Here is a 72,089-nt window from a genome sequence, read left to right as displayed (position 1 = left end):
CTTACACACACACACACACACACATACTTGACCTTGACCAACACTATTGTTAAAACTAAATATAATGTCTGAAATATTGTCTTGGAAATGAATAAACACCTGTTTCTCCAGGCTACAACTATGAATATACAAGTATACAAGTCTTATTAATGACTGAAAATCTCTAGAAAATGTCTAATAAAACCAAGGTATCTTTGAATCAATGATAAATTAATTGAATTTAATATGGTGGAATTGGAAAAGTCACTGTAAGTAATTGCCCTTACAAGCAGTGAATGCCTCTAAGTGTGATATATAGTACTACATTTCACTATTTTAGTTAAGGGTCTTGTTATTAAATTACCTTGAAACACCAGTATTGGAGGGTATAGAGGTCATTTACTATTTATATGTGTGCTAAGGGGGAAGGTCACCTTTTCTTTTAACATTTAGTCCTGATGTCTTACATGTGCCTGTGGCTAATGGTATCACTCTGAAAATAATGCAGTGATGTTACCTAATAGAACAACAGCAATCAATCCTTACACATATCGGGAAAAAATAAAATATTGCTACAAAATTGACTGATTGTCTAAACTACATTTTATCATCTAATAGCTAGTAAGTATAATTTGACTACATGATGATTGCTACACATCATCTCTCTTCTGATTTCAAATTTAGCAGTCCCAGAAGAAGCATTGTTCATTTGTTTGCAAAATGTCACTGACACATACATTAGCCCTTATGCTGGAATAAAAACACCTATCTGTCTCCTAAAAGCTGTGTGACTTTCAAGTGTTAGTGTTTACCATCTTTCCCCTAAAAGAATTTCTAATAATGAAGAATTATGAATCTGTCAGACACATATGTGCACATGTGTTATTCTCTCTATGACAGTTCATTGTTGGTTCAATATAAAGACAATTCATAAATATATAAGGGCTTCACGAATATTGTTTTTCAGAGTGAACAGAAAAAGGACGAAAAACAGTTAAAAAGCATATTTAATACATACCAAGTACTTTGACATAGTCTATCTTACAGGTAAGACCGTCTCATAGTAGTAGTAATAGAAACGGTAGCAATGACTTCACATGTTGAAGGTAAATAAAAATAATGACATTAAAAATTACTACTAGAATCATTGAGTGCCTATTATGTGTCAAGTATAGGTACTCCACAGGTATGCTACCACCTCAAAGACTTACAAAAGTCACAGAAAGGTAGTCAGTATTTAAATTTGTCTGGATTGGACTCTCCTATGTACAAGGTGAGATAAAAATATATGGTGAATGTTTAAATTGAAAAAAATATTTATGACAGTAAAAGACACATTGCCATTATCCCCCTCAAAAAACTCCTCCTCATTTCAAACACACTCATCCCATGGTTCTTGCCACTCTCTGAAGCAGTTCTGGAAGCTCTCTTTCTTGAGGGTCTTTAGTTGTGCTGTTGTAGCTGCCTTGATGTCCTGAATTATTTTGACTTTGGGGAAGAGCCAGAAGTCACACCATGCCAGATCTGGTGAATAAGGTGGATGAGGACACACTGTAATGTTTTTCTTTGACAGAAATTTCTACATACCAGAAGTGATGTGTGACACAGAGCATTGTCGTAGTGGAGGATTATTTACAGCACACTTTCAACACACCTTCTCTCAACCATAGCTCACACCCAAATGCACTGAACAAGTTGAAACTTGACACACATTGTTACTAAAGTTAGATATGCCACTTTCCATATTGAAGAGCCCTGCTTTTCCATTAGATGGCATTCGGCAGCAGCATTCACTGTATTCTGTGATCACAACAGAAAAGCTCCATGTCACACATCACTTCCGGTATGCCATTTTCTATCAAATAAAAACATTATGGAGTGTCCTCATCCACCTTATTCACCCTGTGACTTCTGGCTCTTCCTCAAAGTCAAATGACCATTAAAGGTAAATGTTTTGAATTGATTCAGGACACGGAGGCAGCTATGACAGTGCAACTAAAGACACTCACAAATGAAGACTTCCAGAACTGCTTCAGAAAGTGGCAAGAACGATGAGATAAGTGTGTTCAAAGTGAAGGGGAGTATTTTGAGGGGGATTAATGGCAATGTGTCTTTTAGTGTAATATTTTTTTTTATTTAAACATTCATGGTATTGTTTTATCATACCTTATAGGTGTGGAAACCAGATAATCAATATGCTAATGTCCCCACCCTGCCAAGAGATGTACATATTCTGAATGATGGCTTCAGACAAGAGTCCACAAACTATTTCTATAAAGGGCCAGATAATAAATACTTTAGACTTTGTGGCTGTTTTATAAGCTCTTTGTCCCAACTACTCTATTCTGCCGTTGTAAAAGGAAAGCAGTCAGTAAATACATAAACAAATAGATGTTGCTGTATTCCAAAAACTAGGCAGCAGACCAGATTTTCTTACATTGTACTCTAATTTTTATGAAGCTTGAAACAGTTTATAAATTCTCATGTGATTCCTTCCTTGACCTGTAGATTATTTAGATTTATGTTTAATTCTAAATCTTTTGAGATTTTCCTAATTATATTTTTGTTATTGATGTTTATTTAAATTTATCACTGATCAGAAAACATTCTCTACATAATTTCAGATCTTTTATTTATTGAGATGAGTTTTATGGTCCCGTATATGTTCTATTATAATATTTTGAAGAAAGTATGATGTGTACTTTAAGAACATATATTTTTCAATTATCATGTGTAATGTTTTATAAATATCAATTAGGTCAAGGTAATTGAATGAATTATTCAGATCATATTACTATGTTTTTGTCTGTTTTGTTTTAACAATTGCTAATTGTTATCATGGATGAGATTTTACTTCTCTTTAATGCTGTTCATTTTTCCTTTATATGTTTTGAAGTTTTCCTTTATGTGTTTTGAACTCACAATTTTAATAAACTAATGCCGCCCTAATTAACTGACACTTTTATCATTACAAAGTTCCCCTCTATATCTGGGTATCCTGGTGTGGGGCTGTCTATCTTCAAATATATTTTAGCTCATATTAATATAGCCATTCTAACATTTTTGTGCTTGATGTTGAAGGTCTTTATTTTGCCTTCATTTATAAAGGACATTTTCATTACATATAAAAATCTGAGTTGACAAGGTTTTATTTTTCCTCTTTAAAGATGTTATTTTGGGATTCCCAGTCAAGAGGGTGGCATAGGTAAATGATGTGCTTGCTTCGTCTGATGAGCACATCAAAATTACAAATAAACTACAGAACAGCCATTATTGAGAAACACCTGAAATCTGGCTGAATGGAAGTCCTACAACTAAGGACATACAGAAGAAGCCACCTCAAGACTGGTAGGGAGGGGCAGAGACTTGGAAGAGCTGGTCAAACGTCTGCATGTTACCAGTAAAAATAGGGAGGGATAATTCGGATACTGAGGTCCCCATTGGAGTAGTGGGGTTCCCAGCCCCACACCAGGATACCCATCCCAGGGTTCCAGTGACCAGGAGAGAAGTCCCCATAACTTCTGTCTGTGATAACCAGTGGAGATTATGGCTGGGTGAGACAGAGGGCAGCTAGAGACCCAGTCACATCTCTTAAAGGGCCCACACATGGATTTACTCACTGGCAGACTCAGTTGTTCTGAGCTCCAGTGCAGGGGCAGCAGCTCAAAATGTGCCAGGGACATATGGGGAGAAACTGAGTTGTCTGACTACAGGGCGAGAGCTGGAGGGGCAGCTTTATCCCAAACAGAAGTGCTGGCAGACGTCTTTGTTTCTTTGTTGACCCTTCCCCCCACCAAGTATGTTGATGCAGATGGGTGCCATTTCTGAGTATCCTGGCTAGTACTGTTAGTCCACCTTGATACCCTGAGACCCTGCCCCATCCAACTTTCAGGCACAACCAAGAAACTTCTAGTGGCTTTTGCATACAAATATCCTGTCTTGAATTATGCTGAGGACTTTCCTAAAAATCTCTCAAAGTTCACAAAACCCAAACAAGCAGTGTCTGGCTTCAGCATGTCCTGTACCTCATGCTGAGTAGCCACAAGTCCAACACTACCTGCAGCCAGCTTTGGTTCATGGTTTGGCTTATGGAAGCACTTCTAAGCCCAGTGAAGGTGGTGGCCATCTGGGGATTGCTTTTTGGATCATTCCAGGTGGTCCCACACAGGGAATAGGCTGAAGCTGAACTTGGCCTGAAGTGGAGCCCCTCCCAGGAGGCCCTAGAGGTGGCACCCCTAGTGGCCAGCTTCAGACTGAGCTAGAGCATCACCTGGATGACGTCAAGGAAGACAACACCAAAGGGCAGACTGGGCAAGCACAAGAGCCCTCTAAAGTGAATCCTGCTCCTCAGACTCAGCCCCTGCACAATAGCTCCTCCACTGTAGTCATGGTCAGTCTCACCTAAACCAATTAGACCAAGAGTCAATCCTTCCTAGTGATGTATAAACAGAGACAAAGATTCAACTACAACAGGAAGGCACACAAACCACACAAAGGACACACCAGGAGCACCCACCTAAAGTGACCAGGGAGATTAAACCACTGGGTCCCACAGTACACCTATTACATAAGGTCACTCTACTAAGAACTGGAGACTTAGCAGCCCTACCTAATACATAGATACAAACACAGAAAGGGAGCCCAAATGGGGAAACAAAGAAGCAGTTTCCAAATAAGTGAACAGAACAAAGCTGCAGAAAAAGAAATGAACAAAATGGAGAAAAACAATTTACCAGACACAGAGTTCAAAACACTGATTATAAGGATGCTCAATGAACTCGTGGAGAACTTCAACAAAGAGATCTGCAACATAAAAATAGAGATAGAAAACATAAAAAAAGAACCTGTCAGAAATAAAGAATACAACAACTGAAATTAAGAATATGTTAGAGAAAATCAACAGTAATTAGATGAAACAAAAGATCATATCAGGGACTTAGATGATAAGGTAGCAGAAAATGCCAAATCAGAACAGCAAAAAGATAAAACAAACAAACAAACAAACAAACAAATAAATAAATAAATTAGTTTAAGGACTGCATCAAGCATACCAATGTTTTAATCATAGGAGTACAAGGAGAAGAGAGAGAGAGAGCAAAGAATTGTAAACCTATTTAAAGAAATAATGATGGAAAACTTTCCTAACCTGGTGAAGGAAATAGATATACAAACTCAGGAATTTCAGAGAGTCCCAAACAAGATGAACCTAAAGAGACCTCTCTGAGATTCATCATAATTAAAATGCCAGTTTAAAGACAAAGACAAAATATTAAAAGCAGAAAGAGCAAAGCAGTTAGTTACCTACAAGGGAGCTCACATAAGACTGTCAGTTGATTTATCAACAGGAACTTTGCAGACCACAATGGACTGGTACAAAATATTTAAAGTGATGAAAAGCAGGATCTACAACCAAGATTACTCTACCCAGCAAGACTATCATTTAGAATCAAAGGACAGACAAAGGACTTCCCAGACAAGAAAAAGCTAAAGGAGTTCATCACCACAAAGCCAGTATTATAAGAAATGTGAAAGAGACTACTTTAAGACAAAAAAATAGAATAATAAAAAATAATAATAATAAAATGAAAATTATATATCTATCAACAATTACTTTCAATGCAAATGGATTAAATACTCCAATGAAAAGAAAGGGTGACCAAATGGATAAGAAAACCCTTACATATGCTCCCTACAAGACACTTACTTCAGATTGAAAGACACACAGAGCCTGAAAGGAAAGAGATGGAAAAAGATATTTCATGAAAATGGAAATTAAAAAAAAAAAAAAAAAAAAAAGCTAGGGTAGCAGTATTTTTACCAGACATTATAGACTTTAAAGCAAAGGTTATAACAGGAGTGAAAGAAAGACCCAGTAATCCCACTAGTGGGTATTTATCTAAATAAATCCAAAATGCTACTTCAAGGGGATTTGTGCATCCATATGCTCATTAAAGCATTATTTACAATGGCTAAGATGTGGATGCAGCCTGGGTGTCAATTGATGGGTTAATAGATAAAGAGGAGATGGTACATATATACAGTGGAATGTTGCTTGGACATGGAAGGAAATGGGTTCTTGCCACATATAGCAGCATGGATGGACCTGGTGGGTATTGTGCTGACTGCAGAACATCAGACAGAGAAAGACAGATGCAATGTGATTTCACTCATACGTATGTGGAATTTAAAGAACAAAATAAACAAATAAAAGCAGAAAAAAACTCATAGATACAGAGAACATTTGAAGATTGGCAGATGGAGGAGGATTGGGGGATGGGTGAAAAAAGATTAAGAAATACATATTGGTTGTTACAAAGTAATCATGGGGATGTAGGGTATCGCATAAGGATTATAGTCAATAAAATTATATAACTATGTATTTTGTCACATGGGTACTGGATTGGCAGATGGGAGGGTCTTGGGGGGGGCAGGGTGAAAAAGATGAAGAGATTAAGAAGCACAAATTAGTAGTTACAACATATTCATGGAGATGTAAAGTAAAGCATAGGTAATATAGTCAATAATATGGTAATAACTATGTATATAGTCTCAGGTGGGTAATAGACTAGTCTGGGGACCACTTGTTAAATTATATAAACGTCTAACCACTATGCTATACATTTAAAATTTGTATAAAATAATATTGAATGTCAACTATAATTGATAAAATTAAAAAGGGGAAAAGGTGAAGAAGAATAAGAGGTTCAAAACAAATCTGTCATGGAAATGTAATGGACAGCATAGGGAATATAGTCAATAATATTGTGATAGCCTGATACGGTGTCAGATGGTTGCTTGGCTTACCATGGTGATCACTTCTTTAGGTATATAAATGTTGAATAATTATGGTGTACATCTGAAACTAAGATAATATTATATGTTAGCTACATTTTACTAAAAATCTTAAAAAAATAGACATCAATATGGGAATTAAAAAATGTCATTTCACGCCGTACATACCATTGTTTCTGAGAGAAGTTAATAGTCATTTGAAATTTGAATTACTGTTCCTCTGTGTGTAATGGTGTTTTTATCAGTGGCTTTCAAGATTACCTTTTATTTTTTGGTTTTCATTGTATTTTTTCCATTTGGGTTTTGATGAGCTTCAATCTGTAATATGTTTTTCAACAAAGTTGAGAAATATTCATCCATTTTAATTTCAAATTATACACATATCATACCTATTGATGTCCCACAGATCCCTGAGGCTCTGTTCATTTTTAAAAATATTTTTTTTCTCTTTTAAGATTAAGCATTGGTGTTGATCTATATTTAAGTTTGATGTCTTTTCTCTTTGTCATCTCCATTCTGTTAGACATTTATGTAATAAATTATTAATTTTAATTATTGTATTTTCACTTTTAAAAATTCCATTTTTTGGTTCCTATATCTCTGCTAAAATTTGCTACATTTTTTATTCATTTTAAGCATGTTTTTCTTACCTTATTGATTATATTAATTATAGTTTCTTAAAGTCCCCCCTGTTAATTCAAACATCTAACTCCTGTCATGGTTGCTTCCTAATAATTGTCTTTTCTTCTCTGGCTAGATTGTATTTTTGTGATGCTTCATATGATGAATTACTTGGTATTATAATCTGGGCATTGAAATTTTGTTGTGGAGACATGGGATTTTGCTATAGAATTTTTTTAATTATTTTTTTTAAGCAGGCAATGGATTGGACTCCAACTATGAACTCTTGTTTACTGAGAAGCAGCTCAAAACTCAAGTTTATTTCTTTCATCTTGAGTTGAATTGCTTTGAGTTTGTTCAGTTCACATATGGTTCAGGGCTTGTACAGAGATTTATTTAGGTAGAGTCTGAAAATAGAATCTCTGCCTCGACTCTAGCTTTTGCTTTTTGGGAGTTTCAATTGTTGTATTTGTCCAAAACGCTTCTTTGTCTTAGCACAGAAAAGCTGCAGGTTTTTTTTATCAGAAATTTTGCTAACCTGCATGATACTGATTAAGAGTTCCATCAGGCTAAAACCTTAAAAGTGGAGAATTTACCCTGTGCCACCTTTTCTTTAAAATGTTTACCCCTATCCAGAATCTGTTTGCTTTATTCACTCCTTAGTGTCTTCAGGTTATTGTTATTGTTTGTTTGTTTGTTTGTTTGTTTGTTTGTTTTATCCTTGTTGTTTTGATCTGCATGTGAACTGGTATTTATAATTGTTATTTCCAGATTAATTGTTATGTCCAATAGTAATGCTCTTGGTCATAAAAAAGCATAAACCTACCCAATATATTTATTAATGTGAATTCAGCCCTCTACACTTACCTCACTACATTTTATTTTATTGGTTTTGGATTATTGCTACATTCTCATGGATTATAACTGTCTCTCAACACATATCATAATGCCTAGGACTCATCAATAAAATGTCTAGAATTATATTATGAATAAGATAATTTTGAATATTGTTTTTAATGGCTATTTTATTATCTTTCTCTCCCAGTTGTGTTCCCATAGAAGAAACAACCTTTAATATTAGTTATGACTAAATTATTTAAAGAAAATTAACAGTAATTTAAAACTAAGAATTATCATTTCAGACTTCCTTCTAAATTGTCACTAATTCTTGTCACACTGTTAAAGCATTGCTACAAAAAAAATAGGTATCTATCTGTCTTTCTCACTCTTTCTGAGTAACATATATTTGTTTGTGTTTATTTGTATATTTTCATTGAAATTATATTTCTTCATATTTTTTACTCACAATTGCATACTTTTCTGTAGCATTATCTTTGGTAGGGACTCCTTAGAGAACTTCCTGAACTAATCCCTTGTACAACAATGTCTTCCCCATTGTCTGTTTTTTGAGAATCCAAACTAAATTAGCCTTCCATAGCCCCCATTTTTTTTTCTTTTTCATCAATTTTACTTTCTCTTTCCAAAGAAGAAAGTTGAAAAAGAATAAGTGGAAGATACTGCAGATTAACTCAACAAAAAATGTCAACCTTCATCTACTGTGTCTTGCTGTACACTAGAGAATAGAAAACTAAAGATTAAATGCCCCAATAAGATAATCACAAAATGACAAATATTGTATGAATCCATTTATATGAGGTAGAATTAGCAAATTAGTCAAATTCATAGAAACAGAAAGTATACTGTTGTTTTACCAGGTGCTGAGGGGAGGGAGAGAAAGGGAGCTATTCTTTAATAGATATAGTTTTAGTTTTATAAAGTTTTGGAGATCTGTTTCATAACCATGTGAATATACATAGTACTACAAAACTGTCAACTTAAAAAAAAATGGTTAAGATTGTAAAAATGGAAAAGTATATGATGATAAATATATATGTATAAAGATGGAAAAATATCCATTTAAATAAATTCCATTTGAGAGTGGGCTTTTTTCTTTTTGTTCCCATATGTGGCACCAATATCTAGAGAAGTGCCCAAATATAGTAGGTACTAAATGAACAACTTTTGAATCATAAACATATCTATTTCTTGGCCCAAAACAAAACAGGTTACACAAGAATATATGCTGTATTAATATGTATATATTTTCAATTTGTTTCGGTGTGTCTGCATGGGGGTTTCTGTGTATAAATGCATGCACACACACACACACACACACACACACACACACATATACTACTCTATTACAGTCAGGATAGAATATATTGCTGTAACAGATGATCCCTAAATAATACATGCTATTTCATTTCTCAAAAAATAAATTTCCTAGAATATTTTTGTATCTCAGAGTCCATATGTGATTTAAGTTCTGTTAAGCAAATGTATCTACGTGGGAATTAGAGGGCAGAAAGGGTAACGTAAGTCAATTGCAAGTGGTTCTTCTGAGGAGTAGCATTTAATTATTTTGTAATAGTTGTATCAGATGTCCTGTTGTCCTTCGACCTTTTCATTTTCCCTCTCCTTTATGAGGTCCTCAAGGCAGGCAATAATAACAAGATTTTGTCTGAATAATCACATGACAGCGAGATGCTTTCACATGTCTACAGTGCTCCTGCACCATGAAAAACTTGGTTCCTTGATTTCCTAGAAATTTTGTCAGGTAACTCATGTTTTCTGATAAGTTCCTACCAGCAAAACTAGGATACAATTGTCTGTAAGTAAAAATACAGTCCAAGAAGATAATCATAGAAGTGATTGCCAACAACAGATCATCAAGCAATGAAGAAACTTGGATTATTTTTCTAATGCAATTGAATTTGCAGATATGTAGGATCAGTTGACATTAGAAGATGAGATTATTAACTAAAAGTGTGCCAAAAAAATAGTTATTTGATTTCTTTAAACCTGTGGGAGCATAGAAATAAATGATTGAAAGAAAAGCTTTGGCAGCCTCAGGGGCTGTCATAAGAGATGACTAAGAGAAACACAAAGAATTCAAAAACTTTGAAGAGGCAGTCAGTTTCTAACTGGGCTAAATTCAATACACAATCTCAAGGAATAGGATTCTATCTCTTGCTTGGATGATTGGTGACTATGTTTCAGAAAATCTATTAAAAATGAAATTGAGGTGCCCAACATTTTTTGAAAGATCCATAGATTTAATGATATAGAATTGTTGGAGTAGATTTATTATGAACACACACAACAAACAGCCCTTAATCCTCTCTCTAGAGAGGCTGTGTTATGGATTGAATGTTTGTATCCCCCAAAATTCATATGTTGAAGCACTAACCCCCCGCTGTGATGTCACTAGTTTATGGGGCCTTTGGGAAGAAATTAGGTTTTGATGAGGTCGTGAGGGTGGGATACTCATGGTGGGATTAGTGCCCTTATAAGAAGAGAACAGAGAGTGATATCATTCCCACCCCTCCTCTCTGTTGTGTGAAGATATAGCAAGAGGGCAACCATCTGCAGTCAAAGAAGAGAGCTTTCCTCAGACAGTGAATCTGCCAGTGTCTTGATCTTGGACTTTTCAGTATCCAGAGCTGTGAGAAATAAATATTTGTTGTTTAAGTCACCCAATCTATGGTATTTTATTATAACAGCCTGAACTGACTAGGGCAGGCTGCATGAGACCTTACTTCAAAAAATCATTAAAAATTATATTGGTTGCACTCTTGAAAAACAACATCGTGGCTTCGCAGGGTAGATCATGGATGAAAATAAGAGATAATGTCATTGGAATTGGTTCCATGAGGATCATGGCCTCCAAGGATGATGCCAAATAGCAACACTAAACTCTCAAGGCAAGGAAGGTGTTGGTACCATAACAGACAGCAAGGGCAGAGTAATAGTCAGAATTGTTTGCAATTCTGCAGGCATATTTGTTGGTTCCTAAGATCAACCTAGATAAGAAGTCCAACGAGGCCCCACCATTTCACTATATACGAAAAACCTCTAGTTCAGATGAACAAGGCCTAACTTAAGCAATCAAAATAGAGAACTAGAGCCTCTCAGTCAATTCAAAGACCCAGAGCTTCTTAAATGAAGAGGAACTAAATGTATAGTTGAGAAAGAAACATACAATAGCATAAGTTCTTGCTATAAGTTTTCTTTCACAAAAGAACTTGCTTCCATTAACCAAGCAAACTATATATTGGAAAAAGAGAAATGTAGAGACTTTTCAGAATTTATTTGATACAGACTCTCAATTAGGTTTTTATCACTGCTGTAACAAAGTAAACAAACTTACAACTCTGGAAATTGGAGGACTAAAATAGTTCTTACTGGGCTAAAATCAAAATCCTGTATGATTTCATGCACATGTGAAATCTAAAAAAAACAAACAAACTAAACAGAAACAAACTCATAGATATAGAGAACAATCTAATTGTTGTCAGATGGGGGGAGGTTGTGGAATAGGCAAAAAGGTGTCACGGACTAAAAAGCACAAACTGCCAGTTATAGAATAAGTCATGGGTATGTAATATACAGAATAAGGAATATAGTCAATAATATTGTGTCAGATGGTTACTACACCTATTGTGGTGATCACTTCATAAGGTACATAAATGTCTAATCACTATGTTGTATATCTGAAAGTAACAATGTTTTATGTCAACTATAATTTAAAAAGAAATTTAAAATATATGTATACATTGATGTACATACTCATGTTTCAGATCATTTCTTCCTGCCACTTGGCTAAGGCCATTTTGTTATATATATATTACATATTATATATTATATATTACATATTATATATTACATGTTACATATTACATATTACATATTACATATCACATATTACATATTACATATTATATATTATATATTATATATACCACATATAATATAACAATTATATACAATATATAATATATAATTATATAATTATATAATATATTATATATAAATATATATTTATATATATATTTTTTGTGTTTTATATATATATAAAACGAACTATGAAAAACTTGGTTCCTTGATCTCTTAGAAATGTTGAAAATAAACAAATGGGGAGAGAGATAGATAAATTATGTAAGATATATGTATACAGCAGCAAAAAATAAAATAAAATAAGAAGATGTGGATAGGACTTCATTTATTTCTGGAGGCTCTAGGAGAGTATCTGATTTCTTTCCGATCAAGCTTCTAAAAACTGACCACATTTCTTGGTCTCTGGCCCATTTCTGTCTTCAAAGAATAGTCAAGTTTTTCTTATTTCACATCACATCACTCTGACACAATCATCTGCCTCCCTCTTCCACTTACAAGGACCCTTATGATATATTGGCCCCACCTGGATAAGCCAGTATATTGTTCCCACCCCAAGGTCAGCAAACTTTATTCTATCTACAACTTTAATTCTCTAACATATTCACAGATTTTAGAGAGTAGGGTGTGGGTACATTGTGTGTGCTTTGTTCTGTCAACACCATGCTCTAAACTAACAATTTCTAGCCATCCAGGATAATATAATGATTCAACAGTGAAAGTAGGAATTTATGAGGGTCAAATAATAAATGAAGTTTAGTCTGAAATGTTCTCACAGTGATCTTAGCAGGCTAGCAATATCATCACATTGTTTCCTTATCCCATGAAGTAAAAATTATTTCCAAAGAAAAGACAAGTGAAAACTTCTGAAACCACACTTCTATGCCAAAGTAATAAAGCAAACACAATATCCCATTTCTGGGAGAACTGAAAACATTAGGAAAAATATCAGAGTTGAAAAACGCATGGGTAAAAGTACCTATAATGTTCCTCATTCAATTTGCCTCTTTTACCTTATGGAAGGAGAGAAAGTCTTGCAGTTGTTCGAAATCCAATCTCTTTACTGAAAAAACACATCCTTTGGTTCAATTAAAACACACAGGCTCACACATGCATACATATATTTTACATATGTTTTAATTTGAATTACACCACACTCAGCACAAATTACAATAATATATAGAATAATGCATGTTTTGTCTATCCATTTCTTCTTTTTTTGGTTGATGGTAGCAAATGTTAATTCAGAGATTACTGGATATCAAAACTGGAGTATGAGTATGGGATTCCCATAATTTTCCCCCTGTAGTTACCACCCATTTAAATTACAGGTCTTAAATCCAAAGCGAAGTAATTCTCTAGTTCTGGATATTTTGGACATACTACGTATATTTATAGAGCTATTCCAGCTCCAAAATGAAGATGGACCTTAATTGTCTCTCTTTCACCACTGGTTCTAGGAGACTCTTGGGGTAGAATTTCTACTCATAGTGGAAATATAAATATAAATTCTTAGTTATATATTTTAACTCTTCCGCCATGTAAGATTTTTGAAACCATACCTTCCTATAGCCAAACAGAAACTGATCAATTGGCTTCAGAGCTTGGGCTACTGAAATGAATAGCTCATTATTAAATTATATGAGCATTTTCCTTGCAATGTTTAATAAAACAATCCCAGCAATGAAATAAAGAATATTTGTCAATGATTTGTTTGAAACTATTCTACGTTGTATGCATAAAAAAGGAAAATAATAAAACTATGAAGCAATCCACAGTTTGATACAGTTTAATATGATCACATTTTTAGTGGTTATTAATACAACTGTTATCGTATCTTATAGTCAAAGACCTGATGCCAAAAAAAGGCAGATTGTTAGAATAATATTTAATATCTCCCTGGGTCAAAAATCAAACAATACATAAAGATTAGATTTATTTGTTCTGCAAAACATCAACTGATAGAGGATGTTTACAAAAGAAATTGTCCTTTCTTGAATGCTGAAGTTGTAGAGCAAATAAACCACCAGGATGATAGAATAACATTGTTTCAGGAATGAAATCTTACAGGTACACAGTCCTCACAGTTTTCTTTGTAAAATTTTTGAATGTCTAAGATAAATATTCCAATGTTTCTCACCTTGCATTGCTTTTCTTTTCCCATAAACTTTGCTATAGATGACAGTGTGTTGAGATGTTACCTTTAAATCAATGTTTAATTTCAGAGGCTAAATCATGATGTAACTCAAAATAATTACTGACAGCTGCAAGTGGGCTACATTGTATTATTACAACACCCTTCCACCTTGACACAAACATTGCAATTGTATCTAGACGATTATTTTTTTCATTTTAAATCTAAGTCTACAAAGGAAGTTTAAACTTTGTAAACTTATTTTGGTGGCACTAAAAATTATAATTACATTTCTTTAAACAAAATATGTGAAGCTAGCAATACTTTGCTTTTTTTCACTATACCTATGTCCTGGCATGAAATCAACTGTTGGTAATATAAGAAGGTTAAGATTGATGGAAAATCATCCTGGCTCCTAAGGCCCACCTTCATCACTTATAGTGGCCAGAGAGATAAAATGTACAGTTTTTACTCAGAACCATTCTAGTTTTTATATTGTTTGTTAGTAGTATCCCCTAACGCCATTGCCACTTTTGAGCCTCAAGCATTCGGCTGAGTAACAACAGTTCTGAGACTGCCATAAACAAATTATAAATAACTGGTTGTATCTAGCTAGATTCAGAGCCCAGAATAAATTGTCTCGGTGATAGATATAGGTTAAAACAGTATTGAAAGCAAGTTTGGAATAATGGGAAAATTCACAAAATTGGAATATTTGGCCAAAAATGAGATGGAAGGCTTTGCTTGGCAATAGAGAATACATATACAAACCAGTCCTAAGTATGCACTTCAGGTTTTATTATCACCAATAAGATAATAAAACCTCCATTTTCCATCACCACCAATTAACAGTAAAATAGTATCTCCGGTCCCACCCAAAAACTGAATTTTCAGTCTGAGCTTCCCCCAAGAATTGTTTTGGCCAGCTTAAAAAGTGAGAAATCCTCTTCTTAATTTAGACCTGGACAAGTCACTTCTCAGGTTCCTCATTTGAACAGGTAATGCTTTCCTAAACATTAAAATAGTATGTGCCATATGCCTATTACAGTACCTTACAATATAAGACCAGGTCCATAATATAATATAATATAATATAACATAATATAATATAATATAATAAATATAATATAATACAATACAATACCGGGTCTTACATTATTTTTTGCTCCAAAAGATGTATTAGAGCTGATTGTCCGGCTAGGTCTTATTTTGGTGGGAAACTTGGACTGTAACTATTTTTATCACACACACGCACACACACACACTTTTATGAAAACAGGGGCACTCATGGTATCAAGGCATATCTTTAGTGATAACTCACTATAATCAAACTAAGATTCCTTCCTTTACATACTGCTCTCTAGCATTCTATCCTATAACAAATACACTAAGCACTCAAGATACACTGCAAAAGAAGACTTACAAGAAAGTACAATTAGGTTGGTGCAAAAGTAATTGTGTTTTTTGCAATTATTTTTAACCTTTTAAATAGCAATTACTTTTGCACCAACCTAATAAATGGTACCACACATATTCCATCTATTCTAAAAATTCATCTTTAGATGGTGTAAGAATCTAATGGCTTGCTATCTTTCTTTTGAGGGCATTGTACTTCTCAGGTGTCTGATTATTTTGGACTATTAGGACATACTTCCCTAGGGTATAAGTATTTGGAAGGAAGGAAGCAAAACAGGAAGGAAGGAAAGAAGGAAGAATTTCCCTTTTGAATAAGTAGAGAAAGAGTATAAGGCAAGAAAGATAAATTAACTAAGGACCATGATAGTCTTAGGATCATCAGACTCTGATCTTAACTCAACTTTTTTCCTGAGGATAGATTTTCATTGGACAATGGAGGCAGAAGTTAAAGACTTCGGTTCTTATAAGAACAGAAATTGTACCTAAGATCCTTAGCTCTAACTGGGTCCCTGTAATATCTGATCACTCTGCAAAGGAAAAAAAAAATTCCAGGATAATCTCACTTTCAGTAATGATTCTCTAGGTCATTTTGACTAATTCTCCCAATGAAAGTGACTTTACAGACTAGACAACTTAAATACAAAAACCCTTGCTTGTACTAGAAAAGAATACATTCTAAGAATTACCACACTGATTTAAATGGGATATTCTGGAATCCAGGTAAGTGAAGTGAAACATACACTTAGGGCTGCTTTGTTTTGAGATCATTCTCCTTTCCAGAACATGAGATTGAGAAATTGAGCTGCCAATTTTACAGTCTCACAGGATTAAGGGAACAAAAATCTTGATCTACTTGTTCTCTATGTAATCTGTTGCGTTCTGTGGAAGCTCTACCCCATAAAAACAAACCTCTCTCACTGTCCTAGATCTTCTGGAGTTTTCTGTTTTCTATTTTTTATTCCTCATCCCTGGCTTTTCATTTTTGAGATATGCTTTTCTGTTAAATGTTTGTCTCAGGGAAATCCCATGCTGAGTCTTCTTCATCTCTTTTCTTTCCATATACTAAGAGATCTCACTCACTCCTATAATTCTTGTTAATATCTAAATGCTAGTGACTTTTGAAAACATAATTCCAGCCCAAGAAACTCCCTTAAACAAAAGATCCTAGGTGCAACCACCAAAATCCTATGGCAAACATTTGCTTTCTCCTCAATTTTTACCTTCTCCCATAATTTTCTGCTCCAATGATTTCTACCTCATTCAAGAGCAGCACAATACAGTGTTCCCATTTACCTGCAATATTCAACTTGAATGTTACTCCTAATTCCTTTTACTCCCTCACCACCAACCTCATCCAGTTAATCATCAAATTGAATAATTGTCAGTACTATTCCTGATAGTTGTCAATACTATCCCTGAAATCTGTCAAAACTTCCTATTTCTCTTATCTGTCACTACCTTGTCTTATCTAGACTCACCTGGAATACTGAAAGCTCCCTCTGACTCCATTTGTGTCTTCATCTAATCTATACTCCACAATTAATCAAAACAATTTCTATTAAACTCAAGTCTAACCACACCTGGTCTTCAATGACTACTAACAATTTTTATAATAAAATTAAAATATCTATCATTGAATGATTTATCAGCTGTGTTTCTAACCACTCTCACTGCCTGCCCCTCTTCAGATTCTATCAAAGCTAACTTCTTTTAGGTATTTAAGCATATATATCCTTATTATAAATCTTTGGACATGCTTTTAATTTTACCAGTAACTTTATCTCCACTCCCTCATCCTCTCGACTATTTTAGATTAACTCCCACCTTTATCTCAGTTCTCAATTTCATTACCTCGCACTGGTAAGCATTTTTCGACCTTTAAGACTGGGTTAGTAACTGTCTTATGTGTTTTTATAGCACCCTCCAATTACTCTACATTACTCTTACCACGGGATACTATAATGGGCAGTGGCCAGAACGTCATAATCACTTCTGTATTCTCCAATGCTTCACACAGATTCAGGCACTTGTAATATTTAATTAGTAGATTAATGAGGTCAAAACTTTTGTGAGTCCACAATTGAGGACAATATGGATACTAAAGAGAATGTGAAACCACCGTATTTTTCTTCCAAAACCTTTTTAAAATTGATTCTCAATTAAAATCTCCCTTACCTTCAATAAAGCTTTGATTTAATTTTCCCCCACTTTATCATTCTAGGTGTTTAATGAAAGATACACATACTAAAGTTAACAATATTCTAGAAATCGCTAGCAGCAACATTGTGAAATTCTATATACTTCTAGTAGCATTAATTGGCAACAATTGTCCCTGATGGTCAAGCTATTATCTGTCCTAGCCCTGGCTGTCTCATTTTGAATGCTTACCTTTATCCAATTGCTAGAGTCAAAATCTTTTCCATTGTTGTCTCCCTTTGAGGGTGATTTATTTGATAGCTCAGTTGCAAATACAATTTCTTCCCAAATTATCCTACCCATTCCATTATTCCCTTTTTATTATCTTGAGACTCCAAAGAACTAAGTAAAAAGATGAGGTGCCAAATTCACTGTAAGCATTAGAAACAGAGAGTGACATCATTATATCTTTTGATGAAATTTTGGGAATGTATCCCTGTCTTTCCAATTAACTCCTATTGATGCCTGATCGATGAAGGATGGTAGTGAAACTCTATCAATGAAGTCTCATGTGAATACTCATGTAAATATTTAAGATGTGTCACTTGTAATTTTATGGCAGAGTCTCAAAATTTATCTTCTAAATTGTTTTCTATCATTCATACCATTGTATGAAATGAATCCACAAGTTGCTTTAGGGCTGAGGGACAATTGTATAAACAATTGTATAGTCAGGGCACACCAGATCAGTTGGTTTTGGTTAAAGACAGACCAAACTTTCGATGATTAAGGAAGTCAAATATATAATACAATAAGGATTTCAAAAAGTTTAGTGAACTCTTTGAAGTTAAATACCTTTCAGTGCATACCAGGAATCATCAATTTACTTAGTTTTATACTTTTATATTCTACTTTACTTATTTACAATCTGGAAGCCCATTTTTCGTGTTTTCCATATTATTCATTCTTTATTCAGTATGTTAAGGAAATTTTCTGTAAATTTTGCCACTGAATCCATTAATGGTTTTCAAAATGGTTTTGGCCTTTCCTGAAATCCAGTTATGTATTGACATTGTCTTTTATTCACGTAAGTGTTACTGAAATTTAATTTTTAATATATTGTCTATGTTAACCACCACCCAATTTAACTGGTGGCACACTTTCATTGGGGAATTGAAATAATAGACACAAACTCCATAATTCTCTCATACCTGAAAACAAATATAAAACTATTCTAATGTTCTAATATTATAAAGGGAAAATATACCAGGCTATGGTCTCAAAGAACACTGAAAAATTGGCCTCTTTATATTGTCAGATTTCATCTTGAGATGTTTACATGTCATATTCAATATTGAATCTCTAGCACATGAAACTAGATATTTTAAATCTAAATAAACATTACAAATTATTTTGAGACCTGACAATAATCAAATTTCCCAAGTCTGCTAGAATACTGAAATTTTTTACAGCACAATATATATTCCTAGTCCCAACCCCAAAGCATTCTGAGTTAATATGCTGAAGAGATAATCAGAAATCTGTATTTTTAGAAGTGTTTCATAAGAATATATACATTTTTTGTTGGTTTTAGTAACTTTTACATAAATAAATATACTAAACTATATGCAAATTACTATTATCTAATTCTTTAGTATATACCATCAAAATATAAATGCATCAGCAGGACATATGCCAACATTTTAATTGTGACCTCTAGTAAAGGTGAAAAGAAAATGGGATTAGGATAGGGAATTCTTTAATTCTAATTGTGGTATTGTTTTTCTTAAAAAGAAAGAGTGAAGGAAAGTATGTTAACATGTTAAAATATGTTAACAACAGGTTAACATTTATCAAATTTTGATTGTGGGTATACAGGTCATTGTTATTTTATTTTATTTTTATATATTTAAAATAGGTTACAATATTTAAAAATACTATCCCCTGGTAATCCAGCTCACCATCCAGGTTTGGGAACTATTGGAATAATGGTTGGGCAATGTAATTTATCATCTAAACTGGGACATCATTGAGAATTAAAGAGAGTGCTATTAATAATTTCACCAGCATGAGAGGCAAAATAGAATGTACGGTCACCCTAGGAATAAACTATTTTAAGTCCCACTTAATGCATGAACTTCTTAACAGGTAAATTTATTTTCTCTCATTTCATCTAATCTCCTTCTTTATAATTTATCACAAATAGAGGTTATTGATCTAATTTGCCCAATTGATTTTCTATTTTTTTTACTGAAGCACTTTAGGGGAATAAACAATTTTCAAAAGAGTCATAGAATAAATAATGGAAATATAGGAAAATTTTGAAATTAAAATATCTCTCAGATGTAATAAAACATAGCTAGTCAACAGCTTTTATTGAAAACTTGATATTTCAAAGCATCAGGTGATGTGAAGTTAAAAATCAAAAGTATACTGTCTCTGACCTCAATAAACTTATATTTTAACTAACCTTACAGACAGAATATATAAAACGAACCCAGAAACAGAGATTCTATAAGTGCGCAAGGATAGAATAAAACATAATCACTATTGAAAAGCCAAATACTAATGGATACTAAAGTTCAACACGTGAGGAATGTGATCATCACCAGTGCCAATTCTGAGAGTTCAGTTTCTCTTTTCCACATGTGCGTCCTTTCTATCACACAGGCTCTTACTTTTCCAGCTTGTGGATTATCCCACCGGCCCATAGAAATGATCTCTGTTTTGTGTTGTTTTGACCAAGACAATATCTATTTCAGCTAGACTCAATCTGTTTCAGGGAGAAGGTCTTATATAACTGATGCCGACAAGCTCTCCCAAATGCACTTAATGAAATAAAGTAATTGATTGGCTCAAGGAGATGAACAGTCCAGATGTCGCTCCATCAAGGGCTCAGATGATACGATTAGGGCCTACTTCACTTTCCTGTGTTCTCAGTTTCTTTTCCAGTGTGGCCTTCGATCTTATGTCATCTTTTGTCCTAGCCACCAAACTACTTCCAACAATCACCAGATGAATACCCTGGAGAATCACATACAGAGGGACAGAAATGGACTGTTTCCCAGGCCTTCAGACAGAAATCCTGGAATTTAAAGCAGAAGTTTCAACTGTGACTACCTGACTTGAGGCAAGTACATTTCCCTGAAGCAGCTGTGGCTGAGGATAGATTGTGTGGATTGGTTTACCCTAAATCCTATCCTCCCCTGAATCACATCACCCAGAGTAAATAGGCTAGTACAAGTAGGTGGTTGCCAAAAGAAAAATGGGCATTTTATAGCTATAGGAAAGAATAATGAATGTTGGATGGGCATAAAGAAAGGAAAGAAGGAAGGGAAGGGCAGTGAGAGAAAGAAAGGGAGGGAGGGAAGAAGGGAAGAGAAAGGCAAATGAGAAAGAGAGAAGAAAAGAGGGAGGGAGGGAGGAAAGATAGAATGTAGTCCACTAAGACAGTGATGTGTAGGTAAATGTTTAACATGCAGTTCTGAAAAAACAAAAGAAAACAAAAAAACAAAGAAAACAAAAACAAAAAGCAAATAAACAAAATAGAAAAGCAAGTATTTCTCTGTAGTGTTTGACAATTTTCATTCTGCAAAGTCTCCTATAATGATGATTTCAATATATCAGGTCACAGAATGCAGAGTTGAAAAGAGATAGGCTACCGTGTTTCCCTGAAAATAAGACCGGGCCTTATATTAATTTTTGCTCCAAAAGACGCATCAGGACTTATGTTCAGGGGACGTCATCCTGAAAAATCGCACTAGGGCTTATTTTCTGGTTAGGTCTTATTTTGGGGGAAATACGGTATATTTACATGAGCATAGAAATACAATCAATATTAATAACCTCAAAAGCAATGATAATGGTACAATGAGGTAGAACAACTAGAAAGTGATACGTTTTCAGTATTTGTTAACTTTGTGTTTAATGTGATTTATTTGCTGATAACTTTGTATAAGTTAATTTTTAATAATGTATTTAACATCCATTTAAAAAACACTGAAAATTTAAAAATTGGTTCTACAGTGTTTGTGCAGTCTGGTTCCAGCATATCACTGGCAGACCATCTTTCTCAATTTCTTAAAAAAGAAAAACAAAAGCAAAAATAAACAAACAAAAAAAAACCATATACACAAAACTGACTATGCTTGTGCAGCGGTTTCCACTAAAGATTTGGTGGAACAAAGGAGGTGTTTTTGTGTGTTTCTTTAATTAAAACAACACACAAATTTCTACTCAACCAATATATATTATTGTTCCTAGAAGTCTTTAACCACTATTATGCACTGTACTGCTAAAACTTGCACAATTTTTTTCCAATTTGTTTCACCTCAAGAAACACTCCTACTTCCGATATTCTCATAGACTTTTCCCTTCTCCCTGTTATATCTCCATAAATGTGTCCCCACAGCCTCTATTCACTGCATCCCAATAACTTTGTCTTATGAAAAACCATTTAGCTGCATTCAACCTTTATACCCCAAAACAACTGCAGGCCTGTCATTATATTTGCAAACTAAATGTGGCAGAGTTTATAAAACCACAGCCCCTGGACCACCTACTTAAGAAACAACCACGGATGTTTTAAACAATGGCCCCTCAGTCCTACTACAGATCTAATTAGAATGTTTAGGGAGAGGATTCTAAACACTCCTTGTTTACTGAACATGTCAAGTGGTTTTTGTGGGCACTAAAATGTAATACCATAGGTAATAGGCCCGACAGAACTAGCAGGCTATTTAAAAGATAATCCCCATTTGTACATATAGTTCTTTTTAAAAAAAATATGTTATTAAAAATATAGCTAACATATTATATTAGTTTCAGAGGTACACCACAGTTATTCAACATATATATACCTAAAGAAGTGATCACCATTATAAGTCCAGCAACCACCTGACACCATACCATGCTATCAAAATACTATTAACTATATTCTCTAGTCTGTATGTTGCATCCCCATCACTTAATTGTTGTATACCTGGGAATTTGGACTTCTTATTCCCCTTCATCTTTCTCCCTCCTTTCTTGTCTGGGAAGCTCTTTATCTGTCTTTCGATTTTAAATGATAGCCTTGCTGGGTAGAATAGTCTTGATTTTAGTTCCTTGCTTTTCATCACTTTGAATACTTTGTGCCAATCACTTCTGACCTGCAATGTTTCTGTTGAGAAATCAGCTCATGATCTTATGGGAGCTCCCTTATAAATTACTAGTTGCCTTTCTCTTGCTGCTTCAAGGATTCTCCCTTTGTCTTTAACCTTTGCCATTTTAATTATAATGTATCTTGGTGTGGGCTTGTTGGGTTCATAGTATTTGGGACTGCCTGAGCTTCTTAGACTTGTATGTCTATTTCCTTTGCCAGGTTAGGGAAGTTTTTGCCATTATTTCTTCACATGTGTTTCAATTCCTTGCTCTCTCTTTTCTCCTTCTGGTATTCCTATGATCCAAATATTGTTACACTTAATGTTGTCCCAAAGGTCTTTTTAAACTACCTTTTTTTTTTTTTTTATTTTTTTTTTCAAATTCTCTTTTTCTTTTTGCTGTTACAATTGGGTGTTTTCTGCTCTCTTGTGTTCCAAATCTGATTTGAACTTCTGCTTCATTTAGTCCACTGGTGATTCCTTCTAGTGCATTCTTCATTTCAGTTATTGCATTCTTCACTTCTGACTTTTTGTGTTGTTTGTTTATTTTGTTTTGTTTTGTTATGTTTTCTACTGTTTCCCTGAAAATAAGACCTAGCCGGACAATCAGTGCTAATGCATCTTTTGGAGCAAAAATTAATGTAAGACATGGTTTTATTTTACTACAATATAAGACCAGGTATATAATATACTATAATACACTATAATATAATGTAATATAATAATATGATATAATAGAATAGAATAGAATAGAATAGAATAGAATAGAATAGAATAGAATAGAATAGAATAGAATAGAATAGAATAGAAATCAGGTCTTATATTATTATTTGCTCCAAAAGATGCATTAGAAATGATTATCCGGCTAGGTGTCATTTTGGGTGAAACATGCTATGTCCTGTTTTATGTTTGCTGTCGCTTTGTTGAAGTTCTCTCTAAATTCCTTGCACATCCTTATAATCAATAGTTTAAACTTTACCTGGTAGGTTACTTGCCTTCATTTCATTTACTTCTCTTTCTGGAGTTTTCTCCTGTTGTTTCATTTGGGATGTATTTCTTGGTTTCCTCATATAAGCTGCCTCTCTGTGTTTGTTTCTATGTATTAGGTAGATCTGCTATGTCTCCTAGTCTTGGCTGGGTGACTTTGTATTGCGCACTGTAATATCTTTCTCCCCAAGGTCTCCATAACCTTGAATGGTCTACACATTGTAAAGACTCAACCTAAAAGAGGATGTTTAGAAGCCCTTTTCACCCATATCTAGCCTCAGAAATTTTTCTGACCCCCATTTTATCCACTCCACTTAAATTTAGCTATTTTTCCCTAGTTATTATGGAATTCATCCCATTACCTCAATACTTTAGTGATTGTTTTTCCATCTACTCCCTTTAATAGAATGAACTCTCCTTGAAATTGAAGATTTCTTCCTATACCTCTGTGAATCCTCTGTACTTAGCATAATTCTAGACAAGAGGAATGCATTCCATAATCCTTTTTTACTGATAAAGCAAATGAAGAAAGAGGAAGCGAAGAGTAAGAAAGAAAGAGAAGGTATTTTTAAAAAGGTAGAAAAGAACATGAAGAAAGAAAACAATACAATAGAAGTGTTTGCTTTAAATTCTCATTTGGTATTAATTCTTGTTTCTTGAATAATATGTTATTTTGCTCTCAGGATCAGATCTCTACAAATAAAATACATGAACTTTTATTAGACTAGAAATTTCTATTACTCCAAGTGTCCATCAAAATATCAGGTTATAGCATTGGTTATAACATAAATTTAACAGTCTGCTCAACAAACCCATTTTTTACATATATTTCATAAACAATTTTATGGCAAATTAGTATAAATATTACAAGTCAGGTGCAAGAAATGGAAATGAAGAAATGGAAGTGCCAAGAAATGGAAATGAAGAACTAAATTCCAACCTGGCTGAGACAACACATAGCTTCCATGAATCAAATAATAGAGCCCTGTTCCTTGTCTTCTGTGGACATAGTTACCCATTATTTCTTAAGCAACAGCAACAACAACAACAACAAAAGTGAAGTTATTTCTCTGATTTTTAAAGTTCTCAACCTCTAAGGCATTTCTTATCAGTTTGTGTACAGGTCTCTGTGAGTCCCTAAGTATCTTAGGAATTTGCAAATTCCATACTTAAAAGATATCCACTACATTTGTGAGTTACTACATTTGTGAGTTCTGTTAGACAATTTTAGTGCCCATACTTGCTTATATGTATATATATTTGAGCTGCCTCCAGGCAATTCAACTTTAGATGTCACAGACGAATAAGTCAGAGCCCAACTTAACATTAAAAACTGTATTTAGCACCAAATTGAAGCGAAGGACAAATGAAACTAGAAAGCACTACATGAACAAATGTTTCACACCCATTTACATAGAAAAAAATGTTAGGAAATTTCAAGTCACAGAGGGCAAGAGCAGCTGAGTCATGTCAAAATCAAAGGAATGGCAATGTAGCAATCATAATCATAGTCACAATGGGAACTGCAATTTAATTTCAGCAAAACAATCTTATCTGTCATATTAAATTAACATTAATTTGAATTTTATTGGTTTTGTAGACATGTTTATATTTTGTGTGTGAATTTTATTTTAGTTTAAAGTTGAATAAGTAAAACGCATAAAGAGTTTATCCCGTTTTAGGTTAGACATATAAACAACAGCATAATAAAACTATGCAAAAAGAATGGCAAACCATATGAATCACTTTTCTTTACAAAGAAACACTCTTTTACAACAAGTGAAGTGTTGAAATGTTATCTTCTTCACTCAGAAAAACAAATGCTAAACTATATTGCATTACATGCAATTTTGGTATGAGTTTGATTGAGGACTTGCTAATTATAAAGTGCCCTACTTTTGCTCTCCCATATTTATTTCTCTGCTCAGTGTTATTTGCCACATTGTATAGTAAATATTTCTTCATAAGAAATACTTAGTGGTTTAGAGGGTGGGTCCTGTAAGCCTGCCTAGGTTGAAATCTTGAGGATGCCATTCATTAAGTATGCCAAAGACTTCTCAGATGTTCACCAATCCATTTCCTCCTGTAAGTACACTGAACAACTACATTTCCCAGGTTCCTTTGTACTAAGTTGGAACCATGTGACTAATGTGGCCAATGGTTATGAGGTGAAGAGATGTCTGCCATTTCAAGGGCTGATCATAGTCCTGAGCGATTCCTTACTCTCCCTAACCCCTCCATAGTGACCTTGAGAGCTAGGTTTCCCTGATGTTGTGGCTGTAGAATTACAGCTGCAATATGAGGACAACCTGAGATCTGAGCCACCACTTTAGAAGTGCTTCCTGAATGATATGTGACTGGATCTTAAGCAAGAAATATACCAAATAGACCTTTACTCTGTTAAGCTCTTAACAAGTCTGGTATTTCTTTAATATAGCATCATGGCCTCAACTCCCCAGGCTAATAGAGTAACTATACAGCCCTGGACAAGTTAACTTCAATGACCAGGGTCACAGTTTCCTTATTCATAAAACTGGACTAAAGCATCTATCTCATAGAGTAACTAAAGTACCTATCTCATAGAGTGTGAGAATCAAATGAGTCAATTCACATAAAACTCTCAGAATAATACCTGATGCCAAGTAAGCATTATTATGAGTCTTTCTCCCCTACTCTTCTGGAGTTCTTTGAACTTGATGTCTTTGTTCATAGTGGGTGCAAAAACACAAACAAACAAACAAAAAAACACAACCAAACAAACAAAAAAAAGTTTTACATCATTGATGAATCTAATATCTCCACAAAATTGAAAGTCCTATCAAGTTCATCTCCGGGCTATGTTCAATTTGTATTAGTGCTCTGGCTTCATAAAAATTACTAAGAATTTACTGCAGCAAACACAACCATTGCTTTCTGTATATAGTCTCTTATCCTTTCCCTTGGATCTTCTTTTTCTCCATTGTTCTCTATTCTCAAGCAGTTAAAAATACCAGTCTATATTTGAGAATCATTAAATAGAGATGCTTTAATTAAACATCTTAATTTAAATTAAGTATCTTTATGTAGACTAGTTTAGACTAGTTTTCCCTGTGACACCTGTAGATATATTCTCAAATTATCATGTAGGAGAAACACAAAATTGAAATTTCATATATCCATCAGAGAAATACTTCTAATGAATTCCATTATTAGTCAGTTAGTGTAGAGAAGGATGACCTTATGAGAATTAAGCTTTCCTTTGCCTCAATCTCACAGACCTATGATGTGCTTGGCTGTCCTCCAGCTACAACAGGATAGATACATCCAGCTCTTCATTACGCATAGATGCATCTTCTTGTGAGCTGTCACTGCAGCTCTCCTTTGGGACCTGCTCTTTTGCATATTTACCTATTAGCACCTACACCAGGTACTTAGGGATAAAATTCAAAAATATTCTATTAGTATCTCTAGCAAACGACTTAATCAAGGAGGAAAGTGGATTATTGAATAATAAATGTATTAATTCATTTGTCTGTGGATTTCAACTATGCATACCACCGTCCCAGTTTCCATAGCAAGTTGAACTCAGAATATCAGATCAATGATCTGAGGTGTGAAGTGAGGGGGATATTCATATTAACAGGACAGCAGGAATTTGCTTAAGTGTTCAGAAAAGAATCACAAATACTGCATCATGTTGTGCAGGAAGGAATTGCCTGAACAAGGAAAGGATAGAAAAAATCAAGATGCCAAGCTAGTAAGTTGCAGAATTTACCAATAAGCTCACAAACTTAACTCAACTACACTCAAACATCCACAGAGTACCTTTCTTGGAGAAACATTTTTAAACAAGTAACTCTATATTTCTTGATAGTAGAGAATAAGTAGACTGATGAATAGAAAGACCAAATAATTTCCACTTGTAATCATAACTGGGAAATGATAGAAGCATACGGTATACGTAACTTCCTATGCTGCCGCAAATTTTTTAAAAAAGTAAATATTTAAAAATAAATAAGTAGAAGAGATGAAGAGTTTATAACTGGTCAGACTATGTTCAATTTTAAGTGTTTTCCTTAACAGCAATTAAATGTTCTTTTCCTTCAACCCTTTCCTTCAGTTCTTTTCCTTCAATCCACATCTAATTTTAACTTTAAATTTCATCTAAAGAAATTGTCAAAAATGTAAACAAGTATTTTGTGTGTGTATGTCTTTGGGAAGACTACACTGATATGAATATATTTACTACAGTGCATTTCTCATGGAAGCATTTAGATAATTGAAGATAATCTTCATTTATTTTCCTTGCTAATATTAATCTACCATAGTGTGCTCTGGGGAGGGGTAGTGTGAAAAAAAAAGATGATGATAGATAGATAGATGATAGATAGATGATAGATAGATAGATAGATAGATAGATATAGATATAGATATAGATATAGATATAGATATAGATATAGATATAGATATTCCAATCTGGTAAATTTAGTCTCATCCAATAATGCAAATAGTCACTGTGGATAATTCAGGCTTTCTGCGTGTGTGTGTGTGTGTGCATGTGTGTGTGTGTGTGTGTGTGTGTGTGTGTGTCTTTTTGATAAATGTTTACTCTTTGAGGTTTCCTTTCCCTCTGTGTATTCTTACCAGATGGCCTCGCTAGCATATATAAAATGTAACTTCCTATGTTGGGAGCCCATGTATCAAATCTATGTGAAAGAGACCTAACACAATCCTCTGGTGCCTCTGATTTCCATGATGATGCCTCTTATCACCCAGACACTGAGTGTGACACTGTCATCCAATGATAAAATCTGAAGCTGGTTAACAAGTGGGATGAATCTCAGATGGATTGGGACAAATCCTCGGGGGCACCCCGAATCACCCCTTGCTTCACTCAGTACTTGCTGGCACAGACAACTTGAGTAGTGGCTGTGATTTTCATTTTTCCCAAGCAAAACTGGTCATCCCTAAAGGCCTTAACTGCAGGATTATTTCCACCTCTCAGTGGTTCCCTTTGGCTACCTACCCACACAGACTCAGCAGCTATTTTATCTGCTCCTCCGAGCATGGAGGAATTTCTGAGTTCCTTCACACCATGGCCGAGCGGCACACAAATGCCACAGGCTCTGCCAGGGAACACTGAGAGATAATCTGTTCACCGAGCCCTACATGAGAAGCGAAATTTGCCCAGAGCAGAAGGATCATGACAAAAATATCTCATTGGTACTTCCCCGCTCTCTACTCAATTCTTCCCACAATTATAGGAAAGCCAAATGGTGCAGGTTTTCTGCTGTCTCCCCTGTTAGCCAAGATTTATGCCTTCTGGTGGTGGCATATACCAACTTTTCTGATGAGAGCATTATAGCCCATTACAGGTAGAACTGCTTTCCACTGTCCAACTTTCCAAGAGAAGAAAATTAAATACACTTTAAAAAATATTTTAAAATATTGAACCATTCATGTTTTATCACCCATATGTGTTTTTTTTTTTTTTGTTTGTTTGTTTGTTTGCTTGTTTTTTGTTTTTTTCTTTAAAGGTTACTTTGGATCTGTTGTCATTCTCTTTTCAGTTCTCTCCTCTCCCATCCCCTCCTCTCTCTTCCTCTCCCCTCTTCAACATCAGGCCAAAACCATTTTTAAATATTGAGGTAGCTACACAAAATTAATAAAACCTTTTATTAATAATAAAACCTTTTGCCTCAACCAATAACCTAACACTCAACACTGTTGGAAGCTGAACTAGAAAAAAATAATTAATTGAAATGCAATGTAATACAGCTATGTTAAATGAAAATACAACATCCTATAGGAGCAAAACACTGTTATAAACATTAGCTCATTTGATCCTCATGCAAAATCACCTTGGAGATGGGTGCTTTCTTTTCCCTGTTTTTACAGATGATGAAAGAAGATCACTTTTTACTTAAATAATAAAAACCATAAAGTGGTAGAAAAAAGATACTGTACCACTTTATGATATTTTCTGCTACATTATTTGAATGATATTAAGAAGACATTTCTAAACATACAGTGATATATGAGATTAACATTCAATTAATGACAAGAGCAAGTTAGAACTCTAGTAGCATTTCCACTTAGATGCTTGCTAGACACATTCGTATCTCATCCTGCCAAAAATACAGTAAACTAATCCAACTCTACAAGTTTGCAGACTTGAGGGGGAACAAAAATAAGTAATGTTTATGAAGATATCTAGAAAAAATAAGATTTGTCTATGAAGAATCATTTATTTTTATTCCTAGAATGTTTTATCAAGATTATGCAGCATTTTCAATGTGAAGGCAGGAAATGTGGAATGTAGTGCTATTCCTACCCGCACCCACCAGTTAACATTTTGCTTACTGCAAGTTGAAAAGTAGGAACAAGTGATCCCTTAGGGATGTAGAGGAACCCAAGAACCTATCCATCCCAATACCTGTGATCCTACAGTATTCCTAATAACGTTCAGCAAAAATCCTGAGTGCATTTAGTCATCACAGCCACACACTAACCCATATTCAATTTTAAATTGATTTTTCTAATCTGATTCCAGAGAAAGTATTCATCAATGCCTGTTTTATATGAAAACACTTAGTTTATCAAAATATTTTATGAACTGGCCTATCTTATTAGGCAATTGTTTTGGATAAACATAAGTCTACTCTATTTTAAAACACTTAAATTTTTGACATTGTATAAAAAATATTAGTGATATTTGATTTTTTATGTTTTATCAATATGTTCGACATAGCTCAATTAGTTATAAATAAGCTATCTCAAAAATTAAAAGACACAAATGTAAAGCCACTGTGACATCAAAAAAAAGTAATGAGTCACATATACATGGCTTTTTTTTTTAAGTTCACCATCAAATTGTTTTAAAAGAGAAATAAATTCAACCATATAAATTCACATTTAATTAAATAAATATTTTGATTTAACTCTTCATTCAACAAAATGTATTGAGCACCTATTGTGTCTCAGGGGATTTAGTGGTAAACAAAATGAACTAATTCACTATTCTCATGAAATTAATAATCTGATACAAGCCACAGACTACAACAAGCAGACAAATAAATAATCTTACATAATGATAAATCACATGAAGAAAACAAAACTAGCTAATGAAGTAGAGAATGGTAGAATGGGCCCACAGGGGGCTAGGGATAAAGAATGAAATTTAACTTATGAGGTCAGAGATGGTCTAACTGCAGAGGAATGCTATGTGCTAGGACCTGAGTATTCAAGAAAATAGCCATGAATAGCCATCAGGGACCGGATCATTTCAAGTTGGAGAAACAGTACTCTCCAGCAGGAATGAGCCTAGAACGTTCTAAGAATGGATAGTAAGTAATGTGCTTGAAGAACAGGGATTGGAATGGTGACTACAAGGAAATGTGTCAGTGAATTGGGTAACAGCCAAAAACATACATGCTATATGCTATTCTCAGGAGATTAAATTTCATTCTAAAGGTATTAAAGGGCAATGGGAGGGTTTTAAGAAGGGGATTGTCATAATCTAATTTGAGCTTTTAAAACATAGCTGCTGTTTGGAGAATGGATTGAAAGAGAGACAAAATTTCAGCTATAAATTCTAAACGAATAATTTAAATAATAAAATTTCCTGTAACTGGTATGTTGGAAGACCTGATTCATGAGATGAGATCAACACACAGATATATTTCTCTCTCTGAGCCTTTAAAACTTTATTCAGTATGGGTAATCGTCCCCCATCCCTATGGATGGATATTTAGTCAGATCCCATGAATTCTCTGATTCATCTTAGTCAATAAACATGTTTACCACGTGCAGTACAACTCAGCTATTACTCAAATGTTTAATCTCCATTCAAAATTAGAACTTTTCAACACCTTCAGAGCTAAGATTTATAATAGATGCTGTCAGCCTGTGGAGAAAGGGCTGAGGTAAGCATTTACAATCTCTCCCCGAACTACTCTGCTACCTCGTCCTAGCCACTGCTGTGGACCTGGGCTAAAGCTAAAAGAAGTGTAGAAGGAAAGGTGGGGAGGAGGAGGGTGTAGGGAGGATACTAAGGAAAGATAGAGGATGGAAAAGGTAATTCTTGCCTCATCCTCATCATTTTACTTGGATGAGTGACTTTATGCTCTGTGGTTTTGGTGGATGTTCAAAACTGACACCTTCTCTTGCAGGATTTCTTCGATCCTTCAGAAAGTTCCACGTTTAGGGACTCGTCTTCTGTCAATTCCTTGACCTTGGGACAAATGTCTCTACTCTAGTTCTGGATGATTCTTTATGACTCCTTCCTAAGCCCCTAGGAATGTGTGTTCACCACCAGAATGAAAATTTTTGAGAATATAAGTCATACTGAAAGCTGTCATTTTTATCAACTGCCATTTTGCTGTCCAGGAGACTTCGGATTTCTTGAGTTGAGTCAATTCCAGTTCTATGCACCTGATATGTCTCAGACTGAACTTATTTGTTTCTGTTCTAAGCTTTAAAGAGGTATATGAGTTGGGAAGTCAAGAGGAGACCAGTATAGAGCAATAACTTTCTCCAAAGAAATGACTTTACAAAGTCGTCTTACCTTTCCTACAAAATGACCCTTTTATTGTATCCTTGATATGATCATTGTTCAAAGATGTAGATCATCTCCTTTTGTAAATTCTGCATATGGCCATTTATCTCATATTTACTTTGAAGTCTGACATGTATCGCTATTGACATTTTATTTAAAATAAAGGAGAAGCTATAATATTATTACATGCCTGACTTTTTATCAGAAATTTACTCTTACTAACATTTCATTTGTCAAGAACACACAGTTTTGGTTCCACAATTTCATGAAGAAACACAAATTTGTTCTTATTTGGTTCTGAAGTTTCAGTTGTGAATAAAAGACAGAGTATTCTTTATTCTAATGAAGCATACTTCCTCGTGGGGAAAACAGGTTCTATTTGAGTAAACAAATAAACAAGCCAAATAATTTATTATGATATGGACACTGATGGAAATAAAGAGTGCGCTGTTTAAAGAGTAGTGGACCAAAGAAATGGGTGGTGGGAAAGCCTATTATACATGAGATGGCCAAGTCAGCTTCTCTTAGGAGACAAAATAGAAGTTAAAACTTGAAGGATGAGGAGATATAAATCACAGGAGAAACAGGAAAATACTTTTCCAGGCCCCATAAAATAGAAACAATAAAAACCGTAAGATAGAAAAAGTCTTGAACCAATCCAGGAACTGTGAGGCCAGTGTATCCAAACCACAAACAGCAAGGAAGAGACTAGTTCAGGATGAGATAGGATTCTAGAATCCTTTGCCAGTACAAATTATTTGGAAGGTATGTAACATTCCTTAATGAAATATAGATTGACAGTGTATCTCCTCTGATATTCACATTAATACATATAAATATGTTAATTTCAATAGGAGAGCTAATTAGTGTCTAGCTTGATTTGTCAATGATCATTTAAACTAAGCCTTAAAAGAAATAGATCCACTTTCAGGAATATGATTTAATTCTTTTTTGAACAAAGAAACTCCAAAAAGCCTCAGGGTATGAAACAGTTTCTGTAATGCAGTATGCTGAAGAAAGACAGCCCATTGTGCTCAGAGTGTATTTAGCTGCCAAAACTCTGCTACAACAACAACAACAAAAACTTTGTGATTGCTGAAGCAAAGATTCTACTATGAAAATTTCAAATGGAAAAACTGCATAGCTCACAGCTAAAGGAGTTAAAAACTGTCTTCCAAAAACTCTGCACATTTAATCAAACAGAGTCATATATCATGCTTATAAAATAAAATCTATCTGGGGGAGTTTTTTTTGTTGTTGTTGTTTTTTTAAGACAATGCCTCCAACTCAGAAAGATCTCAATGGATATTAGGTTTCACTATAAAAATTGAATCCAAGCTTAAGTTCGCAAATAGTTTGGAACAGAGCCTAGAACAAGTTCCACATGAGTCCCAAGGTGGAGCTTCACACATCTCTTTAAATTTCTCTCTGACTGTAACAATTGCTTTTCTGGGCCAAACTTCTGGACAAGAGGTAGGCATCTTGAGCATCAATGCTCCTTTTGTTTTATTCAGGCAAAATTATTCACTTCCTACTCTCAGATCCCTTGACATTTTGTTAAGTATCTGTTACTTTGCTTCTCCTATTGCAATCCAGTTAGTTGACCTTGTGTCTGTCCCTTGTCTCCCTTTCCCTCCCTTTTCAATCTTCACCACAAGATTATGCACTCAATAGATTTTCAGACTTTTTTTTGTATTTGAAACTCAGCATGATGGTTAAATTTTTGTGTCAACCTGGCTAGACTATGTAGCCCAGATGTTTGATCAGATACCAGTATGAAGGTAAATTTTTAGATGTGATTAACATTTAAAACAGTAGACTTTGAATAAACCAGATTATCCTCCATACTGTTGGTGAGCCTCATTCAATCAGTTGAAGGTTTTCAGAGAAAAAGACTGAGGCCCCCTGAGGAAGAAGGGATTCTGCCATCAGACTGTCTTCAGACTTGAGCTGCAATATCAACTCTTCCCTGGGTTTCCATTCTACCAGGATGCTGTCAGATTTTAGACTTGCTATCTCTCAAAATCACATGAGGTAATTCTTGTATATCAATCTCTCTCTTTCTTCCCCCCCCCCCGTGTGTGTGTGTGTGTGTGTGTGTGTGTGTGTGTGTGTGTGTGTGTATGTGTCCTATTGGTTCTATTTCTCTGGAAAATTCTAATACACTAAGTAAATTTTGAAATAATGAATAAATACACAAATGAATGAATGAGTCAGTAAGTCAATTATTAATATCTAACACAATATTGAGAATATGAACTGCAGAATTAATAAAGAGCAATACTCCATGGAAACATTTGAAATTTTATGTTTCTCCAAACACTAAAAAATTAAGACAACTGTTATTTGCTAGTTCAAAAAATTAAATGGTGATTTTTTTTGCCCATACAGCCCCAAATTCTTTTGTGGTGTTTGGGGAGGAGAGGTGGGTGGATTTAGGAGGGTCGGGACTCATCATCAGAGGAACAGAGCCAAGGGTCTCAGCAGTGCAATTGATTGGATGGGAAGGAGCAGGTACGAATCACACAGTCTCGTGACAGCCTCCAGGTTTCACTTTTACCCACTTCCTCTACTTTTATAGTTTTAATAACTACCCTGTCAACATATCACCTTTACATGATATGTGATATGTGGCACTTCTGGGAAAGGGGCTCAAGAATAGCAAATTAGTTCTGCTTTTATCTGTCACTCAGATTGGATGTGACTAAGATCAACTTTTGTTGTATAAATCTGCTTTTTCTATATTTCCCCTGTCCCTTTCCCCTGTCCATTTAGTATTTTAGCACCTTGTAAGGTTGTGAGAGCAGGAGATGGTAGTGGTGGAGCCCAGTATCTCTAAGTGAATCAGCTTCATATCTACCTGACTTGAGACTGTGACTAATGGTATCCCTTGGAAGGAAGGATTCCATTTGCTTTAAAAAATGTTTTCTACTACTGAACTAGAATATCAATAATGTCTAGATATATTTATTTTTAATCAAAAAATTGCAAGATTCATTCTAAGTCATACTAATTGGAAGAAAACAGTTCAAAGTGATAATCTATTCAAATATTCAGTTATTTCCTAATTTTTCTGTTGAATTTAGAAATGAGCATTTTGTTAACTCTTTAATTATTCATATATCTTAAATTCAATTCAAAGACTAGTAGAACGATGAATACATTCCAGCATAGATTAGAAGAAAAATCCTACGTAGGTTTGTAAGAGTGACAGTATATTTTGCAAGATTTAACAATATAGTTTATTTTTCTTATTTCTTCTTTTCTTTGTTTTCTTCCCTTCCTCCTTGTTTCAATTACTTGGTTTACTCTGTTTTTCCACGTTATATGCATACCTCGTTAATCTAATTAATCGCCAGAACATGGACTTAAAAGAAACTGTGTCAGGCCCTAACCCCTAGATGCAGATAACCAGGCTGCAACTCCCTTGCAATTTTTCACCAGATGATGCATGGATCACATTTATGCTCAGGTCTGAGATAACATTATCTCCGAACTAACCAACCTTAGGATACTTTTTTCTGGAAGTCAACACCCAGGAATTGCCTGATTAACTCTCTCTTTTCTTTGTTCTGCCTCTTCTTACCTGCCTATAAAACCTTCTGGCTGTTCTAGGAACCGAGAAGACAGCCTTTGAGACAGGAGTCTCCCATCTTCCTGGAATGCAGACCTTTTGAATAAACCTCATTTTCTTTCCACCAACCCTTGTCTCTTGGACTTTGGCTTTTATGCATCAATCAGCTGAACCTGGGTTTTTCGGTAACAGGTTAAACTTATTTATGTCTTGTATTTTATATTAGTAGCATACGTGTTTGAACGTTTACTAAAATAGTTCAGTGTCAATGGCCAATTTACGATGAAATTGTTTATTAACTTATTATTTACAGAGTGAATATTTTAAAATAAAAGGTCTAAAGTTAGGGACCCAAAACCATTTGTCTACAATATTAACCTTTTTATTTTAACTTTTTGTTTTAATCTTTCATAATTATTTTTATTTAATTGTCTTTTATTTCCACATTTCTTATATTTCTCTTCGACATTACAATAGTAGAAATCTATTGTCTGTAAACATTTAAACAATGCATAAAGTAAATAGCTGTTCTAGAATTCATACTCACAAACCCCCTCTTCAATCACTCTTTAATGTTAACAGCCTAATTTGTTTCTTTCCATAACATTAATACACACACACACACACACACACACACACTTATACACACATACACATACACATACACTTACACATACACATTCTCTCTCTCTGTCTCTCAAGGAGTTTTGTTGCTTTTTTACCAAATGTAATTAATACTTTTCAAATTATCCTGAAATTCTTTTGGTTTGCTCTTTACACACACACATACACACACACACATACACAGTATATCATTTCAATAGCTACAGAGCTACCTCCTTTTTTGTAATAATTTCACAATATTATGTAATATCTTTATACCACACTATTTTTGTCTTGCCAGACATTTCAGTTTTTGCCAGAATCTTTTTAGTAAACTAAAGCTGCAATATATTTCTATATCTATTTATCTCTTGATATATATAGATGTATATATACATGTATACACATATACTTCTCTCAGTCAATACCCCTCCCTCTTTTTTTCTCTCCCTCTCTCAATCTACCAAATTTGTATCCATTTTTGTTCTCACTTACTTCCATGTGGTAGATTTCCAAAAGTAGGGTACCTGGGAAAAATGGTAGGTGGTAGGTCTATTTTTGTAATGTTAAAGGTTGAGGCAATTTACATTCCCAAAAGGCTATAGCAAACATTATTTATATTAACAATGTATAAAGGTGTTCATTTCCTCATGTTTTCACCACACTTGGAGGTTGTAGTTCTATTTTTTTTAATTTTCAAAATGATGGGTAACATAAAATAAATATCATTGATACATGATAAAACTGGTTTAGAGTCCTGTCATACATTTTTTTTGGCTATTAGATTTCCCTCTAATTTAAATTGATTACTGAAATCTTTTGCCTATTTAGGAAAGAGTTAGTCTTTTTCTTATCAGTTTGAATTATTCTCTGTACTAGGTGTAGTTACCCTCTGTCATATACATTTTAAATACTTAGTCAAAGGGAGTTGTTCTCCATACCAAATATAATAAATAAAATAATAAAATTAGTTATATATAGTTATTTATGTCTACTTTCCCTAAATTGCTTCTGTTTTTTCTATATTACTTCCTGTCACTCAACAAAATCATATACATTTTCTTCTAATACATTTAGTGCTTAATATTTTCCAATGAATGCAAAACATTAACTTTCAAAATTATAATATTTAATGTTAAATTAATATATTAATTGTTAATATTAAACACATGCAAGTATTAAATTGATTTAGTTATTTTTAAATATTTCTATTATGACTCTAGAGCTAATTTGAACTTAAAGTTACAATGGTAAATTACATATTAGACTTCAATATTTCATATGTGAAAAATAACATTTATTGTATGATACTTAGCTGGAAGTAAGTACATTTGGCATATTAAGGTATTTCTTATACTGTGCCCATCTGAATTATTGTTAAGTGAACTACAAATGAGATAGAGCCTTATCTTTAAAGTTGTTTTGGAAATTACAGAACATTGAAATGAAAACAGATACAATCTTCCCATCATTCAGTGTTAAGGAAAATATCATGTATTATTGGCCTTTTCCTTCTATAGCTATATGACATATTAGGAAACACACAATCTTTTGAATCATCCTTTTTTAGAGAGAATTATCAACCTCCTCCTTATCACAGAAACTTCTGACCCCTATGTTTATCCAAGATTTCTTATTTATGTACTCTTTTCTGCATTTGTTTTTGGCTGTTTTAGGACCTTAAGGTGGCTCACCTTACTTCACTCTCTGCTATCTCTGATCCAGCCTCAAACAATATTCAACTTTTATAGAAAGAGAAAATTTGAGAACAGCCAAGCTAATTATATCAGCCACGGTTTTCTGTTCAATGAAGAAAAAATTCTGGAAGACAAGAAAATGTTAGCTGTTGTATAATTTATGCTTAGTCTGCCATGTAGTTAAATTAAAATATTAGCTGCAAACTGTAACACAAAAGATCAGATTGTTAAGCTCACTCACATGAACAGAGACCTAACCCAGTAATATAGCTTCACTGATAATTTTGATGATATGAAAAATCTAAAGGCACAGACCAACAAAGAAAGATCGAGCAAAAGGTATACAACTATATACCTTATCTCTCTACACAGTAGAGAATTGTTTGGGTCATAAAACATCTGCACCTCCTATTCAGATAGTCACATAGCTTATGGGATATTTTACAGACAGCTATCCCATAAGTATACAAAGTTTGCTGTTGTTGTTGTTGTTTTAACATGAGTTATTGTAGACAACCTGGTCCAACCTGTTAAAAGCATCCAATGTCCATTTGGACTCTCCTACTAGCAAGTATTATTGGTTTGTTTGACACACAAAGTTCTGTCATTAACATGTTTGCAAGGAAATTAGACTGGGGTCAAATTCTTTCTTTCTCAGGGGAAGTTCCCCCTAAAAGAGAGAATAAATTTCAGACTTATTGTTTAACCATTTGCAGCCAGATCCTTAAGATGGATTTCGTGAAAGACCCCTTGGCAAAAAGACAGATATGCATATATCAGCCTCTCAGGAACAGGTATACACAAAAAATCTTTTTGAGATATAGGAAGTAGAGAGTTATACATTTGTTACCCAAATTGGTTAGCAGACATCCTTTTTAATCATCAATATCTTAAAATATATGTATTTGCTATTTGTAAATTTGCATCATGTTTTACCATACTAGTCTTAGCCAAGAGCAAAGAGTTAGCATGCCTTAATAATAGTCTTATGAGACACAATGCAATCTCAGGATTTACATGAGTATGAAACTGAGTAAGACTATATTTCCTTTTACTCATACTCCTGTTTGGCCTGGGACTAGAGAACTATGCTGAACAATATAAACTTTGTGCCTAACTACAATAATCATCGAATGAAGTAAATAGAGTCAGACAAAAGCATATTAATGTTAGTTAATGCAGTTGATGTGGTCAATGCAGTAAGGTACTAATGTAATTTAAGCATTCTATAGTCATTTATAGGATATTGTCTACACTAGAGATGTCTGTGTCTTTTATCCTGCTGTTATGATTTTATACGTCTTCTTTGATGTGTCTCAAATATGATAGTGAAAAAATATCTGGCAGTAGAATTATTCATAAAATATTTGTGAAAAGTCAGTAAAAAGAAATGGACTTTTGAACAACTTTCAAAGTCCATATGTCAAAACCCAATGAGAATTTTAAAAATTGAAATATCATTTATAAGCCTTTGCCATAGCACATCTTCAGCTACTATTCTACCAAAAAGTATGTCAATCAGTAACTGCCAGATGAAAAGCCCTTGTCCCTGAAACATGTTCTACAGGTATTTTTAATATATTATATTTGATGCTCTGTTCTTATTAGAAGACTTAGGTTATTTGTCTTCAAAAGCATGATTATATAATGCTTACCTCTTAACTCAAACCTGGATAAAATTGGACAATTTTGAAATGAATTAACTGTTGTTTATCCTAATAATTTTTCCTGTGTTTCACACAGACTTGAATTGAACTGTCACATGATTTTTTACTAACTTGACATATTAAATTTAAATATAAGCTAATGATTACTATGCCAATTACTAAAATATATGTGGGCTTTAAAATTGACTTAATTGTCTCAATTTACACATAATCCATTAAGTAAAAGGTGCTATTCTAATTAGTGATAATATAACAAATCAAGATAGAAAATTTGATTGAGTTCTTGAAATTTAACTTAACTGGTAATTGCTAATCTAATTAGCAAATTCAATAAATGTAGTGAACTGTTTCATCTGGGAAAAGAAAAAAAATGCAATAATGAGAACAAAAGGAAAGAATAATAAAGAATTTAAATTGTACGCACCTCATCACCTAAGACCTGATCTTATAAATAGGATACTTTTTCTAAGAGATAATTTAACCTATGGTGACTCCAAATCTGTTTTGTAGTTCATGAACTATCATGGGGTCAGCATTTTGTTATTTAAAGAACATACCAGATGTACATATCTGTGTATGATATTAATAATAATTTTGAAAGTTTGTTACTAAAAAGGCAAAATGAGAGAACATACTGGAGAGCAGCCATTCCCCAATAGGGAATTGGTGCCGGGAAACCCTCTAGGAAATTCTTAATACAGGTCTTAAAAGTTTTGGCATAACCATTCTCACAAAACATATGGCATTAATAGTCGATATCTACTATGTTAAACAAAATATAACAGCTTATGTGTGCTCTTTCCAAGAGACATACTGCATATGTGCAATGAAGGGAAAAGAAAAATACAATGTCTACAGATTGTTTGTTAAAAGCCCCTTTATTTAAAAATCAGGCTTGATTACTTGCTCTTTGATCTAGAAAGCAATCCAAATTCATCAGAGAGTAAATTATCTGAGTCTCAAAGCTCACAGAACTGAGAAGGGAAAGTATCTGCAGCTCGAAAACATTTAGTCATCCATATACTTATTTCTTCACTGCCTATTACCAACAAGACAGTGTCAGAATTGCTGGCGATGCAACACCAAGAAAGATAGGCAAGGTCCCTGACTTCTATGACCTTACCGTGTTTCCCCGAAAATAAGACCTAGCAAGACATTCAGTTCTAATACGTCTTTTGGAGCAAAAATTAATATAAGACCCAGTCTTATAAGACCGGGTTTTCTAATATGTAATATAATGTACTGTAATATAATATAATACAATATAATATATATATATATATATATAACAGTATAATATAATATATAATATAATACAAAGTAATATAATATACCGGGTCTTATATTAATTTTTGCTCCAAAAGACACATTAGAGCTGATTGTCTGGCTAGGTCTTATTTTTTGGGTAAACAGTGTACATGGTAGTGGGGGGGAAATATAATAAACCAATAAACAATTGAGATGTAATGTCAAAAGTTGACAAGTACTAGGAGAAAAATAAAGCAGAGTGAAAGGATTGCTACTTGAGATAGGATGGTCATAGTAAGTAAGGCTTTTGGTGGAACGTAAATCTTAGTGACATGAAGGGGAGAGCAATATACATTTCTGGAAAGAACTTTCCAAAGAGATTGAATATCAAATGTGAAGTCCTATGGTGGGATCACATTTGATTTTTTAAAGGAACAGTAAGGAATTCAGTGGGCCTATAATAGAACAAGGGAGAGAGAGAGAGAGAGAGAGAGAGAGAGAGAGAGAGAGAGAGAGAGAGACAGAGACAGAGACAGAGAGAGAGAAATAATAATGTTAGAAAAATAGCTAAAAGCTATCACAGGGGTTGTAAATATTACCAAGGATTTGTGGTTTTGTTTTTTTGTTTTCCCCCTTAGGTGTGTGTGGTAGGGAAACATAGGAAGGTTTTAAGCAGGGGAATTATGATATATATATACATATATATATATACATATATATATGTGTGTATATATATATATATATATATATATATATTAAGGGGTCATCTGACTATTATGAGAAGAGTCTATTGGATTTTGGGACTAGAATATCAACTGTAAACTTGTTTGGAGTTCACTGCAATGATCAAGGTGAGAGATTTGGGTGATTTTATTTCAGAGTGATAGGTCTACAGGGGATTAGAAGTGCTACAGTTTGGAATATATTTTGAAGTATAGCCAACAAATCTTGCTGCTTGATGAGATTCAAGATTGAAAGCAAAGGTAATAAGATTTGTTTGTCAGTGTGATTTGGTTATGAAATAAAGAAGTCGAGGATTTTTTTTTTTTTTTTTATGTTGTTAACCTGAGCAACAGAAAGAATAGGGAAGACGTGGGAAAGAGAAGTTCTTTCATTGGGTGGGAAGATTATCAAGAGTTTGATTTTGGAACTATTAGTTTTGATTTGCCTCTTAGTGAAGCAAAGTAATACATTAAGTTGAGGATCAGATGTATTAGCCTAAAAGTCAGGGGGGAGATCGAGGCTGAAGAAATACTTTTGAATATGATATGCATTGTAGCATAAGATAATGTCTTAGCCATAGGACTGGATTGATTACCTTGGCAGTGCATGCAGATGACAAAGAGAAGGGTACTTGTGTTCTGACAGTCTACGAGTACAAAAATATCTTTAGGAGTTGATACCAGCTAAGATTACACATAGAAAATAAAACTTTTTAAGTGATTCTACTTCCTATGATAAGGTAGCTAGAGAATAAAAGCAGCCAAGGGAGAAAAATTATACACAAAATATGACTGACTTCTCATCAAAAATAAAGGAAAGACTGCTTTAAAATATGGCAACACAGAACTCTATATCCAATACAGACAGTGCTAAAATTAAAACATTTTGAGAAAAACAAAAACTGAAAAAATATATTGCCGTGAGACCACAGCTAAATGAATGTAAGTATTAAAGGAAGGTTATCAAATAAAACTAAAAAATACAGAAAATATAAATATGTAGGTAAATATAAAAACAGTTTTTTTTCTTTTATTTAGAAGTGTTTAAAACTATAATGATCTTACATGGTTATACTGCACATGGAAGTAAAATTTATAATAAAAATAACAAGGTTAAAAGATCCAAATGAAATTATAGCATTATAAGGTTCTTACGTTGCACACGGAATGGTACAATATTAACTCTAAGTAAATTGTAGTATGTTAAAAATGCAGATTTTAATAACTAGAGCTATGAATAGAAAACAATTAATTGAAGAGTTACGGTTATCAAGGCTTCAGAAGAGTTAAAATGGAATAAAAATTTTTTGGTTAACTCATAGTTATGAACACAGAAAGGAAGGCATGGAGAAATAGTAAAATTAATATTTTTAAAAATAAACAAATAGAATATAAGTGCCAAGATGACATATTCAAGCACATCATATCAATAACTGCATTAAATATAAATCTACTAAATATTACAGTAATATGACAGTGACTGTCATATTGGGAAAAAAAAACCTCAATTATATTCTTTTGTCAATAAATGCATTCAAAATACAAGATAAAGAAGTGTGGAAAGAATAAGTATGGAAAAAGGCATACCAGACAGTTCGTCTAACTAAATTAATATCCAAGTACACTTCAAGATAAGGGAATGTTTTCTGAGATAAATAAGTATTTTTCAAAGAACAAAAGAAAACTATTATCAGAAAAACACAACAACCTTTTAAGTGTATGAATCTAAATAATACAGCTTCAAAACTCGGAAATCTGACTAAACTAGAGGAAAATAAGGACATCTAAATTTTAATTGACATTAACATTATTCCTAATAATTAGACCAACTAGACCAAAAATAATTCAGTAAGGATATAGAAGATTTGAATTATTAACCAACTTGAGTTAATTGATTGAACACTGTACCCTACAACTTCAGGATACACATTCACATTTTATCTGCACATGTAACATTCACCAAGACAAACAATATACTAAGCCATAAAAAAGGTCTTAGTCCATTTCAAAAGACTGAAAATCTGTATAGTATATTTTGTGACCATAACTAAAATATATTCAAAATCAACCAATCAGGTATGTAAAAAATTCTCGCATATTGAAAAAACAACAATATAGTATAAAATGATTCATGGGTTAAAGAAGACACAAGCAAAATTTTCAAACTGAATGATAATGAGAATGCAATATGTCAAATTGCAGTTAAAAAAGTACTAAGTGTAGATTTACAGCTTTAGATACATCTATTAGGAAAACAACTTGAGGCATAGAATCAATATTCTAAGATTCCAAATTAAAAATCTAGAAAAATAGAAAAGAATTAAACCTAAACTAAGTAGAATAAAATAATAAAGGCAAGTGCAGAAATCAATAACAGAAAAACAAGAAGAAAAAAAAAGAGTGGAAGGAAAGCCACAGAAATGGGAAAAAATATTGATAACACATATTTCTGAAATATACATACACAACGTATAGCTGAAAATACATGAATCTGACAAAAGATTATATCCAGAATATATAAAGGACACTTAGAAATAAATAATAAAATCATCCTAAAGAAGATACCAAAATCGACAAAGTACTTGATCAGACACTTCACAAAAGAAAATACATACACACACACACACACACACACATACAAAGTGTGACAATTAAGTTCTCAAACTTCCTACCAAGCACTTACATTGGCCACACTGTATCAACTGCTCGGTAAAACCTTCCTATATGTGTTTTACAGCTAGCTGTGTTTGTGTCAAAGTGTGGTGGTGACTTGCTGAATGGTGTTCATTATTGTTGTTGTGTGTTTTTGTGTGCCATCGTGAAAATGCCTGAGCTTTTTTTTTTAATTAAAGTTTATTGGGGTGACAATTGTTAGTAAAGTTACATAGATTTCAGGTGTACAATTCTCTGTTACATCATCTATATATCCCACTGTGTGTTCACCACCCAGAATCAGTTCTCCTTCCATCACCACATATTTGATCCCCTTTACCCTCATCTACCACCCCTTCCCCCCTTACCCTCTGGTAACCACTAAACTATTGTCTGTGTCTATGAATTTTTGCTAACTTCATTTGTTTGTCCTGTTCTTTTGTTGTTTTTAGTTTTATGTGTCCGTGAAATCATATGGTTCTTGACTTTTTCTGTCTGACTTACTTCGCTCAGCATAATAATCTCAAAATCCATCCATGTTGTCGCACATGGTACTATTTAATCTTTTCTTATGGCAGAATAGTATTCCATTGTGTATATATATCACAACTTCTTCAGGTAATCATTTACTGAAGGACACTTTGGTTGTCTCCCTGTCTTGTTGATGATAGCCATTCTAACCTGTGTGAGGTGACATCTCATTCTGGTTTTTATTTTCATTTCTCTGATGATTAATGATGTTGAACATTTTTTCACATCGACGGTCATTTGTATATCCTCTTTGGAGGAATGTCTCTTCAGGTCCTCTGCCCATTTTTAATTGGATTATGTTTTTTATTATTTTTATTGTTATCAAGGTGTATGAGTTCCTTATATATTTTTGATATTAGCCCCTTATAGGAGGCATTGTTTGCAAAAATCTTCTCTCATTCAGTTCGTTGCCTCTTTATTTTGTCAATGGTTTCTTTTGCTGTGCAGAAGCTTTTTCATTTGTTAAAGTCTCATTCATTTATTTTAGCTTATACTTCCCTTATCTTTGGAGTCAAATTCATAAAATGTTCTTTGAACCCAAGGTCCATAAATTTAGTGCCTATATTTTCTTCTATGCAGTTTATTGTTTCAGGTCTTATGCTTAAATCTTTGATCCATTTTGAGTTAATTTTGGTACATGGTGACAAATAGCTGTCTACTTTCATTCTTTTGCACCTGGCTTTCGAATGCTCCCAACACCATTTGTTGAAGAGGCTGTCTTTTCTCCATTGTATGTTTTCAGTTTCTTTGTCAAAAATTATCTGTCCATATTTCTGTGGCTTTATTTCTGGTTTCTCAATTCTATTCCATTGGTCTGTGTGTCTGTTTTTCTGCCAATACCATACTGTTTTGATTATTGTTGCCCTATAGTACAAGGTGAAGTCAGAAAGTGGAATAACTCCAGCATTGTTCTATTTTCTTAAGAATGTTTTGGCTATTCAGGGTCTTTTGTGGTTTCATACAAATTTGATGATTTTTTTCTTCTATTTCTTTAAAAAATGCCATAGGGATTTTGATGGGGATTGCATTAAATCTGTATATTGCTTTGGGTAATATGGCCATTTTAACTCTGTTGATTCTTCCAATCCATGAGTATGGAATGTCTTTCTATTTCTTTGTGTCTTCTTCAATTTCTTTTAAAAATGTCTATAATTTTTACATATAGGTCTTTCACATCCTTTGTTAAGTTTATTTTTAGGTATTTTATTCTTTTTGTTGCAATTGTAATAGGATTTTTTTTTTTTTTTACTTCTTTTTCTGAGATTTCATTGTTAGTATAGGGGGATGCAATGGACTTTAGTACGGTGATTTTGTAGCAGGCAAATTTACTGTATTCATTGATTGTTTTTAATAATTTTGGGGGGGAGTCTTTAAGGTTTTCTATGTATTTCATCATGTTATCTGCAAAATGTGACAATTTAACTTCTTCATTCCCAATTTAGATTACTTTTATTTCTTTCTCTTGCCTGATTACTCTGGCTAGGACTTTCAATACTATGTTGGAAAGCAGAGGTGATAGGGGACAGCCCTGTCATGTTCCTGAACGTAGAGCAAAGAGTTTCAATTATTCACCATTAATTATGATATTAGCTGAGGGTTTGTCATATGTGGCCTTTATTACGTTAAGATGTTTTCCTTCTATACCCATTTTATTAAGTGTTTTAATCGTAAATGAATATTGTAACTTATCAAATGCTTTTTCTGCATCTATTGATATAATCATATGATTTCTGTCCCTTATTTTGTTTATGTAGTGTATCACATTGATTGTTTTGTATATGTTCAACCATCCTTTTCCCCCTGGTGAACCCCACTTGGTCGTGATGCATAATCTTTTTAGTGCATTGTTGCATTCAATTTGCCAAAATTTTGTTTAGGATTTGTGTGTCTGTATTCATCAGAGATATTAGTCTATAGTTTTCTTTTTTGTGTGTTATCCTTACCAGGTTTTGGTGTCAGGGCAATGTTTGCCTCATAAAATGAGTTACGGAGTACTGTCTCTTCTTCAATTTTTTGGAAGAGTTTGAGCAGGATTGGTATTAGATCCTCTTTGAAGATTTGGTAGAATTCACTAGTGAAGCCATCTGGCCCTGGACTTTTGCTTTCGGAAAGGTTTTGGATGACTGATTCAATTTCCTTACTGTTGTTCAATCTATTTAGATTTTCGAATTCCTCGTGATTCAGTCTAGGAGGGCTGTATGTTTCTAAGAATATGTCCTTTTCTTCTAGGTTATTGAATTTGGTGACACATAATGCTTCATAGTATTCTTGGATGGTCGTTTTTGTTTCTGTGGCTTTCGTGGTAACTTCCCCTTTTCCATTCCTGAAATTGTTTATTTGTGTCTCTTCTCTTTTTAACTTAGAGAGTCTAGCCAGGAATTTATCAATTTTATTAATCTCAAAAATCAGCTCTTTGTTGCATTATTTTTTTCTGTTGTCTTTTTGTTCTCTATTTCATTTATTTCTGCTCTGGTCTTTATTATTTCCTTCCTTCTACTGAATTTGGGTTTCATTTGTTCTTCTTTCTCTGGTTCTTTAAGGTGTAACTTGAGGTTATTTATCTGGGTTTTCTTCTTTCTTGAGATAGGCCTGTAATGATATAAATTTCCCTCCTAAAACTGCTTTCGCTTCATCCCCAAAATTTTGGTAGCATGTATTTTCATCGTCATTTGTTTTTATATATCTTTCAATCTCTCCTCTTATTTCTTCTTTGACCAAGTCATTCTTTAAAAGTATGTTGTTTCATCTCCACATGCTTGTGATTTCTCCTGCTTTCGTTTTGCAGTTGATATACAATTTCAAAGCCTTCTGAACAGAAAATATGCTTGGTATGATTTCAATATTTGCTAAGGCTAGTTTTATGTCCCAATATATGGTCTATCCTTGAGAATATCCCATGTTCACTAGAAAAGAATGTATAGTCTGATGTTCTAGGATGAAGGGCTTCATAAACGTCAATTATGTCCATTTCATCAAATGTGTCATTTAAGGCTGCAATTTCATCATTTAGTTTCTGTTTGGATGATCTATCCATAGCTATCAATGATATATTTAAGTCCCCTACTATAGTTGTGTTTGGGTCAATTTCTCCCTTTAGTTCTGTTAGTAGTTGCTTGGTATATTTCGGTGCTCCCTGATTGGGGGCATAAATATTGATGACTGTTATGTGTTCTTGTTGTATAGTCCCCTTTATCATTATGAAATGTCCACCTTTGTTTCTTGTAACCTTTTTTCTCCTGAAGTCTGTTTAATCTGGTATGACTACACCCGCTTTTCTCTGAATACCATTTACTTGGAGTGTCCGTTTCCATACTTTCACTTTGTGTCTATATTTGACCTTGTAGCTGAGATGTGCCTCTTAGAGACAGTATATGGTTGGGTTGAGGTTTTTGATCCAGTCTGCTACTCTGTGCCTTTTTTATTGGTGAGTTCAGTCCATTTACACTTAGTGGGATTATTGATATATGAGGATTTCCTATCATTCTGTCTCTGGTTTTCTGGTAGGATAGTGTCTCCATTATTTCTTTGTCTTTTTGTCGCTCTCTATTATTTCATCATGATGGTATTTTATTATTTTCCCCTCTATTTCTTCTTTTTTAATGTTATATATTTCAGTTCTGGATTTTTTTTTTGAGTGGTTACCATTAAGTTTATGTAAAAGAAAGTTTCATATTTAGAGTATTCAATTTTCTTCAGTATGCTTATTTTCCCATTCCCTTGTGCCAGTTCAAACCTTTATTTTTCTCCTTTTATGTTTTGTTGTCACAAGTTATCCCTATTTTTGCTGAGTTGATTTCTGCACTGCAGTAGCAAGTTATCTTTTTCGTCTTTTTTAAGTGTTTTTTCTCCCCCCTTCTTTGCCCTGTATGTTATATTTTACTGTATATTGTTCTATTTGGTGTAGTGGTAGCCATTTCACGCTTCTGTCTGTTTGTAAGACTACTTATGGTTTTATATCATTTTGCTTTTATGTTTCAGGTCAAATAGCTTCCTTCAGTATTTCTTCTGTGCAGGTAGTGTGTTAGAAAATTCCTTCAGCTTTTTTATGTCTGGAAAGGGCTTTATTCCTCCTTCAGATATAAAGGATATCTTTGCTATATATATTATTCTTGGCTTATAATTTATCTCTTTCAATAGTTTGAGTATTTGATTCCACATCCCTCCTGGCTTGTAGAGTTTCTGCTGAAAAATCTGATGATAATCTACTGAGCTTTCCTTTGCAGGTTACCGTCTTCTTTTCCCTGGCTGCCTTGAGGATTCTTTCTTTGTCATTAATTTTGGACATCTTCAATACAATGTGCCTTGAAGAAGGCAGGTTGGGTTGAGGAAATTAGGTGTTCTATTTGCTTCTTGGATTCGAGGATTCAATTCTTTCCACAAATTTGGAAAGTTCTCATCAACAATTTGTTTGAATATATTCTCTGTTCCCTTCTCCCTTTTTTCTCCCTCTGGTATGCCCATTATTCTTATATTGCTCTTTCTGATGGAGTCATAAAGTTCTTGTAGAGCTCTTTCATTTCTTTTAAGTCTCTCTCTTCTTCCACCTGTGTCATTTCCAGATTTCTATCATAGATGTCACTGATTCTTTCCTCCATCTGGTCAACTCTGTTACCTAAGCTGGCTATTTCATTCTTCATTTCTTATACTGAGTTCCTAATCTCCAAAAATTCTATTTTGTTCTCTTTTAAAATTTCAATATCTTTGGTAAAATGTTCATTTTGTTCTTTCGATTGTGTTTTTGAGTTCATTAAACTGCTTGTCTGTATTTTCTTTCATCTTGTTGGGTTTTTTTCCGAACTGTAATCTTGAATTCTCTGTCATTTAAATCACACATTTCTATGTCTTTAAGTTCATTTCCTGGAGACTGTTCATTTTCTTTCTGCGATGCCTTGTTATCATTGTTAGTGAATTATTTTTGTCTTCCTAGATATTGACACGAGTGGGTTTTTCAACAGGTTGATAGGAAGATGTCTTTCTTTTGCTTTCTAGTAGGTGTTGGAAGAATGTTTTATTTTCTCTCAGACTGCAGCCTTTTTTTCTCTCTAATGCCGTAGTGTTATATTTTTTCTGCACTATTCTGGCTTCTCACACAATGAGGGTATTCCCTGGAAGGCAAGCTTCTCCTCTGTGAACAGGTCACCTGGGACACAGGGCACTGCCTCCTTGGAGGGGGGGGTGTTGAGAGCTTCTGAAGTTCCAATGCTCTTCCTGCACCAGTTTCAGAGCCTGTGTGTTCCAGCAGTTCTGTTTAATCCTGCAGGAATCTGCCCAGATAAATGGGGACAGGGATGGGGTGGGCTGTGAGATATGGCCTAGAGCAATGACAGCAACCACCACCACAGCCAGTCTTATTTCCACGCTCCCTCCCCTTCGCCGGAACTAGTTGGGCTGAGAGTCTGTGGCTGAGCGCCACAGTTCTCAGAACTGCAAACATTCTGTTCTTTTGATCTGACCCTGCTAACATTTTGCTTCTAGCACTGTGCAGGTGGGGCTGTGACGAGCTCTAGTAGGGTGAAGAGGGGGCAGCTAGTCTGCATGCCTAAGCCATCCATCCTCTGCTCAGCAGTGAGGGCTTAAGTTACCATTTTCACTCTTCTTCCCTCCACCTTTGCTCCGAGGTCTCTGCTGTGAGCGTTGGGGTTCAGCTGTGTTATATGCTGATCCCTCAGGCAGGACTTTGGGCCATAAGCAGAGCACTAGCAGTCCGAATTCTTCCCTCTCCTGCGGTTGCAGTAGCTCTGGAATGCAGCAAGCTCAGACCTCTGAATTCTGGTCTGTGTCCTGTACCCATGTGGCCTGTGTGTCTCCACACTTCTACCTTCCCTCCTCCTCTGCTCACCCAATTTGCCCATCCTTACATGATTTCAGTTCCGTGTCTCTTACTCTTGCCTGTCTACAGTGTAGGGAGTCCTTTTTGGAATTATAGCTGTTCAATTGTTGTAAATTCCAGGGGAAATTTCAAGAGGCTCACATTACAATGCCATTTTTATAATGTAATTCTGAAAAATCTTAACCAAATATCTTGGCATGAAAAAGATGTGTGCAAAATGGTCTCAAAAGACCACACTGATAACAAAGGAAAGGGAAGTCAAAGTTTGCCAAGACCTTTTGGAGTGGCAAAATGATGTTCTGGGCTGTGTTATCACTGAAAACGACCCCAAATTATTTGTCTCCTGGGAAATACAAATTGAAATCATGATGAGATGTCACTTTGAACCCACTAGAAAAGCTGAAATTAAATTAAATTAAAAACTGATAACAATGAATACTGGGGAGGACTTGGAGAAACCAGAACTCTAATACAGTGCTATTGCTAGTGGGAGTGTAAAATAATTTCCAATTCCTTTGAAAAATTTTTAGTTTCTTGAAAACAAACATGAACTTATTGTGTGAGCTAATAATTCAAGTTCTAAGTATTTATCCAAAAGAAAGGAAAACATATGTCTACAAATATAATTATTAAGAAACAACCCAAATGTACATCAAAGTGAGAATGGATAAACAAATTTTAAAATATTAATCAATGGATTACTATTCAACAACCAAAAACAACAAAATATTAATAAACGCAACTTGTGTAAATCTCAATAACATTATGATAGTTAAAAGAAGCAGACATAAATGAGTATGATTTCATTTATATGAAATTCAAGAGGAGGCAAAACTAATCTATGGTAACGGATATCAAGTCATCTTTGCCTCTGGGGTGAAGACTGACTGCAAAGTCACATGTGGGAATGTTTTGAGTTGATTGTAAATACTCGATATATTTTTTGAGATATTGTTACACAGCTCTATACATTTGCCAAAACTCAAAACACAAATTTCATTCTATGTAACTTTGCCTCTCTCTTTCTCTTTCTATATATATATTCACACAGACACACACACTTTATCACACTAAACTATGCAAAATAGCCACTCCCCCAACAAATTATATAGTTATACTTTTCTCTTTTCTTCATATCAACTCATTGTTACTTGACATAATGTCATATATCTATTTTATTTGTTTATAGTCTGGTTGCCCCATCAGAATGTAAATTCCATGCAGAAGAAATATTTTCTTCTTCAACTTTCAATCCACATACCTAGAACATTGCCTAGAAGGAGGTAAGCACTTAACAAACACGTCTTAATGAATGTGGATTGCTTCATAGCACTAGGTGTGCAGGTACTTTGACATTTTCTTTTGTTGAAACAAGCAAGATCTATATACCAGCTCTCCACTTACTAAAGTCATTATAAGTTTTTCCCTTTTGAGTAATCCAGAACTCTGTAGTTTTCACAGTCTCCAAAATAAATATCATATTTGGCTTCCATTTATTAATTCCACCAGTTGCTATTGATACTATTCATTGTCCACATGATACATTCAGAGGGAACTGGTTCCAGTAAGAGAATAGGTTCCCTGTCAGCCCCCTCCATCCAAATGGTGAAAACCAGATTTCTAAAGTGTAGTGGTTAGTGCTTCATTTTCCTTGCCACTCCACAGCCTTTTCTACTTGAAAAATGTCTTTTACTTAATGAATATAAACTCAAGTATGATTGATCTCTTCTCCCGGACTCAAATATTAAGTAGCCACTTTTTCATTTATTCATTCTTCAACCCTTTAAGAGCCATGCATCGAGATATCAAATAGAGATATCTACATGTTACATCAAGTCACCAGGGAGAAGAGGCAGCCCTGCCAAGAACAGAGGCACCTTGATCCTACAGAAAATGGGGCAGGAGCTGTGAAGAGAGGAACAAAGAATACTGTATTGGGATTTCAAGATGTGTGATTATATAACGATGAACCACTGAACTCCTACTTAACCCCAAGCCTGAAACTGTGACATCATCACAGGAGGAGCTGAGCAAACTTTGTGAAGGACATAGTTTATGGCTGTTTTTTTTTTTTATCAACTTGTTAGCAATAGAGTTCAGAATTATAATTTAAATTATATATGTGTATACTGGGGATGCCAAAGGATGTACACATTTTAAGAGATGTTATCTACATATTACTTTTCGAATTTGAATTATGGTAGCAGTGTATAGTATGATGTTTGCTCAAAAGATGGCGTTAATCAGATGAACGCTAGCATCATTCATTATATTACAATTTTAATACAATATTTTCCTTTCTTAAAATGTGTATACATTTTTTGGCACCCTCTGTATACATCAGGCATATATTACACATACACACACACACAAACACACATATGTAGATTTCAGTCATAGTTGCTACAAAGGAATGCAACAGTCTCCTGACAACTAAGGATATATAATTTTTCTAATGTAAAATAAAATAACAATGCAATGCATTTTAAGATTCTCCTACATTATTTTTTTTTATAACCTATGGGTTGCACTAAAATTTAAGTCACTGAATATATGTTTTGCTATATTTATACTTTGTAGAACCTAAGCATCTTATAAAATGTAATTTAGTAAAAAAACACTTTTAAATAAAAAGAAAAATATTCACCCATCTTATTTATATCTGGCACATTTGGATGTTGTTATGTCTGTTGATTAAATCCAGACATTGGAAAATATTGGCAATATATTGTTCAGAAGTGCTGACATCATTTGGGTAAAATTTGGGCAAATAATAAAAAGAGGTTATATAAGATTTAAGACCCTAAGCATTAAAAGACTATTCCAAATATTGAATTATTCTAAAAATATGGGATGGACATACTATCATATAATGAAGTCATGGCTTCTGAGAGGAATTATTTGACTCTTGTTTTACTATTAAGGTAAGTGAGAATCCAATTAGAAATATAAGTATAAAGACTAGAGGCTCTGGATTTTGATAATGGAGGGTTAGATCATTTAGACAACCCCTCTTGACAAAAATACCCATAACTTTTACCTCCAATTTAGATAACTCAAATGGTTCCATCAATAACTCATATTCTAGTTTCTGACCACAACCTCTTATCGTTTGAATATACTTGATTACTTCTCATCCCACAACTGATTTTAGAAGTACTCCATTGGCCTTCACTTTCTATATTATATACCTTTCCTGTCATCACTTACTTACCCTTTGTCATATCTTTTCCACCCTACCTTCAAAATACCAACCCTATTTCATCTAATTATCTACTTTGCCGGTCCTCTGAGCATCCCTGGAGAAAAAAAGCATAATCAGGAAAATTGGTACTTGGCTCCTCAAACTCAGCTGGACACTCAATAACCCTGGCAATGCAATTGTTTTCTAGTCTTTCCATTCTCTGCAACAATGACTTCAAAGCTTCTCTCTCTCCTCAACCTTCTGACAAACCTCTTTCACTTTTTACTTCTAGATAGATGACCCTGCCTACTATTTCACTTGGAATCTAGAAGATACCAGATCAAAACAATTCTTAGCCTCTTAACTGCATTCGCAGCTGTTCTTTGTTACTTTTTGTTGTGTTATAATGGAGTAAATATGCAATCTCTCCAGCTGTGTCCTAATCTCATTCCTTTAAGGAAAATAACATATTGTTGTCTCTCCTATATTATTAACCTTTCCCTGTCTACTGTCTCCTTTGTATTGTATAATAACTTAAATATTATTGAATTTCACCTTTAAAAAATATTTGATTATATTTTCTCATGCAGCTATTGGCCTTCTCTAGTCCCCTGCACTTTGTTAAAAGTTTAGGTATAAGGTTTCGTTGGAATTACATGGTATTCAGAACAGGGACCTCTTTCCTTTGTTTGTAGAAGCCTGTCTTCTTCCCATGTCTTCACATGGTCTTCTTCTGTTGTCTGTCCATGTATCCAAATTTCTCCTGTTTATAAGAACACCAGTCATATTGGACTGGGACCAACCCTAAAGATCTCATTTTAACTTAATCACATCTTTGAAAACCTTATGTTCAAATACAGTGACATTCTAAGGTACTAGGGTTAATACTTCAAAATATAAATGGGGGGGGGCATGATTCAACCCATATCAAACCTGCTCATAATGCTTTCCAAAATTCAAACTTTTGAACTCTCGATTATGAAGATTTGGTTTCCTTCCATCAAGATGGGTAACCCTAAACTAGAATTTCACTGATTTCTATGTGGCATAATTTTCTTCCCAGTTTATACACTCACAGATAGAAATAGTCATTGGCAGAAAAATTGCCTACCTCCTGAAATATAAAGTATTATAAATTACGTATATGGAGAGAAAATGTAATCGTCTTTATCTGTTTGAGTCACTGAGTTTTGGAAGACTTTTATTTGCCAAAATTAATTCATATAGTCCATTTATGAATATATATCCATATATATGAATATAGTACAATTAATATATATATATTCCACTAGAAAAACCTGGATTATATGAATAGGGAGTATTGCTTATATACATTTCATTGGTATTTTTGTCCCTCTGGAACTGTTTTAAAGCATTTTAACAAAGTAAAATGGAGACAGTATGTTCTTTTCAACAATCATTTGTAGCAGTACCCTAGAGTATATATCTAATGTACTTTTTAATAAATAGACTGCATTTAATAGGCAATGTTATTTTAAAATACTACCTATGTCAATACCAATGACAACATGTGTACCATTTAAAGGTACATAACTATTGGAATAGCTGTAATTGCTATATCATTTTCAAACATTTACTTCTTGATGTTGGAAATATTTTTTGCTTAGGACAATAGCTGAGCTTTGAAAAAAAAATACGTATTATGTATCACATACCTAATAACTTCCTACTACATTTTTGTCTCACTCAAAATGTTAATGTCCAAAATATCATACTATGCCAAGTTATCTTTTCAAACACTTGCTAAACTAAATATCCCCTGCAGTGCCATCTTTTGTATTTGGGTCATTACATTTTTCAACCCATTTCTTTCCTGGATCCTGCCACATACTGAGGTTAGAGAGGCTACAGTGAACATCTGTTGTTTGTGCTGTGCAGCATTTTCCAATAACCACATCTCAATTCTCTTTTCATTCCATTTACTTCTGTTAAAGCTGAGTCCATCTCCCAATACTGTGTGACTTAGACCTGGCAATTTGGAGTATTGCTTATGCCTAACCATAGCGATGGTTAAGGGATGACTATTTAACCTAACCTAAGCTTGTGATACGGATGGAGATTTTTCTCTAATTTCTAGAAAAGATGTCCCTGCCCTTTCCTGTAAGGACTGAGATTGTATAAGAACTGGAGATCCTACAATCATCTTGTCACAACTTGGAACCAAAACTGCGAAAGTAAGCCAAGAAATGACGAAAGATAAAATGAATTCTAATGGCATTGTTTGAATCTTGAAGCCACTGGACTTTGTAGTTATGGGACCCAATAAATTTAATTTTGCTTAAGCTAATTTTGATTGAGATTCTGTTATATACAACATTAAGAGTATTGACTCATACCAAGAAAGATATTCTTTCAACCAAAAATGGTACAGGAGATGAGCCAGCAAATACATCTGCTCTTGGTTATATGTGTAAGAAAAAATTCCATGATAGGCAGATGCAGAATTAGAAGCTACAAAATGGTCATTGAATCACAACAGAATTTTAGCAGACAAATGTAAGAGCATCCATGTTTCATATTATAGCAGTTAAAATTCTTGCTAATATATAATATAAAGCCTGAAGCCATAACCAGGAATGCTAAGGCTGTGTACAGAAATATCTTTCTATGTGAAATATCCAATTCATGAATATCCAATTCACAAATTGGTCCAGAAAATAATTTATGCCACCTCACAATTTGGCAATAACTATGGTTATACGTAACAGGTAGTAAAGGGTGAATATTGAGAAGGAAGAGATTGATGAGTCTAAAAATGTTTGAGAGGGTCCAGGTACCCTCAAGCATAAATCGAGATGGAACATTTTCCATCTCAACATGTGGCAGGGGCAAGCCCTCTTTGGTAGAACATATTCAACGAAAGCAAGTATGGGCTTTGAATGAAATCAATGTATCTCAGGGAAGAAAATATTAAAAACCTAGGACCACTGCAGAAGGATGGGTACACTCAAATGAGGATGTATAAAGTAGCCAAGTTATAAAGCAAAGCAAGCTACGACAGCTTCCCATAGATAACTGACCTAAACCCAGCTAGCTTGGTATGCAAGGGAACTATAAACGCCATGCTGTATGGTAAGCAGTGGTTCCAGTGAGCTCTTTTTTATCTCCTGTGAAGAAAAGGAGTGACAAAAATTGAAGGGGTTGTCTAAGAGCAGCAGGTGGTAAAGTAGCTTTAGGTTCACCTCCCACCTTCTTCTTCTTGGGCATAGGACAACAGGAGGAGAAATATATCATTCTCACATCATAGAGGTAACATGAGAGCCACAGTTTTCTGGACAATGAGAAAACTTGGATCTTTTATTTACTCCACTCCAAATCCAGTGCATGGTTTCCAACCTCCCCTCTACCTGCCATCTCCAGTCATCAAGGAAGTAGAGAAACTACAGTGACTAAATATAGAAACAGAAAGTAGAGTTCCAGGAGAAGGTAGAGTTCCAGGAGACAGAAAATAAGTGGGTTGAGAGTCAATAGGAAAAGAAATCTTAGAAAGAAGGGGTTTTACTTACTGGGATAATATGGCCATGTAGGTGTTGAAGATAGAGAGTTAATATCCTAAGTTCTCTGGAGAAAATGGGCCTGCTGGGGATTGCAGTGTGGGACAGTTTTGTGCTATAGGGAAGCACTCCTATATCTCCATGGTTCTGTGGACCTTATGAATAATATTTTCTCATTCGAACCTAACATAAAGGAATTTTTTTTTCACCTTTCTCACTCCAGAGCCTCCCTTAAGGTTCATTTTTCAAATGTCTTTTCTTACTTAACAAATAATATATTATTCTTTTGTCTGAGTATTTTTAATAAATGATCCTATCTGCCTGTATTAGTACTATTTAGCTTAAATTCTGGGTTTCCAGAAGCTAGAAATGTTTGTCATATTACTTATATTGTACAGATTCTAAGACCATGATATATATAGGTGTACTTGGTGCTACTTTTGATGAAAATTGATACACAGGTAAAAATTCTTTATAACTTCAGGAAGAGAATGATGCCGATTCTTTAAAATTAAGGATAAAAGAAATAAGAATGGGTCCTATAAATGTATTATAAAATATGACTTCCTTTTCATTTTACCTTACTGAAAATTTATTATCAGATAAATTCCAGTGAAAACCATGTCTGCTAAGGATTTTAGTGACTTAGTAAGGCAAGCTGTCATAAACAGATTGTGTTTCAGATTTTGTGATTTCTTGTGACTTATAAAATCAAACTCTATAAAGTATAGGGTTTTATATCAGTGTACTGTGGATAAGGAGCAACCTGTCTCTTCAGTATTCACTGAATTGTACTACATAATTTAGAGTGTGTTTTGCATAAAAATAATAGCATTCTTACCTGTATAATATATGATAGCTAGCAAAAGCACACATACACGTATGAGTTCAATTAATTTCATGAACTTCTTGCAATTATGTTGCTAATCTTTTTTGATATCAGGGGGATTATTCATTATGAATTTGTACCAACTGGGCAAACAGTTAACCGAGTTTACTATTTGGAAGTGCTGAAAAGACTGCATGTAAAAGTTAGACAACCTGAACTTTTGGCAAACAATTCACTGTTCTTGCATCACAACAATGCACCATCTCACATGGCACTGTCTGTGAGGGAGTTTTTAGCCAGAAAACAAATAACTATTAGAACACCCTCCCTACCGACCTAATCTGGCCCGCAATGACTTCTTCCTGTACCCAAAGATAAAGGAAATATTGAAAGGAAGACATTTGGATGGCATTCACTACATCAAGTGTAATATAACGACAGCTCTGATGTCCATTCCAGAAAGAATGTTCCAAAATTGATTTGAAGGGTGGACTAGGTGTTGGCATTGGTGCAGTTTCCCAAGGGGACTGTAGCTTCCAAGGTGACTGTAGTGATATTCGGCAATGAGGTATGTAGCATTTTTTCTAGGATGAGTTCACAAACGTAGCTGTCATACCTCGTTTGTAGGTGTGTGTGTAACGAGGTTATCATGAGTGAGTTTTGACCCCAAGATTATTAAATCATTGGTGAAATGAGACAAAAAACAAACTGAACTATATCTTATCGGCCCACAGGATAAGACTGTTTATGTCTTATATACAGTACTGTTTAAAACCAAATAATCTAGACTCTGAGAAATATGCTGATGTTTTACTATTAAGTTTTGTGGCCTTGTTAGGGTTATGGGAACATATCATAAAACTGTGAATGGAGATGAGGTTTTTTCTCCTGAAGGAAAATGGACATGCTCTCTACCATTAAGGCTCCAGAAATAAATCAGGACTCAAGGTGCAAGCCTTAATTTGGGGTGAGAGAAAAACTTCCTTTTCTCTTCAGAGCTAAAGGGAGATTTAGTGGGACTCCAAGGTGGGAAGATCCTGGAAAATGTCAGTTTGTGAGTTTAGATACTCCTGACCACACCAAGAACAGTGGTCAGTGAGGCAGGATAAGGAACTCTAGAATGAGATGGAATGAAAACCTTGTTGTAAATCAATTTCTGTGTTGTATTTCCCTGGAACCTGGTTCCCTGGACCTTCTGAAAAATATCCTTACAAGTTATGGCCTGGTCTCAGCTGTGCTTTGTAGAATTAGGATCCCTAAATCAGTTCTCCCATGAAGCAGTTACAGTAACAGAGGTCTGAATGACAGAACAGAGGACTCTCCTTACAGCCAGGATGGGGATGGCAACAACCAATCCAGCAGAACACCTATGTGTTCAAAGACTGGAGACTGTAGGACGACCTGCAAAACAGGCAGTGATAGGGTGGCCTGACAGAGGGACAGTGCAGAAGCACTTCAGGGACTTGATCTTGAACACACAAGAGGCAGCATCCTAGAAAAACCCCTCTGGGGGTAAAAGACCTTTTGAGCAGGATGGATTGCTAACAATGAGGCCAGTGAGTGCTCAACCTGTTAGGATAATCTGAGCATCAAGAATAATTTATAACTATAGGTGGCAAAGTCTGGAAAAATTAATACATTTTTTAATCACAATTAATTAGCTTCCAAATGCCACTGAGGCTATATCTTTAACCCCTCAAATCTCTAGATTTTGCTTTCTTTATTGCCATTGTCTTAGTTTGGTCATTGTTATCTCTTGCCTAGATTATCATAACAACCTCTTAAATAGAATCCCTGCCCATCTTATATAAAGTCAGATGATCTTTACAAAATGTGACTCTAATTTTGCCAATATCTTTTTAAAATTTGTCACTGCTGGCTTTTCCACAGGGTATGGTGTATTTGGATACTGTTTACATATCTATTTCCATCTCTGAAAACTCCCCGTTGCCTCAATGAACACATCAGTTATTTGCAGTACCATTAATACTTAATGCTCTTTCTTGCCTCCAAACTTTTGGATGCTATTCACTCTGCTCAGAATGTCTCACCCACCACCCACTTCCATTATAGAATTTTTCTTCCTACTATAGTTGCATCTTTCTCTCAATAGAACAACTCTCTGGGAAGTCATCCCTGATTCTTGCCCACAACTCTACACAAAATGGGTTTTATGCTTAGCTTTCCCCACAGCATATTTATACATTATTGGAATTGCCTATTTTTTCTTAAAGAAAAGGATTATGTCTTGTTCCCTGTTATATCTCTAGCTTCTAGCACCGTACGAGACATGTAGTAGGTGCTCAAAAATTATCTATGAACAATACTTTTTTTTCATTAGTAACACAACCGCTCTGTGATTTAGAAGCAATTATTATCCCCCTTTGCAACCAGGACAATCGAGTACAAGAAATATTAAATGATTTTTCCAGTGTAGCAGAGATAGTCAATCACCCAGCCAGAATTCAAAATTGGATCTTTTGACTACAAATCCAGTATATTCTCTGCCGTGTTGTACTACCAGATAGTATTCTTATATAGTAAACTATAACATGTCTCTACAGAAATGTCATTTTGCTAGAGGGGTATAATCTGGATGTGAAAATTCAGTAGTGCAGAGATGCTGTTACAGAAGAAAGAGTACACATTTGAATAGGGTATGTCTGTCCTTGTGCTTCTCACACTTCATTGTAAATCAAAATTACCGGGAAGACCTGTTAATACACACATTGCCCAAAGATGGTAAAGGAGGTTAAAGGGGAACTGATTGAGCTCTGTCACACTATAACTCTACTTATAAAAAACCTATAAGAGAGCTTTTCTCTAGATCTCTTTAATCTTTTTTTAACTTTTAAATTTATTTCTGTAATTTCCTTGTACAATACATTAATGATAAGAAGGAAATTCTGAATCAACCAGATACTCAGGAAATTGGTCCAAACAAGACTCAAACCTAGTACTGGCGAGAACCCAGCTCACTACTGCCAAATTTATTCTGGCTGTTCCAAAGTCTCTGCAAGTGTGGGAACCACAAACATGGCCACAGTGGCCACATTCCAGGCTTTTCTACATTCACTTGACATCTTGAACACTAAGTGTCCAGAAACCTTGAATGGGTGTCAGTACTTCTCCAACACTCATTCATAAGTGAGATCTAAATTGGGGAGGAAATCAGAGCTAGAAACCTAATAGTCTTTATGCTGATCGCAGATACCCAAAAAATGATATTTGCCAAGGAAATGAATGGACAACACTCTACCATACTAGATACTCCAATTTAGGGCCACGGTTCCTCTTTACTTCATTTTTTTTTATTTTAAAAATTTGTATTCTAAATGTTTGTTTTGCTGGTTTTGTTTTCTTTCATGCATCTGCTCATTTGTTTAAGTAAAATTGTCTAATTTTTGCTTCTGTTTCATCTAGTTATAATGTCACATCTGCTTACCATCTTTATTTTTAATTGATTTGTGATACATGGCAATTTCATGCCTAACTCTTTAGCTTACAGTTTAGAGTTAGCATGCATAACCAAAAAAAAAAAAAAAAAAAAAAAAAAAAAAAAATTAGCCCCCTGTATTTGTCTAAGATTCTAGGACCACAAAAAAAATTAGACTTTTTTCACATATATGTCTATCTTCTTTTGAATTACATTATCAACTAGGAAATGTATACTGTTTATCCACTGCTTAGCCTTATGTAGACCTTCAATGTTTTTGATAAGTGGTATTGATAGTACAGTTGGCTGATATTTGTAGCCCAACATGCAAGAGGCTGACCACAGTGAATTAGAAGACAATTCTATTAAAAGTTAATGAAATAAAAGAAAAAGAAAAATACTGTGTATTTTGCATCAGGCAAATCACAGCTACCACAGTATCCAATATACCAAATACTTTTCAAAGCAGTCTCTGAAGAATCCTTTCTAATAAGCATTAGAATTAACAATTCTCATAGGGTTAGCTCAAATACCCTTCTGTCGAGTGGTCTTCTCATAGTCCACCACTGGCATAGTCCACCTTTTTCCTCCACAAATGTGTTTCCCTCCTGATAGTTCAAACTCAGTGGATTCTCTCAACCTCACTTCTCTGGTGGTTTCATAGACACCGTGTTTCTCCGAAAATAAGACCTAGCCAGACAATCAGCTCTAATACTTCTTTTGGAGCAAAAATTAATATAAGACCTAGTCTTATTTTATTATAAGACCAGGTTTAATATAATTAATATAATATAATATAACATAAAAAAATAGCAGGTTTGATATTGTTGGAGCAGTTTTTCCCTGCGAGCACAGCTATTAGAGGGTTTCCCGTCCCCCTCCCTCCTCCAATATCTTATCGGAGCAGTTTTCCTGAGAGCACAGCCCAGAGGCTTTCCTGTCAGAGCAGTTTTCCAGGGATCACAGCTATTAGGGACAGACCTCCCCGGCACCCCGGGCAGCTTTAACCAATCCCTAGCGCCGCAATACCAATGGCGTGAATTCTCCCAAACCCGGAGGCCTAACCCTATAAAACAAAGCACCCAACCCCAGTAAGTGCTCAGTCTTTTGGGAAGGATCGGCGTAATTAAGCTGTGTTCTTCCTGATCGCTGTGTGCCGCTTGAGTTTCTCGGTCCTTGCCGTTTTTCTGCAACAATATTAATTTTTGCTCCAAGAGAAGCATTAGAGCTGACTGTCTGGCTAGGTCTTATTTTCAGGAAAACACGGTATCAGCACAGTATCTCGATCTAGCCTGTGATTGCAAAGCCTTCAAAGAAGTGTCGCCAGAAGATTAAGTACCAAGTTGGAACTGCCTACCTTGAACACCTATTTCCTGGTCCAAATTTTAAATGTTTATATAATTTAATGAGGATAGAGAGATAACATCATGCAAGGTGTATCATTCTTTAGTGTGTATCAAAATCACCAGGAAAACTTGTTCAGACATAGATCGCCGGTCTGCCCATCTCCAAATATTCTGGCCCAGTAGGTTTGGATTGCATCCTGAAATTTTGCATTTTTTACAAGTAATATCCATGCTACTAGACCAAACTCTGAGGATCATCACTATAATGACTGATAATTTTAGTGGCAGAGGCTTGAGTTTGAATTGCAACTGCATTGTTTGCTAACTGTGTGCCAATTAGGAAAAGACTCAATGTCTCAAATCCTCAGCGTCTTCACCTGTATATGTTGTAGATAGCAAACAACATTACTTAGGGTCATATTGGGGATGCAATTAAACTTAGAAACAACACGCACACACACGTATTAGCCCAGTGTCTGACTAAAAGAAGTGTTCTTTTCCCTTTATCTCTGGATAAAGAAGGAGTCATTCAGCTTAGCTGGTCCCTTGACAAAGAAACAGCTCCCTCTCCACTCAGGGCTACAGCAAAGCCAGTATCGCTGACTCAATCCAAAGATAGGTTCTCTTTCTCTTAAATATAGTATTAGTATTTCTTTTCCAAATAAATCCTGCTTGTTTCTCTAAGAGCTGTCAAAGTGTTCCAGCTGCCTCGCAATTACTCTCATTAAGTTCTCTGTGAAAATAACCAAATGCCAAGAGGTTTCTTTCTAATGGCAAACACTGATCACTGGCTATGAACTCACTTAAATGTGGTTTGTTTAAAAGTTCCTAAACCCTGCCTTTCTTTGAAAACCTTCCTAAATAACTTACAATTAGCATGAGCAGAAGAAAACTCAGAGCAGTTAATTCTCAGCAAAGGATAAGGTAGGCAAGCAAATGTTTGTTAGTTTTGGTTTGCTTTGTGTTTTTTTTTTTTTCTTTTGAGAGTAGTTTTGAATTGAATTAAGTAAAGATATGTTAATCAACAGGAATATACTTTCTCCAAACTTTTCTTCAGATTTCCAACTTTGTATATTCAGCCTTAATTTGATTTCTTATTGGCTATGAGTATGTAATACTTGAACAATAGGGATAGAGAGCAGTGAGGCTGGGATGGAAGAAATGACAAATACCTAATAACAATCCCACTCTTTTACTGAGTACTCACTTTGTACAATACATTAGGCTGAAGCATTTTGCTTGTACTCTCTCAGTTGATCTTACAATAAACCTGTCAGGCAGACAAGTATTCCATCCCCATTTTATATATTACAAAACCGAAGCTATAAGAGGTAAATAAATTTTGCATATGTAGTAAGCAGCAGGGTCAGGATTCAAATTTAGTTCTCTAATGCTTTTGGTCTTAATCTTTATACCAAATTCTCTCTTTTTATTCACATTGAGAAAGAGATTTTAAAGAATCCTGTTTTCTTAAAGATGCATGCAGAAATATCCAAGGAAGAATTGCATCACACATACACTCACAAATATGGCAAACTTTAACAATTACTGAACTTTGATGAAGAATATCAGATGTTTTTTGGACTATTTTCTGCTGTATATTTTAACCTTTTCATAATAAAAAGCAGGAAGAAAAATAGGCACTCATCAAACTTTATAGAGTGATAGCATTGAGATGAGATCTGGATATCGATGTAAAAAAAATGGAAGCTATAATGCAAGCAGTTCAGAGAAGAGGTCACTGAATGAATTGAAATCCTTCGCATGAATGCCTTTGTGCAAGTCTTCCCTTAATTCCCTTGGCCTTGACTCCTAGCTTCCATACTGCGATAGATTTGTTTGTCTAAATATCTTCCTACAGTTTCATTAGGCATCTGCAACAATCTTGAAAGTTTACTTACTCATTTAAAAAATAAAAATCTTCTAACGTCCTAGAATTCTCAGAGATACCTGTATCTCTCTCTCTCTCTCTCTTTCTCTGTTCTTTTAGATACAGCCTTACAATTTACATATCCTGCCAAACTAATGATTATTTCAGAAAAAGATAATGAACACTTCTATTCAATCCAAGCAGAAATATGTAGAATATTATTTTTTAAAAATCAACATAAACCAAATTCAATGGAATTTATATAACATAATTTTGGTCATGCTTTTTCAATAGCATAATTAAGTGAAAGTGACCCTTATGCTGTACAACCTCTTTTTACTGAAGATCCCAGATTTAAACAGTCAATATTATAATCTACTTAAATGAATCTGAAGTACATCACCCAGGAGGCTTGTCCTATAATGATTAAATTTCACACAGAAAAATAGGCCTGTCTTTTTCCATATCTATCAACAACATATCTCACATGTAATTGATTCACAAAATATAATAATTCACCAGAAAATTTTAAATGACTATAATTATTCTCTAGGCTGTAGGCCCAGTCACGTAATTAGAACCAGAATTGTCTGGTTACAAAACTGTTTAGGGCAACCAAAAGAAATTGAGAATTTCTGAAGACAAAGTCCAATTATTTCCTTTTGAGAGCTGGTTCTAGAGGAACAATATGGAGGGGAGATGAGAAATTTAAGCTTTGGAAACAAACTGCTTATGTTTATCTCAAAATCACTCTGTGCCCTTTGGGCAAGTCCTTTAACATTTTCACTCCTCAGATTATTTATTTTTAAATGGAAATAGCTATACTAACTATTAGATAGTATTGTCATGGGGATAAAACAAAATAATCCATTAGAATCAAACAGAGTCTATGATAATTAAGCACTTAACAGATGCTAATTGTTGTTATCAGTATTACCATTATTCAAATGCAGATAGCATCTCAAACTCAGAATGTTCCAAACTAAACTCATCCTCATCCTCTCCCCATTTGCTCCTCTTTTTTAGATTTCATCCTAATTAACAGAACCGTGATCTACTCTCTCCCTCAAGACTGGAATCCAGGAGAAATCTGCTCATTTAATATCTATTCAGCAATCACATTGTGTCAGTGATTCCCCCTTAATAGCTCTCAAATTTGACTTTTCTCCTCCATAGCCTCTGATACTGACTTAATTGAGACGCTCTTATTCTCTCATCTGATCACTGCCATGGCAGTCCTTCTCCCTCCAGCATGTTCCCCAAACGATTCGCAAATAGTAGCTCTTAAAAATAATTACATTTTACTTTTTCTTAAACAATTACATAGTGATTTCTAATGAAGAGCTTTCAGGTTTCTATTTATGTGTAAATAGGACAAATCAAAAACCTGTGATAATATTCATCCCTTCTAAAATCTCTCTGTATTTGTTATCTATGGTTATGAAATGAATGACCTCACTTTAGCAACTTCAAACAACAAGCATTTATTATCTCACAGTTCCTATGCTTCAGTGTCTTAGTCCATTCAGCAACAACAACAAACTGGATAACTTATCAACTACAGAATTTTATACCTCACTGTTGTAAAGTCCAAGTCCAAGATCAAGATACCAGCAGATTAAAGGGCTGGTGAGAGTCTGCTACCTGGTCCATGGACACCTTTCTGCTGTGTTATACTATGATGGGAGGGGCAAGGGAAGTCTTGGGGTCTCTTTCGTAAGAAAACTAATTCCATTCAGGAGGGCTCAGCCTTCATGATTCAATCACCCCAAAGGCCCCCACTTGCTAATGTCACTACTGAGGGAAGTAGGATTTCAATATACATATATTGGGGGAACACAAAATTCAGCCTATAGCAATCAGGAACTAGGGGGTGGTTTATCTTGGTAATTAGTATGCCTCAGAGTTCTCACAAGGCTACAAAAAAGGTGTCAGCAGGACTGCAGTTTTATCTGAAGACCTGAATGGGGCAGGAACTTCTAAGCTCATACTCATATGTATGGCAGAGCTCAGTTCCTCCTGGTCTATTGGACTGAGGGCTACATTCCTTGATGACTATTGGTCAGAGGCCTCCCTCTGATCCTGTATAGGGCAACTCACGATATGGAAATTTGCTCCCTCAGAGCTAGTGAGAGAGCAAGAATGAGAGTGAGTGCGAAAGAAATTAAGACCAAAGTAATGGTCTTTTGGTTACCTGGTCTCAGAGGTGAAATCCTATTACATTTGTCATATACTATTCATTACAAATGAGTGACTAGGTCCACCCATATTCAAGGGGAAGGAGTTACACAAAGGCATGAATGGCAGGAGGCAGAGACCTTCAGGGGCCATTTCAGAATATGGCTACCAAACCTTTAAATCAATAGCAAAAGGATAAAACATGAACTTAGCCACTATGACAAAGTAAATTGAAAAAGCAACAACAGCAGACAAGAAATCAAGAAAGTAAATGTGCTAATAACATGTGATTTAATAGCTCAGAAAAATCTAAAACCGAAATCCTTAAGATGATTTCGTAAACTCAGAGACATCTAAAATCTCAACCCTGAAGAAATAAAGCCAAAGAGAAGCTAACTAACTCATAACTCAAAAATTTTCTTTTCAGAGAGCTAATGGTGAGTGTACTCCACCAAAATGAGGGAGTAAATCAATAAAGAGGAAACAAAAATTCAAAAAACAACAGAGACAATACTGTCAAAAAAAGAGATTTACAAAATGACAGTGTGTGAAATAAACTAAAGAGCAAACAGTTCAAAGCAGAGCAGGGAACAAAATGGTCTGACAGTGCTTTCTGCTCAAAGAAAATTAAACAGAATATCTGATAAGCATATCCAGGACTTACTTTCTATTCTATCAGAGAACTTAGGGATAGATTATTGGTAGAATGGACAGAGGCCTAAGCAAATGAAAAACAATATTATTGACAATATTGAAAAACAATATTATATTTAAAAACTGTAATGTAAAAGAAAAGGTAAATAATCAAAGTACATGGTAAGTCTCAACTGTAAAAAATATACAGTTTTTTTTTATGACTATTTAACCAAAAACTGTGGTGCAGGTATATTGGAGTAATTGAAAGTAAAGTTGTATATAGGAAGGAGGGTGGGTGAAAGACAGATCAATCTTTACCTTACATTATAGAACATCAATATTTTAACAAATATTGTGAACCATATAATTGTTCATATCCTCCTGACATCCATTGTGAAAGTGAATCCCAAAGACTTGACATTCTATGTGAATCCACAAAAGCAAAGTAAATTTAAAATAAATCCCAACACAGGATAAATATTTCTAGATACTTCTTTTTCTTTCATTCAAGAAATTCATTAGTAGATGCAACATACTATACTTACAAATTTATATAGGATTTTAGCATCAAATACTAACGACATTAATATCCTACAGCAGAAACAACCAACCAAACAAACAATACAGTACTGATGTAGTTCTAGTGCTTACCATAGTGACTTCCACACCTGCCTTGTGTGGAAACATTGCCTGTCTTTACTTAAGAGATTGGTAACTTCTCTATGAAAAGGTGGACGATATGCATCTCACACTTGGTGAAATATTTTTGAAATATAACGAAAATCAAATGTATAAATTTCAAAAAGAAAGAAAGAAATATTGGTATATGCATGCTATTTAGAAATACAGAGGTAAATACCAAAAGAAACACCATAAAGTAGAAGCTTCCAGGAGGAATTAGGAGTTTGCTATCATGCTTTTACATCACTTACAGTATGGATTTCACTTTTTAAACTTGACATATATATTATTTTTTGATAGAAATAATACTTAAAAAATTTAAAGACCCCTCAGAATTAAACCCGTGATCGAAAAAGATCAGCTTTAATCTCTTCGGACTTCCCATCTTGCACCAATGTCCCAGAAATAGTAAATTCTGTGCAGTTTTCCAAAACTTGCCCTTGTCATGGCTTTTCCCAGGCTGTTTCATTCTCTGCACACTCTCACCCTCCCTCTGCCCTGTGCCTTCTTTGAATCCTGCACCCTTCGCTGGACACAGCTTAGATTTCACTCCCTTGATCTGCGAAACTGTGCAGTGTCATTCTTTGTGTCCTCTGCGTGCCACAACAGGACTATTTGTCACATTCTGTTGAATTCTTTTAACTTTTATTAATATGTTTTTACCTTTGTCAGAAAATGTTGGCAATCCGTGTTGGTTTGTTTTCAATTTATTGGAATTAATTTATGAAATTATTCTTTAAACATGTCCATTGATATGCAGAAAGTTGCATTTAAATGTATGAAGTTCATATTGGAGACAATTACAAAATAAATCTTAATTATGTTAACCACAATTATCGTAACGTAGTGAGCAGTAGAGTGAATTCTGGAGTGAATTCTGGAGTTCGATGGCATAGATTCAAACTCAAGCTCCCTGACTGTAAACAGTATGACGTTCAGCAAGTTATCTAAACTATCTCTTAGTTTTGTTATATTAAAAATTGGGATAATATGGCCTACCTGACGGGGATGCTGCAAGGATTAAATAAATGCATGGAAAGCACTTAAAATAGTGCATGGCATATAGGACATTTATATAAAAACCTCTTAGTTTTTTATTTTAATTTTGCCTCCCTGAGCCATAAAAAACAAGGTAACATTTCCTAGTAGAATAGAGTTACTGCCTCTTTCCCCAGCATTTCTCTTTCTTCTTATATATTTTGATATTCTCTTATATGTTGCATAGTGTTTCATAATTGCATCAGAGATATAGCTTGTTTGTGGACTGTACTGTTTACAAACATGAATCTCATAAGAATATACTGATACCTGCTTTTGAAGTTTTTTCTTTATTTTTCACTTTGGATTTGCTCTATGAATTCTTTGCATTCTACCTTTCTGCATCATTTTAAATATAGCTCTGTTAGCATCACATAGATGGATTTTGCTTTAGAACCCATTTCAAGAAACTACTTGTTGCATAAATGAGTTCAGCTGTTTACATTTATTGTCAAAGCTGATACATTTTTTTCTCCTTTTGTGTTTGTTTCATTTGCTGTGTTTTAGGCTTCCTTGCTATATGTTCATTACATATATATATTTATCTGTGTACAATGATTTTTTAGATTTTTCATTTTTTTAATTTACATAATATAGATGCTATTTTTACTTTTATAAGGATTTCTATTTAGGGATTAAATTTGTTTTTAGACTTATAATCCTCACATCACAAAGATGAAACTGTATCCTGATCCTCTGGGACTTATAAAGAAATTAATAGGCACTTTCTCCTTTCTGTGTATATTATCTGGACATTTATTAACATGTTTACATTTCATGTACTTTTTTTCTCCAAAATTACTTTTTGGAATTTTAGTTTTCAGAAAATGTACTATTTTCTCGACACAATGATGTGTACAAAAATGTTATTATTAAAATAAGTTATAACTGAAATTAGTCTCTAAACTTCCATTTCACATGATTTCAAAAAGCAGAATCTAGATATTTTCAAGTAAATTCAGTTAATTTCTGAAGTTTACTAATAATTTCAACTTCAAAATTTGTTATTAGAGAATCATCCTTTACTCTTCTTTTTCCCTGTGATGGCATGTAAGGGCAAAATTTAAGGAGGGCAGCAGATTTATATAGTACCACTTCATCAGGAACAAGCTGCCTTGGGAGTCATTGAAATCCAATTTTTATTGATATCAGGATTCTCGTATCTAAAGAATATATGCTACCCTTTCTGTTCTCCTGGGGCACCATACTAGAGCAGTGTAACACAACTCCAGAAAACTGTTCACTTTTTGGGCACTACCTGAGAGATTAGATGTCTCTTTTCTGTTCTCAAATCCCTACCATCTCAAAGCTTCTATTGCAGACCCCAGAATCCAGCCAGGTTAAGAAGGCAGACTTCTAATGTATGCTCTCCTCTCCAATCTGTTCCCTTTATTAAGGACACAGGAAGAAATCTTATTGTTATATCACAATGTATTTTTCCCAAACCTGATATTATAATATTTATTTTGACTGTGGATACTCTAAAGTTAAACTATTATCTATACCAGAAATTTCAAAAGTACATTTTAAAATGCAACGTCTCAAAAATTTTAATAGTCTGCTTTTTCCATGTGCTTTTCCTTCACCCAGGCCTAGGGTCCCAAGTATCTTCCAGAAAGTGTGGTACAAGTATCATATAGAAATGATGACGTAAATCCCAGAAGAAAAAAAAGATATATGTAACTTAAGATCAAAAAATTAACTCAGTTGCCATTTTAATAATATATTTACAAAAATCTATTAATTTAAGTCTATTGAACTATTCAGAACTTAATGCAAGTCCTTTTGTACAATTATCACGTATTTTTTTCTGTCATTGATTTATTTTAATTGGATTATAAGAATGCTATATTTGACTATGCAAAACCTTGTAGAATATTTTTCTGCTAGATTCACCCATAATAACAACTGGGAATACATTCCTTCCTCCACCCCCTCATCCCAAAGATCTTTGTAATCTGCTAATTTTGCCTTATAGAGCTATATGTGCCAGAGAGAAGTCAAGGTCTCCACCAAATACATCATCACAAAAAGTAAGCAGCATCCTCTGTGTTTTATTTATTTACAAACCAAATTTTTATATATATATATATATATATATATATATATATATATATGTATACACACACACACACACACACACACACACACATACATATTTAAAAATACAGTGGATAATTGTTAAGACAAAACAAAAAATAGAATATCTGGCCACTTGTAATCAATGTCCTTTTATTAAGCTTGAAATACCCTCAATAATTATATACAGCTAAAAATGTCCCTGTTTAAAGACACTGATTAAAAATACAATTTGTGACTTTAAACCAGTTTTCAAGTTAGTTCCACTTACATTCATGTACACGTGTAAATTTCACA

Source organism: Rhinolophus hipposideros, assembly GCF_964194185.1.
Source record: "Rhinolophus hipposideros genome assembly, chromosome: 1".
Taxonomy (NCBI): domain Eukaryota; kingdom Metazoa; phylum Chordata; class Mammalia; order Chiroptera; family Rhinolophidae; genus Rhinolophus; species Rhinolophus hipposideros.
Note: the sequence above shows the minus strand (reverse complement) of the source record.